Source organism: Wolffia australiana, chromosome 1 (genome assembly GCF_029677425.1).
Source record: "Wolffia australiana isolate 7733 chromosome 1, ASM2967742v1".
NCBI classification, from domain to species: Eukaryota; Viridiplantae; Streptophyta; class Magnoliopsida; order Alismatales; family Araceae; genus Wolffia; species Wolffia australiana.
Window position 1 is genome coordinate 17,705,386 of NC_135835.1, and position 71,024 is coordinate 17,776,409.

The 71,024-nt window shown below is 41.3% G+C and overlaps 5 protein-coding genes and 1 non-coding gene across 10 annotated transcripts; 4 read left to right on the forward strand and 2 right to left on the reverse strand.

Moving 5' to 3' along the window:
- The first annotated feature begins 19,347 nt into the window (after window positions 1-19,347).
- Window positions 19,348-20,896, forward strand: LOC144709304 (small COPII coat GTPase SAR1A-like). Its single transcript, XM_078582819.1, has 3 exons — window positions 19,348-19,744; window positions 19,836-19,967; window positions 20,445-20,896. The coding sequence occupies exons 1-3, from the start codon at window positions 19,616-19,618 to the stop codon at window positions 20,763-20,765; spliced, it is 582 nt and encodes a 193-aa protein (XP_078438945.1). The 5' UTR covers window positions 19,348-19,615; the 3' UTR covers window positions 20,766-20,896.
- A 346-nt stretch (window positions 20,897-21,242) lies between these two features.
- Window positions 21,243-24,784, forward strand: AAE7 (acyl-activating enzyme 7). Its single transcript, XM_078582805.1, has 3 exons — window positions 21,243-21,515; window positions 22,099-22,689; window positions 23,741-24,784. Exons 1-3 carry the CDS (start codon window positions 21,297-21,299, stop codon window positions 24,635-24,637), a joined length of 1,707 nt encoding a protein of 568 aa, XP_078438931.1. The 5' UTR covers window positions 21,243-21,296; the 3' UTR covers window positions 24,638-24,784.
- Window positions 24,785-32,073: 7,289 nt separating this feature from the next.
- Window positions 32,074-37,086, forward strand: LOC144709310 (transcription coactivator). The gene is made up of 10 exons (XM_078582832.1): window positions 32,074-32,394; window positions 32,478-32,567; window positions 32,654-32,758; window positions 33,635-33,736; window positions 33,888-33,972; window positions 34,051-34,117; window positions 34,199-34,243; window positions 34,450-35,601; window positions 36,169-36,385; window positions 36,673-37,086. Exons 1-10 carry the CDS (start codon window positions 32,308-32,310, stop codon window positions 36,961-36,963), a joined length of 2,241 nt encoding a protein of 746 aa, XP_078438958.1. The 5' UTR covers window positions 32,074-32,307; the 3' UTR covers window positions 36,964-37,086.
- A 3,000-nt stretch (window positions 37,087-40,086) lies between these two features.
- LOC144709318 (uncharacterized) lies at window positions 40,087-43,119 on the reverse strand. Of its 2 annotated transcripts, none has more exons than XM_078582852.1 (3): window positions 42,938-43,119; window positions 42,374-42,846; window positions 40,087-41,220 (listed from the first exon to the last, which is right to left on the reverse strand). In XM_078582852.1, the coding sequence occupies exons 1-3, from the start codon at window positions 42,938-42,940 to the stop codon at window positions 40,140-40,142; spliced, it is 1,557 nt and encodes a 518-aa protein (XP_078438978.1). In that variant the 5' UTR covers window positions 42,941-43,119; the 3' UTR covers window positions 40,087-40,139. The 2 variants fall into 2 exon arrangements, with proteins under 2 accessions (XP_078438978.1, XP_078438970.1); XM_078582844.1 differs by having other exon boundaries at window positions 42,919-43,077.
- Window positions 43,120-44,165: 1,046 nt separating this feature from the next.
- TRNAK-CUU (transfer RNA lysine (anticodon CUU)) lies at window positions 44,166-44,238 on the reverse strand. Its single transcript has one exon. It is a non-coding gene; the product is annotated as a tRNA-Lys (tRNA).
- Window positions 44,239-53,528: 9,290 nt separating this feature from the next.
- LOC144709331 (Nucleotidylyl transferase superfamily protein) lies at window positions 53,529-59,565 on the forward strand. Of its 4 annotated transcripts, none has more exons than XR_013583003.1 (13): window positions 53,529-53,893; window positions 54,018-54,137; window positions 54,359-54,544; window positions 55,005-55,056; window positions 55,183-55,248; window positions 55,350-55,436; window positions 56,174-56,266; window positions 56,982-57,062; window positions 57,842-57,913; window positions 58,363-58,431; window positions 58,508-58,618; window positions 59,118-59,219; window positions 59,295-59,565. XR_013583003.1 is itself a non-coding variant. In XM_078582864.1 (12 exons), the coding sequence occupies exons 1-12, from the start codon at window positions 53,658-53,660 to the stop codon at window positions 59,166-59,168; spliced, it is 1,224 nt and encodes a 407-aa protein (XP_078438990.1). In that variant the 5' UTR covers window positions 53,530-53,657; the 3' UTR covers window positions 59,169-59,414. The 4 variants fall into 4 exon arrangements, 1 of the variants encoding a protein (XP_078438990.1); XR_013583002.1 differs by having other exon boundaries at window positions 53,530-53,893; window positions 59,310-59,565; XR_013583001.1 differs by having other exon boundaries at window positions 53,530-53,893; window positions 59,329-59,565.
- The last annotated feature ends 11,459 nt before the right edge of the window (window positions 59,566-71,024 follow it).

Consider the following 71,024-nt stretch of genomic DNA (forward strand, 5'->3'; position numbering starts at 1 on the left):
AGTTAAATTTATTTCATTTTTACTATGAAAACATGTAATTATAGTTATTTTAGCGCCAATAAAAATATAACATGTACACAATTAATACATTAGCAATAATAGGAAGTTGCAGGTTATCAATACAAAGAACAAGAAGAAAAGAGAAGCCTAAGATACTTCCTGGACCATAACAAGAAATCCAAGTCATGTCCCAAATCATAAGACATTAGCGGATCTAACCCATAATTTGAATTTTTAAAGTCCATTTTTAAATATGGGCATCAAGGCGAGTGGTTAAGATTTGGAAATCAAGTAATCCTAGCTCGTTAAACCCCTATTATTAAAGTTAGAAGCTTGGAGAGTTAGAGCCCTCATATTTTAACTCTTCTACCCTCACTTTGTATCTCATCTTGAATTTCTTCTCCGAACATGTTGGCGGGCTAACGCATCAGATTTATTTGTTCAATTCTTCTTCTATAAGAGGGTTGGAGATAGAGTGCAATGCTAATCAAGACTCTTGGACAAAAGTATTGTTTTTCCCTTGAGAGAAGTGATAGTAAGATTTCTGTGATATCTGATATGTTTTCCATGAAAACATTCTAATGGATATCCTACAAGGCAAGTTTTCCAATGCATCAAACCATGCTAATAAAATTTGCTTGTAAAAGCATTACAATATTTTTCATCCACTATCCATCGCTTCCCAATTATAGTGCTCGGTGACATGCTGCCATCTAAAAATTGCATGTCGTCTAACACTTACAACCACAAATTTGGCCTCCGGAGTGGTGGCCAAACATGTCTTTTTTTTTTAAAGTATATATGAGTATATATTTGAATTTATTTCCTAATAAAAATATCAAAAATTTATTTAAAATCATAATAAATTATAAGAAATTATTGAAAATAAATATATTGTTTTTTTCAACTATTTGTACATATTTTTAACATTTTACCTTCATTTTAGTCATTTTTCTTCCAAGAAAATAGTTCAAAAAGTAAAACAATAAAAGTTCTCCCAAAGGAATATTCAATAAAATATTTGAACCAACATTTGCTCTCAAATTATCTAATTCTTGTTGATTTGGCCCTCACTTAACTTGTACTAATTGATAAAAAATTATAAATATTGCTGCATATATCAAAGTCTTAAAATGATATACTTTAACCCAAATCTGGTGTATCATTGATCGCATCATCTTCGTTGAGCTGTCTCCTCTTATACTAAGAATGGACAATCTCATCTTGACCACTCAATCATCTTCATGAATTTTCTACCCTACTCAATCTAGGACACTTTAGAATTCCATTGAAAGGAACTAATGGTTTATACTCGAAGTACAATCGTCCATCCACCAAACACCTTTAGTGTCTCAGAAATATTTATACAACCATGGCATGAATCAACTTGATTAATAGCATGGTATAATACCATTGAGGATTTATACAAATTAATTCAATGAGCTCTTTACGCTAAAGAGCACCCACTGTATGTCCTAAGTATCTCCACACTTATGGCTACATGATCTACCATATTGATCATATGTGTGGGACTAGATAGTGCTATTCTAGTTGGATATTTTGATGTCCTTCTTGTGTATCTCTCAAATATAAAATTTAAAACACATGAACATAGACGATTGATGTTTGTATTATGATTTATGGACTTCAACATAAGCATCACTATGGAATTATAATGAATTTATTACATTAATGAACTTTGAAAAAGATATGGAGTATACTATTTTCTTGCTAACCACATATATTTCCATCAGGTGCTGAACATCATCACTAGGTATCTTGGCATAAAGCGTGTCAACTAATGCAAAAAGTTAATTCAGTATCATGTCTCCCAAATATATCTAACATATTATTTAAAGGAAGCTATTGTAGCAATGACGACCACAAGTTCAGCTATGCTCTCTTTCTGTCATCCAAATTTGTCAGATGCTTACCTTGGTAAATTCAGCACATGGTTGGTATGAAAGGCTCCAAGAGATGGTTACCTTGGTTGTGAGACCATCTCTTTATGGCACAATAATAGCTTGGTACAGATCTTGGCTAGTGGATTCCCTGTTAGCTAGTTATTCCCCCTCCACACATTATCACCTCTATCCAAATAGTGGCATTGCCACTAATGACAGGCACTAGACTACTCGTGGAGTAGCGTAGTTTCATATTAGCACTCTAACAATATGCTTTAGTGATTTAGCTCTAATGGAGCATAGATAACCTCACTTTACCCTTAAGCTCAATGAAAAGTTCTTTTGTTGTTCCTCAAGACAATGTTTTATTACATTCGCAATGTAAAATTGGGTCAGCCTCTTTTTGTATCTAAACAATCCCCAATTAAGTATCATTCTTATGGTAACTCATGTGTTGAGGACTCTCAATGCCACATTAGCTGAATTCCTAAAATGTTGGAACTATGGATATGGACCTTTTGTTCTGCCATAGTGAAAGCACTACAGAATTTTGGCACTAATTTCTTTCCAATTTCCTTCTAGATTCTGACGCATCATTCTCATGACCCTGCTAAGCGGTTTTAAATGAATATTTGATTTTCTAATACACTTCAGGGGAAACCAATACCTACAAGTCACAATAAATCACTTGATATGGGTAATTTGGTAGGACAATCCATTTGCAAGAAGGAGGTTATGCATTGGGTCAAGCTGTTTTCAAGATAACCAATCTTAGTTTTGAGTGTTGCATGCTGACCACATGGTTAATGCACCACAATACGGTCATGGGAAATAGAAGCCACTTGTGCTCTTGACAATTTTAAGACTTGTGTAATGGAAGCCCCACCTGGGCTCTTGAAGCTCAATATGGATAGTGTAGCTAAGTCAACCCATGTATGACAAGCAGAGACCGTATATTACATGACCACATATGTAGCATCATATTTCCTTTCTCATGTTTTTATGATACTTAAACTAATAATGTACTAGATAGGGTTGGATATTTTAGAACAAAATCTCTTTAGACTGAGCCAAATTGGGACCACCATTCCATCATTTTAGTGGATAAAAACATGCTGATCTGGTCATTTTAGGGTATACAGACTTGGCTGTTCTGATCCAACCAGATCTAAGGAAGCTTCATTTTTTCCCCTCTTTCTATCCATTCCCTTGGCTCTATAAGATAAAGTGCCGATTCTTGTAAAAACTATCTTTCAACTTGATCGTTGCATAAGTTGGGTGATTAAAAGAGAGTGAAGTTAGAGTGAAGTGATTTATTGGTACATTAGATGATTGGGGGGAGGCAATAAATAAGTGGAGAGACTTTCTTGCATCAGTAATGCACCATGGCTTTGGAAGAATGTAGGGGCCTAAGGTAAGTTTTGTGGCATTACATTGTCTTATATTTATCTTAGTTATTAGGCTATATTATTGCGCTACTATCTTCACATCTCATTTCATCATCACCATCGTTTCATGAGCCTCATTGTCACTCCACCCCATCACTTTGTCTCATCATCCCATCCTCACTAAACAATCACAAACATTCATATCTATTCACATGCCTGTACATACCCTATTTTCTTTATACACCACCTCATCTTGTCATTATCTTTTTACTTCTTCTCCATTACTATTTTCAATTTTATATCATTCATATAAATTCCATTAAATATTAATTACCCCTTTATCACCTCTCCATTTAATAGTCACACCATCCAAAATTTATACTTGCACCTCATTTAATCTCTTTCATTGCCATTTAAGGAGTTTTAAATCTGGATTATTATTCCCGACTGAGAGGATCTGAGCACATCATTAGTAATATTTATTTTAGTGAGTAAAGGTTTTTATAAATTTATTGGTTAAGCTCAAAAGCCAACAATGATGTAATAAACCCTAATTATGAGTGTTTATATTTCCATTCATTCTAAACTATGGTCCATTAAGCGAAGAGAGAAGCGATCCTTTTTATTACTAGTGTTTAGTTGGCATTTGACTTTGTATGCCTTCACTCTTCTAATTTTTTGTCCAAAGTTTCCTCAGAACTACATCAATAGGACTAACCCATGGAACTAATGACGTCTTCACTAATTCACTTAAGGATTCCTTGTATTTATGCATGTCATATCTTAAATTTTAGGCACATCTTGGCTTCCCTAACACGTTTATCCTTCTCCTCGAGAAAAAACTGTGAGTGCACATAGATGATTCAATATCTCAAAACGTCAAAATATGTCAAGTAATTGATCCTACTACGCTCTCCTTTAATAAGATAAAATGATCATATGTCCTGGTTGATATGGACTTATGTATGTTTAAGTGAATTCAAGGTATAGGCGTCAACTCAATCCTTGGATTATCTCAATGATCAATATATCTATACTTGATTGATGAGTCAGTGCCATACTCCTCATAAGAAAAATCCTCTAAAATATCTATGACACTGTTAGAACCCCCTTTTTGATATGTTTAGAGGTTACATGGATGTTTTCCAAAACGATATGTTGACATGTGAAGGTTTGGAACAATAGAGAAGATCGAGGGAGATAACCAGTGAGGGAAAGAGAGGGTTGTCGGTGTGATCTGAGGGTCCGTCTTCTTCGTGGCTAGTTCTCGAGGTGTTGTGATGCCTGGAAGAAAATAAGGGAAATAGGAAACAAGAGAGAAAGGTTAGGGCATACAAGGAGCAGTTCGGGAGGAAGAGGGAGGGGTAAGAGTACCAAGTATTGTCCATCTTTCCCCCTCCTCGATCCCTCCTCTTAGGACAGATGTCACTCTCGTGATATACGCTTTAGTGGGCTCTGTTTCATTGCCTTGTGCAGGACGTGGGCCCAATTGTGGCCCTTGGGTCTTCCTCTGATAAACCCTTAATGGAGTCCTAACATCACCTATAACCACATAAACCACTAGTACTTCGTCGACTTTCTAATATTTATCTAATTCCATTTATCTCCTAGCTTCAACCCAACCTTTCCTTCTCTCAATCAGCAGTATTATAATATATGTCCAGGAATGGTTACCCCAATATGATAACATATTCACTAATAGTTTTGTGGCTTTAATTCCCTCTAAAATAAATTATTGTGTGCACTAACACTTCTTGCACAATGTCTGATAATTAGGGCTTAATTAAGAGGGGTTTTATCTCTCCTTTCTTATAATTGCATACACAACATTTCAAAGGATGATAACACTTGCTCTGGCGTTAAACATAGATTAAGTGAATGTCACTCCCAATATTTTGCACGTAATTATAGGGCCTATTATGCTTATCCTTTTTCTAGGTTTTATTAATCAGAAGGAAAATCACTATTGCATTTAACAAAGTAATATCTTTTATGAACCTACCTTATGAATAATATATTTACTTTGTGGCATTCACCGATGGACTGTTGATCTTAAACTACTTGAAAATTTTCAGTAGCTGGTTTTAACCTTCCCCAAAAACTGTGTATATAATGGTGATATGTTTGTGTTAGGGTTTGTTTGAACCTTTTCATATCTGATATATTTGGAGCTCCACTTTGCCTTGAGACATGGGATTCATATTTTTCAGAGTCATTTTCATGATAAACTTGATAAGGTTATTCATCTTCATTCTAGCTCTATTCTATAGAACAACCATTGCATGTTGGGTTCTGGAGGCCTTGATCTGGATGAAGACGAGGATTCCACGCAGCAGAAGACTCATAGCAAGATCATAACAGTATCATTAAAATCATTAAACAAATTACCTCAGCACATATTCTATCCCTGATTACTTTGATCCTCAAATAAATCATGTGGAGCTGCTCGTGTGTTCAGCCTCTAGAAGTATCCACGCGGTCCTCAGCACATCAAATCTCCTTCACCCTTCTGAACTCCGTTCACACTCCGTTGTTGTCGTCATACGGTCCCAATCGCATCGGGAGTGGAGAGGAGGTTTGGGGAGAAGAGAGAAGAAGGGGAAGGCCCCTGAACAATTCAAGCATGGGTGAGTGTCATTCAGGGCATTTCCCTATTTATACTTAGTGGGTATTTTTCATAAAAACCCCCAAAACTTAAGTATATCTTTCGATGTCCAAAAGACTTTTTGTGTATGACCAAGATACAAATGGGGTCGTCTCATGATAGATCCCTCGTAATTGTCTCATGATATTAAATTAGTTGACACTAATGGGGTCATCTCATGATAGATCCCTCGTAATCGGAGATTTGCTCGTAACCTTCGCGTCTAATCTTGGAATGAGTTGAAACTGGTCTCATTGGATTTGGAAGGCGGAAATCTATTGAAGTCGACTCAAAAATTGCCTCAAACGGATCAGTATAGCTCGTTCTAGAGGGAATTTAAGATTGGAGGTAAGTTTTCATTTCCGAATTTTATTTCTCAAAGTTCGAGCGATATACAAAAGGAAATATTACGGAATTTGGACTTAAACTGTTCGTCTTGGCGAGGAGAATTCACAGGTACCATTTATTTTTAATTTTTATGTCTTTAGATCATGTAAATTTTGATTTTTAACTCGCCCTTGCCAAAAAACCACAAAATACAAATCGCGGCCCGCAATCCAATGTGGGCCGCTGACTCAGCCGTGGTCCCAAGCTGGCCACCTGACGTGTCCGACACGTCAGGCAGCCAGCGGGACCAGCGCAGCTGCCCATCCGACGTGCAGGACACGTCATCGATGGGCAAGCTGGAGGTGCCCCCGCATGGATCCATCCAGGCCATCGGAATCGACAGCCTGGATGGATCTAACGTTCCTAAAAAAATGAAATAAAAAAAAACAAAAATTTAAAAAAACCCAAAAAGAACTAGGTTTAGCGCAGAGGTTTCACGCTTTAGACGGTCCGTCGGTGACGAGAGGTGTCACGCTTTGGACGGTCCGAATGGTGGACTCCCGATGGACCCCCCGGAAATTCATAAAATCGGGCCGTTGGCGGTGAACTTACCGCCAGCGCCCGACTTTTTTGACCGTTCAACGCCGTCTGTGTCAGCAGCCACATTTATTGCATCTTCCACACCAGCGGCGCCCGCCATTTTTGACCAGTCTGACTCATCACTACCGTTAGATCTTCTGGAGGACCACGGGATCGACGGCCACGACGTATCCACGTCATTCCGTCCGCACCGAACCGCCACTGATGCAGACACGTTGGCTTAGTCAATCCGAGTCGACATTGTCGACTCGGATGACTCAGCACACGGCGACTTAGCGGGTATCGACCGAGTCGCTCTGATCGACTCGGCCTCTCCCGCCTGAGTCGATTGGGTCGCGAACGACCCAGTCGACTCGGTCGACTCGGCGAATCACACACGAGTCGACCAGGTCGATAAGGCCCTAGTCGACCCGGTCGACTTGGTCAATACTGACCGAGTTGACTCGATCAATATTGACCAACTTATCTAGTTGACTCAGTCAATATTGGCCGAGTCAACCTGGTGGACCTGGTTGACCCGACCCATATTGATCCATTGGTCAACGTAGACCACGTTGACCAACTTGCCTCGGTCAACTCCATGGGTACTGCACACTTGGCGAGCGTTGACCGAGTCGATTCGGTCAACCTGGCTCAAGTCAACCATGCCGACTCGGACATCTCGGGTCGTGAGGAGTTGGTAGCCCTTGATACCCTAGTCAACGTCAACTGTGTTGACTCTACGGTCAACGTTGACCGTGTTGACTCCACGGTCAATGTTGACCAAATAGACCACTTGGTCAACTCGATTGCAGCATTGACCTCTACGCCTCACCTTGATGGCGCAGTCAAACCCACACCGATTGATCATTTGGTCACTCCAATGCACCCCGACTTGATCGAGTCTACTCGAGTCACCCCTTGTGACTTGGTCAACCTTGACCAAGTCAACAAGAATGACTCCACTAACTCGCTCCAAGCCGAATTGGTTGCCTCGGTCGCCACTGATTTAAATGCACGAACGGACGTTGTCATGACTGATTTGCATCACCCGGACACGGGAGCCCATGCCCACCCCACCCCGGCCACCGAGGACCCCCTCAAGCCGGCCACAGTAGCGTCTAACGGCACGGGATCACTCCCGAAGATGACTTGGGCAGCGAGAGTGGCGGGCATCACCCATGCACCATCCACTACTTCACTCCCCAAACCTACCCTTCCCCCTATCTACGACGACACGATCCCGACTAGGGGCTTCATTGACTCTAAGGGTGTATGCTTAGTTACCTTCTCCAAGGAGGAGGTAACACGAATGGCAGCGCCATTCGCCCATACACTGATCGGGCGGTTCGCTACGAAGCGGCCGCTCATAGATGACATCACGAGAGTCTATGCAGCACTAGGGAATTTCCTTGGACCGGTGGTCATTGGAGTAAGGAATCACAGGAGCGTATATATTCGATTCGAGCTTGAGGATGACTTCCGACGGGCATGGAGCCGCACCACATGGACGATCAATGACTCCACGATGCATACATACCGTTGGACAGCCGAGCAGACAGGGAGCTCACACGACCATTTTCCCCACTCCGTCCCGGTGTGGATAGGATTTCTTGGCCTACGACCACATTTATTCACACCTACGGCTTTGGAATCTCTTACTAGCGCGGTCGGCACTTTCATATGAGCGGACAAAGATGTCCAACTTTTTAGCCGTCCCGGATACGCTCGAGTATGTGTTGAGGTGGACCTACTCGCCCCCCTACATCGCATGATACTCATTCGAAATGGCGATGAGACGATCCGTCAGACCGTGGTGTATGAAAATGATGGCGCGTCACCACCGGACGTCATCGAGCCAGCAGCAGAGGAGCAGCAGGACTTCCCCGACCCAGCACCCGAGGAGCCGGCACTACCCAGCTCGCCACCGAGACGAGTCCAGCCACCACGGCGAGCCGCCGCAGCAACACGGGATTCCGCATTCCGTTACTCGGCATGACGCGGACGCCGACCACCGGAGCACACCGACACCTTCGGTTACCTTATTCTATAGCTTTTCGGTTTTATCGTGTTGTCGTGTAGCGGGGAAGGATCCATATGAGGAACTCTTTCACCCCCCCCCCTTTTTATGTTGGGCCTGACAAGCCCGTTTTCATTATTTCCTTTCCTTTCCTTGTTTGTTTTGTTGTTTTTGGACTTAAGGAAGGGCCTATCTTCACCCATATATAAGGGGAAGAGGTGGGCGCTTCCCCTTACTTGACCTAAATTTTGAAGAATGGTATTTTGAGAAGAAGGGTCAGGTCGTGGAGAAGAATAGAAGAAAGAAGAAGAAGAGGAGAAGGAAGAAGAAGAGGGGAGGAAGAGGAGAAGGGGGAGAGGAAAGAGGAAGGGCAGCCGCCGCCACCGCCGCCGCCGCGCACCCGCCGCCGCACGCCCGCCGCCGCGCGCCCGCCGCCAAGGCCCGCCGCCAGCGCGCTCGCCCGCCCGCGCCGACGCGGCCGCCGCGCGCCGTCGCGCGCGCCGCCCCGCGCCGCGCCACGCTCACCGCCAGCGCCCGCGCCGCGCCGACGCGCCCGGTCGCGTGCGGCCTCGCATGCCCGCCGCCGCGCGCTTCATCGCCCGCGCGCCCGCCGCCGCGCGCCCACCGCCGCGCGTCCGCTGCCGCGCGCCCACCGTCGCGCGCCGCGCCGCTGCGCCGCTCGCCGCAGCGCCAGCGCCGCCGCTGCGCGCTGCCCCGCGCGCCGCCAGCGCCCGCCGCCGTGCTGACGCGCGCCACCGCCGTCGACCACGCCTCCCCGCATCGCTCCACGCTGACTGCGCACAACCGCCCCTCCGCACCAGTCAACCTCCGGCGCACTCGACGACTCCCTCCTCTGGAACCAGTTGGTGCGAAAATCCCGTCGCCAGCGCGACGAAGGTACTCTGCTTTCCCTAGCCTCTTTACGTCATTTATTTCCGTCAGTATTCTTTCGTATTGCCTCCACCGCGCTCGGATTAGATAGGTGAGTGGGACAGATTGAGAGAACGACGAAACAAAGACGAGCGTCTTACCTGTCCGTGCAGTCGGGACGCCCGACGCGCGTGTGAGCATTCCAGTGGAGTTACCCCATTCGACGGCGTCGCGCCTCGACCCACCTCGGGCGACTTGGAGGGCTGGACCGACCCAGCTTGGCGACCCGTCCCGCTCCGGGTTGGCTCGTAGCTTGTCGGCGCATTGCACGCACTGTAGAACCTTCGCCCCGCCATCGCTATACATATATTTCTGTTCTCCGCATATCCATCGGTTGACGTCGTGGACGTAACCCGATTAGTTAGCGATACGACACCGAGTTCCTTCCTTCGGTGACGGTCGGACGCCGTTGAGACGACGTCCGGCATCAGAAAACCTACCGAGGTTTTGTACACACTGCATCGTACTAGGTCATACCATTCACACATGTCGCCAAAAGGCGACGCAGACTCCTACCACTGAGGAGGAATACCTCCCACCCTTGGCTTATGATGACTACATCGCCGCTACTATCTCCGTCACCCAAGGGCGACGACCTGTCAAGAAACCGTCACTCGGTTCGCGCCCTGTGGTTACATCGGTGCAACCCACCGTTGTATCATCTTCTCTCCCACGAGCCAGCAGGGCAGCTAAGCCTCCAACGGCTAAGCCTGCCCTTTCTACTTCCCAGTGGGTGAGGAAGGGTGCTGAGAAGCGCCCCAAAACCCTACCACGGATTAGAGATTCCTCCTCCCGTAAGGGCAAGGAGATCAGTGTCGCCCCACTGACCCCGAATACTTTTGCCCTACTAGCGGTACCTAAGGTTCCCGAGGATAGCATCCCCATTACGGACACACGTCCCATTAGGTCCATATCTCCCCCCACCTGATCTACCGCCTCTCCTCGACCACCTACTCCGCTTCCCACGTCCTCTCTTATTGTACCGTCCCATGCTTCTCCTATTGCCCCACCCCACCATTCACCTTCCCCGCCCCTCTCCCCCTCCTCGCGTCACTCACCCGCTGCCCTTCCCCGACCCTCTCCACCCGCCCCATCGCCCTATGCTCCACCTCCCCGAGACTCACTTCCTTCTCCACCATCATGCGATCCACCTCCCCTCATCCCCTCGCACCCCCACCCAGCCCCATCCCCTCATATCCTTCCCCCGCCTCAACACCCGCCCTCCACCCATCACATATACCTTCTGACCAAATGGAAAGCTTGACAAACTGTCAAGCCACTTTCACTAGTTCGGAGGACATGGGCGACGGTACTAGTGGTCGGGATTCCACAGAAGAGGAGAACGATGTCTCCTTCTCGGAGGACTCGGATATGGATACCTCTCCTTTTTCGAGACACCGTTCAGAGGCACCACCTCCACCTTCACGCCGTACATACAACACCCGATCTCGGGTGCGTCACGCGAGCCGATAGATCTGTGATTCCAACTCTCATTTGGAATTGTAGAGGGATCGGCAACCCTCTCACCCAAACACATCTCCTATCCCTTATCACTAGGCACATATTAGGCATAGTGGGGCTCCTCGAACTGATGATCACATCGGACCAGTCCCACTCCATTGCGAGGAAACTCAGGATGGACCATGTTTACTGCCATCCCTCGAATAAGCTCTGGCTTCTTTGGAAGCGAGAATATTCGATCGCACTATTGGCCGAAGGGACACGATACGTCACCTTTGATGTACCACACTCCCCAAAGCCCTACATACTTACTATCGTGTATGCCTTGCATAGACCCACCGAGCAGGAGGCCCTCTGGGCGGAACTCGCCCAACACATTCACTCCCACTCGCAGCTAGTTGATCTACCTTGGCTTATAGCCGGAGATTTCAACTGCATACGGGATAGAAGCGAGCGCCAAGGGGGCCGCCCACCTCGGCTATGCTCTATGCACGCCTTCAATGACTTTATCCACGCGACTTCATTAGTGGAACCGCCGACCATAGGGGAGAAGTGGACTTGGTGCAATGAACGTCAAGCGGACGCGCGTATATACGAACGGCTTGATCGTTGTTTTACTAATAGTACCGCATTGATGCATTGCACCCTCACAGTAGAGAACCTTCCGAGACTTTACTTGGATCATACACCGATCCTCCTTCTCCTGGAATCGAGTCATCGGGTCCGGCGTTCCCCCTTTCGCTTCCAAAACATGTGGTTAGAACATGGTGATTTTCATAGCTATGTACGCAGCCATTGGCATGAATCGATTTCTACATCCCCTATGGAGAACTTCAGTTATCGCCTGAGGAACCTCAAGCTCCACCTCAAATGGTGGAACCGTCACGTCTTTGGCAACGTCCATTCACCGGTCGAAGAACTTAAATAGAAATTAGCTGATGTCGACTGCCACCTACAGGAGTGCTGGACAGATGACATGGGAGAGCGCCAGCTACGTCTCAGAGAGCAGCTTGAGGATGCCATGCGATGACAGGAGATATTTTATCTCCAGAAATTGCGTATCCAATGGCTGCGAGAGGGTGATAGAAACACATGTTTCTTTCACGCCTCGATCCGTCACAGAGCACGCCCGAACTATACGACCCTATTGGAGACGTATAGTCAGGATCCTGACGAGCTGGCAGCCGCAGGAGTGGAGTACTATCACTTACTCCTCTCTTCACAGCCTACTGTTATGAGCGAGGACCTTCTTTCCTCCATTCCTTCCTTGGTGACCAACCAAGACAATGCACTTTTACTAGCCCTTCCGACTCGAGCGGAGATCAAAGAGGTAGTTTTTTCCTTGGGCCGTAACAAAGCCCTAGGACCGGATGGATTCACCGCAGAATTTTATACAGCGTGCTGGGACATTGTAGGGACCGACTTGGTGCTAGCTATCAAGGAGGTGTTCAGGAGTAAAGTTGTTGCACGAATTTGGAAATTCACTTTTTTAGCGCTCATTCCAAAAGTGGCAACTCCAACTTCCTTTCGAGACTTTCGCCCCATCAGTCTTTATAATGTATGCTATAAAGTTGCATCTAAGATCATTACAAATTGACTAGGATGCTTCCTTGATAGACTTATCTCGCCAGAGCAGTGTGGTTTTGTCAAGGGTCGACTGATCCATGACAGTATCACACTAGTGCATGAGCTAGCCCAGTCCATAGACACTCGTATCCAGGGCTCCAATGTCATCATCAAGCTTGATATGGAGAAGGTCTTTGATCGAGTTGAGTGGAATTTCCTCCTCGAAGTGTTGCGACGCTTCGAATTCACGGAGGCGTTCATTGCACTTGTCGATGCTTGCATTAGGGAGAATCACTTCTCCCTCTTGATGGATGGAAATTCCACTGGCTTTTTCACGGCTACAAGGGGGCTCAGGCAGGGTGATCCTATTTCACCTACCCTCTTTATATTGATGGAGGAGGTCTTCAGTCGATCGCTCACACGGGCGATCAATCAAGGCCTCATCCAACCGTACTTTACGAAGAGGGGTTGCCCGATTCTCTTGCACTCACTATTTGCTGATGATGCCATCTTGTTCCTCAATGGATCTAAAAAATCCATTAAGGAATTTATGAGCGTCCTTACCGCGTACGAGCACGCTTCGGGACAGCTCGTTAACGCCTCGAAGAGTAGCTTTATAGTGGGACCCTCCACCACTATAAGGTGCACTGAGATACTCCAGCACTATACACGATTCTCACGAGGATGCCTTCCGTTCGATTATCTTGGATGCCCTATCTTTCTTGGTCCCGCTCGTCATCACTATTCCGATGCCGTGCTGGGTAAGCTTAGAAAGAAGCTAGAGGGATGAAAATTTCGTTTCCTCTCCCCAGGAGGCCGTATCCAACTTATTCGGCATGTCCTCATGAGTATCCCGTTACATACCCTTGCGGTCCATTCACTATCTCTTACCGTTCTCCGCTCTGTAGAACGCATATGTGCGCGTTTTCTATGGTCTGGTCACCTCGAGGGAGAGATGTGCCATCACTGGGTTTCTTAGGAGAAAGCATGTCGGCCAACGGAAGAAGGAGGTCTAGGGATCAGACGACTTTCGGACGTCCAGAACACGCTTCAAAAGAAGCTTGTATGGCGTATGCGTACCACATCCTCCCCATTGGGGAATTTTATCTACGCCAAATATGGCGAATGGTCACATCGCGAGATAGATATTCGGGGATCTAGGAGGTGGCGGGCATGGCAGCGCCATTGGCTTGAGATGGCTCAAGTCACACGCTGGCATATAGGACGAGGTGACATCAGTGTGTGGTATGATACTTGGCATGCTGATGAGCCCCTCGCTTGCAGCCCCCAGTTCGTTCCACACCGAGTGAGACTCACGGTGACTCAATTGCTCAGAGGCAATACGTCACACCTCTAGGAGCAACACGGTCTCCCCCTGGACACACTTCCTGAGGTCCAGACTACACCACTGGACTCGAATTCTGACTCTACTATCTGGACACTCGCATCTGATGGAGCCTACACGCGCCGCTCTTCTTGGGAACACTTTTGCCCAAAATCCCCTATACAGCATTGGGGTCGCCGTATCTAGCATCCGGCCATCCTTACGTGATTCTCCTTTTTCCTTTGGCGATTATTACATCGAGGGCTCCCGACTGACGATCGAGTGATCCGTATAGGGCACTCGCTACCTTCCCGCTGCCATTGTTGTCCTTCACTTCCCCACACAGAGACCATGGATCACCTTTTCTTTTATAGTGAGGTAGCATTGGCATGCTGGCGCCCAATCACAGATCATTGGCGTCTACTAACCCCATTTGAGTGTTTTGGCAAGCTCTTTCTCTTGCCAATACACTCTAAACGGCGCCCCATCCTATACATCACCATAGCTTATCTACTATGGGAGATATGGAAAGGGCGAAACTCTTGTCGTTTTGCAGGTACACCCATGCGCGCTGTGGATATCCTACGTCGGGTCAAGTTATGGCTACGCCGTATTCACCGCCTCATCCCCCCCCCCCCGAGACGGCAGCTCAGCATTCGCCTACGAGTTCCTTGGATCTTTAGGGATGCCCGTGACCCATGCCCCTATCTGCATTCAGTACAGGATTGTTTATTGGCTCCCACTGCCAGTTGACATCCTCAAATCGAATGTGGATGGCGCGGCCAAAGGGAACCCGGGACCAGCTGGGGGAGGCGGTATCCTTCGGAATCATACAGGGAGTATACTCTTCGCTTTCTCTTCTTTTTATGGAGTACAGACTAATACAGTAGCCGAGGCTATGACGATACGTGATGGTCTACTCCTCTGTGAGGAGCGGAACCTTCACAATATCGTCGTAGAGTCGGACTCACGGGTATTAGTTGATATGCTTCGTACAAGTACATGTTCCCAGTGGCGCCTCCACCGATATGGCAGGATATTATGCGGTGTCTCCATTGAATCAAGTGCTTTCGCCACCAGCTATGAGAGGGCAACCAGACCGCTGATGCCCTCGCAAATCACGCGGTACACGCACGGACCCCCTCCTCCGTCTTTCTCTCTTGGCAGGCGCTTACTTCTACAATTAGGGGATGTTACCGAGTCGATCGTCTCGGCCTACCGACCCTCCATACCCGGTGAACCCACGCGACGACAGGCCCGCGGGATTGGATAATTGCATGGAACGGTGGAGTTTGAGGAACAGATGTCCCCCCCCCCCCGACAAGCGCCCCCCATGCACTTCAGCCCCCGCTTGATGACATGAAGGCAACGATTTCTCCCAACCTACACCGATACCGCCGGGTGGCTCTGGAGGGACGATGACGACCACACTTCCCCGAGCGCCTGCAAGATATCAGTTATGTATTTTTTCTTTTTCTAAACTATGGGCGTGGACGAGTGGGATCTGAGTGTAATTGGGATATATATACTTGCTCCACGCCTAAAAACATTGAAAAACACTTCACTTAATAAATAAAACCCTCCTGGGTGGCGTCCAGGACACGGATGGATCGGTCAACAGGCACAACCCTAGGGTTGGCTGTACCCACCACCGTGTTTTTGCCACAAAAAAAAAGATACAGATCTCCAGATTCTTTTGTGTGTATCCGGATACTTTAATGTCCTTCTCCTGTATCCTTCACATAGGAATATTTGGAACACATGATCAAAGTGATGGCGCACGCCATCAAGGGATCGTCATCGACGTCATCCGCGCCCCGCGCCCACGACGTTGGAGACCGGGTGACCTTGCTCCGGTTATCTTTCTTGCTTTTTGTTCTCTTTCGTTCACGTTTCGTTTTACCCCGTCTCTTCTGACCATTTTTGTCCCGTTTCGTCGCTCCCGCGACGGTCGTGTCTCGTTGTTTTTCCACCGAGGGGATGGATGTCTCCATCCACCCTTCTCCCCTCGTTTCTTCCCCCAAATTCCCCCTCATTTCCCCTTTATTTTCTTCAGTTCTGTCTTGTATGTGTTAAGGGGAGCCCATTTAGAAGGGCCCCCAAGTCGGACCCATCATGGCCCACTTGGGGCCCAACTCTTCTCCCCGTTATAAAGGAAGAGAGGGCGCCCTAGGTCAGGGAGACCCATTTTCTTTCAGTAAGGCATTTTATCGAACAGGTTGTGGGTCTCAATTCCTCGTTTGAGAAGAACAGAAAGAAGAGGAACAAGAGGGAAGAAGAAGGAGAAGGAAGAGGAAGGGAAGAAGGGAAAGAGGAAGAGGAAGGGGAGGAGGCCACGCCGCCGTGCGTGCGCCGCCGCCCTCACGCAGCCGCCACTCGCGCGCTGCTCGATGCGCCGTCGTCGAGCACCACCCGCGTGCGCCCGTCGATCACGCGCGCCGCCCGCCGTGCGGCTGCGCGCTGTCAGCAGCGCCCGCTGCGGCGCGCCATCCGCGCAGCGCCACGTCGCGCCGACCGCGGCGCGCGCCGCACCACCTGCGCGCCGCCACTGCCGCGCCGCGCCGCTGCCGTGCCGATCGCGCCGCCGCCATGCCGCCCGCACCGCTGCCGTGCCATCCTCGCCGTTAACGTGCCGCCGTGCCGCCTGCCGCCGCACCGCTGTGCCGCCGCCCGCTCACGCCCTCGCCAGGCCAGCGCCCCGTGCTGCGCCCGCCGTGACCGCCGACGTCCGACCACGGCAACACCGCCGTCGTGCTCGCACCGTCGTCCCACCGCGTCGCTCTCCGACGACCACGCTGCCCTGCACCGCTCCGCACCATCCGCGCGTCACCGCCACCCCGTTAGTTAGGCGCTCCGACGCCTAGACCTCGACGACCAATCTTTACCAGCTGCTCCGGCACCGCGGCTGCCCGTCAAGCCGCCGTGATCTCTCCGGCACCCGTCATCCAACCCGCTCCGACATCGGCCGTCGTCGAATTCCTGCACTTTGAGCCCGTCGTCGAGGTACGCCGTACTCTCCGACGCTCGTTTATTTATTCCTTGCAGTATATTTTCGTTTCGACTCCACCGCGCTCGGGCTAGGTAGGTGAGTGTGGTAAAACGAGAGAAGACTACGATTTGAGTGTCTTACCGGTGCGGACGAGTCCGTCCGTCACGTGCGAGCCCTACGGACTGAGTCCGTTCGGCCGTAGACGCCTCCGTCTCTCCGACGAGGTTCGAGAGGCCCCCGTCGTCGTCACCCAGCGACTCTCGTCCAAGCTTGGAGCTCGGCGCCTCCCTCGAGTCGGAGCCTGCACGTACGACACGTAGGGAATTCTACATCCAAGTAGTTACATACCCGTCAGGGTATCGTCGGACGACACATCGCCGCTCCCGATACACATCCTTTATCGTCGCCGAGCCATCATACTCGGTGACGATGGGACGACGTCCTGGGCGTACGTCCTGCATCACAAAGCCTAGTGATCTCCATATTACAATCTCATCATAATTCACTAAGCCTAATCATGTATTCATGGAATTCATTATAAGTATCATATGTGCACTACAATGAATAGGTTCTATTAATGAACATGGAATGAGATATGGAATGTGTGATTGACTTTCGGGCCACATATATTTCCATCATTGCATTGGTCTTTCAACACTACATTTCTCAATAATGAAATGAAATGTAGGTTCTTTGTCTTCATCATGTTCTACGTGAAAATGGTTTACATTATGAGATTTATGTAATGACAATCTAGTGTTTCTCTAATCAAAATATGGTTAAGATCAAAGCTTGTGTGCAAATTTAACATTTCTGCTCTAAATGTCTGTAAAAAATGATCAGTTATGTCAAGTTGGGATTGCATCTCACAATATTAATCACCATCACCTTTACTTTCTCCATAATTTGAGAAAACTTCATAAATATGTTATCGACCTAATATGTATGATAAAGGTATCTAATGCAAGATAAGAGACTTGTATACATGGGCCAAAGTTTCTTTGGTGATAACAACCAGACGGCATGATTAGATGACGATGAAACTATTCTGGTTCCTCCTACAGTCTCTAGAATGATGAGAAAATATTAGGAATAATATATTGTTGTCTGCTATGAAGAACCTAGAAGTGTGGGCATTTCCTGTTGATCTTGTCAATTGGTATTGAATGGGTAGGACCTAAATCAGATAGAACCCTTTAATTTCTGTCGTTGCATATTCTTCTCTCTATGATAAAATTAAACCACTTGGCACATTAGGTTGAATTATAGTCATTTAGGTGGGATAACGTTGAATAGATAGAGAATTTAAAAATATGTGGATCCACATCCTTCAGACTTGCCCAATTCCATATATTGGCAAGAATCACCCCAGGAAGAGACATCTACCTTTAACTCAAAACCCACGTGGATCTATAAATTACTTCATTAGCTTCTATGTGTGTCTTTTATCTTTCCTTCACAGCCAGCTTTTGGAATCTCAATATCAGTCAATCGGGACACAAGCATGAAGATTTTGGAAAACTCCCCCCCCCCCCACAATACAAACAAAAGGCTGTTGAAGAAGGAATACATCCCCTTAGTTTTCAGTTGTCTTGTTTAATTTTACCTGAATTAACACACTTACCAATATTTCACTAGGAAAAAAAATCTTCATGCCCAATCCAGTTTGGGGAAATGGATTTCTGAATTGAAGTGATTGTAACAACCTAACATCAGGAAGTATACTGACTCTTGAATCCAAGAATCATGAATACAAAAGTACGTTTCTTGTATCCGATAAAACAAATCTGGATTATGTGAACCATTAATCAATAAAAACTGAGGATGAAAAAGATGTGATTTATCTCCATGTGGAGAGGATACCTTCCCTCTCAATATCAATGCACTAATGAGTTAGGATCTTGCTACACCTCAACTTTGCTTGACTCATTAAATGGGCTGACCCATCTGACGTGGTGGACAACCTCTCCGTCTCTTTCTCTCTCCTTCAGGCAGAACGACGAAAGCAAAAACCAGATCCTAATTGAGAAAACGGCCGAAGGATCTTGTCCACCCATTTTAGAATCTACGCCTCATGGCCATCCGATGACGACGAATATCTATCCCGACATACCACCTCATCATCCACCTACCACCAACCTATTTCCCACAGCCATGACCATCCTGGATTCCAGAACAAACACCCGGAAATTAAAGGATACTCGTTGTTTCTCGACATCATCTCAACCCTCCATTCTACGATCGACGGTCCACTTCCCCTTCGATGACGATGCTTACCGCCCCCTGAATAATGTCCATCTGGGCATTTTCCAAGCTTCACCGACGTGAAAAGGAGAGACAGGGAGGAGAGAGATAGAGAGAAATAAGAGAGAGAGAACTACGTTCGATCTGGAAAAGTAACGTTGATGTTCTCAGCCTTTGTTCTGTCAGGAAAGACTTGTTAGCAGTACGATCTCCTCGACGGTTCATCTTCGGAAAGGCCAATGTTTATCATCGACTGGTTCTATGGTATCCTTTCCTTCCTCGGCCTTTCTCACAAGGAGGCCAAAATCTTGTTCTTGGGTCTTGACAACGCGGGCAAGACCACCCTTCTTCACATGCTCAAGGATGAGGTTTGATCTCTTTCTTCTTTCCCTTTTAAGTTTTTTTTTTTTGTTTTAATTTTCATGGGTCGTTGATTCGTCCCCAAAATTGTTTGTACAGAGACTTGTCCAGCATCAGCCGACCCAGCATCCCACTTCGGAAGAGTTGAGCATCGGCAAGATCAAATTCAAAGCTTTCGATTTGGGAGGCCACCAGATCGCGCGCCGCGTCTGGAAGGATTACTACGCTAAGGTCTCCTCTCCGCTCTTTTTTTTCATCCATTCTTGAAAAAGCTCTATTCTTCTCCCCCAAAGATGAAACTTTGCTTTTAACCCAATGCTCTTCGGCAATGCTTTGATATCATTCTTCAAGAACCGATTCGTGTCAAGAAACAAAGGAACGCAAGCCGAATCTGGTTCGCTCTGATTTCCTTTTCCTGATCGTAAATTTGATGAATGTTAGACATCTATGCCGGCATTTCCAGGCCAAGATCAGATCTTTCTCGTTTTTCTGATTCCGGGAAGAATTCGCAGAGGACTTGAGCATTCAGGGTTATTTCACAAAGCTCTGAGAAGAACTCTTCGATCTTCTTCTGTCAAACAAACCTTTATCGCACTCTTCAGAGATTTCTTCACCACCATTTCTCCGAATCGATTTCTTGAAAAATTCTCTACGGAGGTTCATAACCCAGGAAGAAGCTTCAACATCCCATCTGTGATTCTTGAGCAGGTGGACGCGGTTGTCTATCTAGTGGACGCAGCGGACAAAGAGAGATTCGGCGAGTCGAAGAAGGAATTAGACGGGCTTCTCTCTGATGAGTCGCTAACTGGAGTTCCTTTCCTCATTCTGGGCAACAAGATCGACATCCCATACGCTGCGCCTGAACAAGAGCTTCAGTACTATCTCGGCCTCGGCGGTTTCACTACAGGCAAAGGCACGGTGAAGCTCGACGGCTCCAACCTCCGCCCTATTGAGATCTTCATGTGCAGCGTTGTCCGCAAGATGGGCTACGGCGAAGGCTTCCGCTGGCTCTCTCAGTACATCAAGTAGCTTCATCATCATCTTCTTCTTATTATTATTCTTCTTCTTCTATGTTGTTTTGTCAATGAGTTTACTTTTCTCCGTAATTAAGCCGTAATGGCTACGAACAATGATTTTCCCGAGGTTGAAAGGCTGAAGAACCGAGTCGTAGTTACTGAGAGGATAGCGCTTGTATGGAATTTTCGGCGTTAGGAGGGAGGGTCTGAAAAATGAAAATTATCTAATCATGTCAAGAAGGTGTCAGTGTCGTCACTGGCTTCGTCAGCAACGAGGCTCACCGCTCGCGATAGATTTGCTCTTCGTGGCAGAGATCAAACTCTCCGAGGATAAATCATCATGTACCGTAATCAGAATCATCACGCCCTTGTCTTTTGGACGTTCGAGATCACGATCATCTGCCACGCGTGCGGCCAGGATACCATCATTCGCGATAACGAAGAACTGTAAGGCTCAAGGTATCCTTATAAATTATCTCTAACCTCTTCTCCGAGCCACTGAGTCATCTCTCTCTCTCTCTCTCTCTCTCTCTCTCCTTATATCATGGGGGAGATGGGTCGGGACATTGATGATTTGCCGAAGAACGCAGCGAATTACACAGCGCTGACGCCGCTATGGTTTCTAGAGAGGGCGGCGTATGTGTATCCGGAGAGAACTTCGGTCATCCATGGAACATTACGATATACTTGGAAGCAGACCTACGAGCGCTGCCGCCGCCTCGCCTCCGCCCTCTCCAACCGTTCGATCGGGCCCGGCTCTACGGTCAGATTCCCCCTCGATTCTTGATTGTTATCCCATTCCTGCTCCCTCTGCTATAGCCTGAGCTAGATTTCTCGTGAAGTGCTCATGATTATGATCTGTGTCTTCCCGTCTTAAGCAATTCTCCTGAAACTTTCTTCTGGTTTCCATCCGTCGATTCCTTGATGATCGTCCCCACTTCCAAGATTAGCTTCCAAACTCCGTTACCAATCGTTTTCTTCTTCATCATCTTCAATTCTTTAATATTATTTTTCGTCCTCTACGCATTCCAAATGAGAGAAAAACTTAAAAGTTATCTTCATCCCATCGCGATAACCAGATACTTAAAAGTATGAAGAAATAAAAAGAACTGAATAATATATCTGAATCTTTCTTGAGGGAAGGCGTTTCTGAGTCCCCTATTTATGGTCAACTCCTAATTTCTCCCATCAGGAAGGACTTAGTCTCAGGACATATAAATAAAACACCACAGTTAATGAGTTTATAAGTGAATGATAGCTTATTATCTACGACAACAGAACTAACGCCCGGTAAGAAAACTTAAAAAATAAGAGTCTGTCGATGAACCTTTTAAGATTTTACCCAGGTCGCGGTGATCGCTCCCAACGTCCCCGCCATATACGAATCCCACTTCGGAGTTCCCATGGCGGGAGCGGTGGTGAACACTGTCAACATCCGGCTTAACGCGCTGACAGTCGCCTTCCTCCTCGAGCACTCTGCGAGCGAGGTGGTAATGGTAGACCAAGAATACTTCACGCTGGCCGAAGAGGCGATAAAGATCATCCAAGACAAAAACGACGAGAGCTTCCGCCGCCCTCTCTTGATCGTCATCCCCGACGAGACTTGCGATAGAGGCGCTCTAAACTACGCGCTAAGTCGCGGCGCGGTAGACTATGAACAGTTTCTCTTGTCCGGTGACCCGGAGTTTAAGTGGCGACCGCCGGAGGACGAGTGGCAGAGTATTGCTATTGGCTACACCTCCGGCACGACGTCCAGCCCAAAGGGCGTGGTTCTGCACCACCGCGGCGCTTATCTCATGGCTTTGAGTGGGGCGCTTGTTTGGGGAATGAACGAAGGCCCTGTGTATCTCTGGACGTTGCCCATGTTTCACTGCAATGGCTGGTGCTTCACTTGGACGCTCGCGGCCCTCTCTGGCACCAGCGTCTGCCTCCGCCAGGTAAGCTTCTCCTTTAACCCGTCGCTGGAATTTCCTTCCACTGCTCAGACCATGGCGATGTTCTTCATCTTCTTCTCCTCCTGCATGATTCATCGTCGCGTTTATTCTTGAAAATTCATCATCAAACCTCTTCGTGATTTGTCATCTTACTTTTCTATTTCCTCTTCTTCTTCTTCCTCTTCAAGGTTCATCATCACGCTTCTTAGTCTACTCAAAATGACTCATCGTCATACTCGTTTACGATTCAGCATCACATTTCTTATCCATCATGTTCGTTCATCACTATTCATCATCATAGTTCATCATGATTCATCGCACTTCCTCTTCTTCGTGATTCATTCATCGCACTCTTCTTGCTCATCGTTCCTCATTGGGCCTTTTCTTCTTCATGATTCATCGTCATAATGCTAGTTCTTCATGTTTAATCATCATATTTCTTATTAATCATTAATCATCGTACATCTACTTCTTCATGATTCATCAACACACGTCTTCATCTTTAATCTCCACACTTCTTATTAATCATTCATCATCATACTTCTACTTCTTCATGTTTCATCATCAAACCTCTTCATGTTTAATCACCTCTCTGGTTACTCAACAATCATCATCGTGCTTTTACTTCTTCATGATTCATCATCACACATCTTCATGTTTAATCACCACACTGGTTATTAAACAATCATCCTCATACTTCTACTTCTTCATGATTCATCATCACACGTCTTCATGTTTAATCACCACATTGGTTACTAAACAATCATCATCGTGCATTTACCTCTTCATGATTCATCATCACACATCTTCAGGTTTAATCACCACACTGGTTACTAAACATTCATCATCGTGCTTCTTCTTCATGATTTATCATCACACATCTTCATGTTTAATCACCACACTTATTCTTCATGACTCACTGTCATTCTACTTCTAATTCATCACTATTCTTCTTCTTCTTCTTCGTAATTCATGACAATTCTTCTTCTTCTTCATGACTTACCGTGATCCATCACCATTCTTCCTTCTCTTCACGATCCCTGATATTCTCCAGGTGACTCCAAGGGCGGTGTTTTCCGCCATAGCCAACCTGGGGGTGACCCACTTCTGCGCGGCGCCGGTGGTGCTCAACTCCCTCTGCCACGCCCCGGCAGGAGAGAAGATCCTCCCCCTCCCCCGGACAGTAAACGTGATGACGGCCGGCGCAGCTCCCCCGCCCCCCGTTCTCGCCGCCATGGCCTCTCTCGGCTTCAAAGTAACCCACACCTACGGCCTCTCCGAAACCTACGGCCCCTCCACCGTCTGCGCCTGGAAACCAGAGTGGGATCTTCTCCCCCCCGAGACTCGTTCCCGAGTCCACGCTCGCCAGGGAGTCCGATACATCGGCCTCGAAGGCCTCGACGTGGTGAATATCAAGACAATGGAGCCCGTCCCCGCCGACGGCTCCACCATTGGCGAGATCGTCTTGCGAGGAAACATCGTCATGAAAGGTTATCTAAAGAACGCGAAGGCCAACGAGGAGGCCTTCGCGGGGGGCTGGTACCACTCCGGCGACCTCGGCGTTAAGCACCCCGACGGGTACGTCGAAGTGAAGGACCGCGCCAAGGATATTATCATCTCCGGGGGGGAGAATATCAGCAGTTTGGAGGTGGAGAAGGCGCTGTACAAGCACCCGGGTGTGTTGGAGGCCGCCGTGGTGGCGAGAGAGGATGAACAGTGGGGGGAGTCGCCCTGCGCCTTCGTCACGGCAAAGGGCTACGTCGCGCCGGCCGAGGAGGCGACGTTGGCGGAGGATATTATTGGGTTTTGCCGCCAGCAGCTGCCCGGGTATTGGGTTCCCAAGTCTGTTGTTTTTGCGCCTCTCCCCAAGACTGCTACGGGCAAGATACAGAAGAATTTGCTCAGGGACAGGGCTAAGCAGATGGGTCCTGTGAAGAGGAGCAGGCTCTGAGAGAGGAGGCTTGTTTCTTTGTGCGTTCCTTGTCGTTTGGCCCTTGTTCATGGTGTCTCTCTTTCCTTCGTTTGGCTCTCCCCCATCTCTGTATTTGACGGAACCGTTCGTCAACAGGATATGCTGGTGAAGTATCATAATGGTATTTACTGGGTGTTGAAGAGGGGATGCTCATGATCCCACTGGAGAAACTGGGGAGACTAGTATCAATTGTAGAAATCAAATTTAGCAAAAGTTAGAGTAACAGATTGTAATTGCACCTATTAAGGCAACTAAAATAATTATAGAAATCGCTTCAACTGGAAGAAAAAAATATGTTGGTAAATGAATTCCAATCTGTTGAACATTACTTGTAAGGTCTTGTTATATGATGTGGTTTGATTTTTTGGTCCAAATAAACCCGTGCCATGTTGTAGTTGGAAGAGTACTAATTTGTAAAAAACCGAATAATGGTAAAAACCAGGATGTCTTCTGGTTTTGGCAATGGATATAAGGAAAGTGGCAAAAGGGAAATGACAGAAAATGATTTTCAGTGGTTCTAAATAACATTACAAGCAGTATAAGAGGAGATGGGCATGATCCCAATCAGGGCACTGATATTTTATGGTCAAGAGGGACAAAAGGAGCTAAAAATATAAGTATTGGAAAATTATCAGACATAAATATCCAAAAGAATATAAGAGCAATGTAAGAGGATATGTGCATACTCCAATGCGTCAAATGTTTTTTTCTTATTTTTTCGAGTGACAAAATGATAGTGGCAAGTGAGATGAAAAAAATCCAAAGTATATAAACGAGAAAAATAAGATCCCCATCAGAAAAGGGACGGCTCTAATTATCGCAATAGAGGCCATAGAGAAATAAACAGAAAAGAGGAATGAAAAAATCAATTGTTCAATATAATGTAGATTGGACATTAAGGAGAAAAAATAAGAGGACTACTTGTCTCAGTGATAGAGAACATAGTATAATATGTGCACACTCCCACAAACGTTGAATGTAAAATATAGGGAAGATGGGTAATATCCAATGTAGAAAATAAGACTATTAATTATTTTATATTTTTTATGTCTTGGTAAAATTGCAAATGTCTTGGTAGCCTATCACACTATTTGTATTTTAATAATTATTAATAAAATATATTAATTATTATGCATGTGCAATGCTTATAATGAAGTCTTAGATTGTATGAATTTATTAGTGAATTATGATGATATCAAAACTATTTTGGGAATGGATAAAAGGAAGGAAGTAAAAGTGAGATGACAAAAAATGTCTTTCAATGGTTATAAATAATGTAAAAATCAGTATAAGAGGGTATGGGGAGCATGATCCCAATCAAGACATTGAGAATTTATTGTTGAGCAGCACAAAAAAAGTCAAAAGATAGATATTGGAAATGATCATACGTAAATATCCAAAATTATAAAATGAGCAATGTAAGAGGAGATGTACATTATCCTAATGCATAAAAAAAATTCTTATTTTCTCAATTTACAATATGATTGTGGCAGGTGAGATGAAACGGAATACAAAATATTCAAATGGACAAATAATTAGCAAAATAAGATCCCCATCAAAAAAGGGAGAGTTTTAATAATGGCAATAGGGGCCATAAAGAAAGGAAACAGGCAAGAAATATGGAAAATTCAAAATTTTCAAAATACCGTAGAATGGACACTAAAGAGGAAAAACAGGAGAAATAAGGCAAAAGTTGAATGTAACATATCATGTTGTCCGAATTGTCCTCAAACCATTCAATATGAATGTAACATATCATGGATACGCAAAGGAGTGGACTATTGTGTTTTGGCTGTGACTTATGAGTCCTTTATCACCAGATTCAGACAAGCTTAGTTTGGATGCAATAAATTACATAAGGTTTATTGAATGGTCAATATTGGATTGTGTATCCTCAATATAAGAAGACACTAACTCAAGGAAGATGGAACAATGGATTCATTAGTCCACTGTATCGGTCCTAACTAGGATTACCAATTAGTGTTTGATAGTTGACCATACCCTAAGTCATCCGTGGAGTGTCACACAAATGATAAATTATGCATATATGATAAGTAATTAAGGAAAGGCTCCATGAAAGGTTGATGAAACCCTTGTATCTTCTCGAACATGTGATTTATCTTGGCACCTCAAATGTAGATGAATCAACCGCATCCATTGATCAAATCAAAACCCTATTCAATCAAATGACATGTGCACAGATTGTATCCATGCTTTATCAGTTTTTCTAGAAAAGACGTGTTGAGCTGCTCAAGTGTACATCCTCTAAACATGTCCACGCAATCTTGAGCATGTTGGATCTCCTCCTTTATCTTATTGGCTTCGTTATGGTTAGACCAGTATTGTTATGCCGACCTCATCACATCATGAATGGAGAGGAGCAAAGAGAAGAAGGAAGAATGTGGGCAGGCCCCTAAAAAAATATAGCCTGGGTGAATTGTGTAACGGGACTTCCCCTCCTTCTACTATGTGAGAATTAACCCAATCAATAAAATCCCTCAACTTTAACTATATCTTTCAATGTCTAAAAAACCATTTTCATGTGACCCTCTAGGCCTATATATTAGTCTAGTTGAGGATTCATGCTGCCCATTAACCTTTATTAAGTTTCCAAATTAACTATCTATATCATCATGTAGATTAATCAATGACATATTGATTCAACCTAATCGATAGGTTGAGTCTCTAGCCCTTGGAGTGCCAAGTACACCTCATGTTCTAAAAGATAAAAAGGAGTGCATTGACTCACCAATGGTATCTATCTTTGATTATTGTATATGTATTGTGTTTCATCTTCTTGATCCTCTTAGGGTGACGTAGGGCAAGCAAAATTATCAAATTCTCCTTAATGATCGATGTTAGAATTTATGTGTTTGGGTATCATAAAAAAAACCTTCGCTGTTATTATACTACCTTGGAATAGGACTTCAACTCATTGTATTCATTCAGATGTATCCTATTATACCAGCGGAAGAAAATCCTATGGTGTCTAATAATTTGTGGATTTATATGTATCAATTTACTATTTTTTTTCCTTAAAGAGTACCCATTATACATCCTTAGTTTATCCACACTAATGGACGTGTGATCAGCCATAATTATCATATTAGTGAGACTAGATAATGTTATACTACTGGTCTATTTAGAAATCCTTCTTGAGAATCCTTTATATAAAATATGTTTAATATATGTATTAAAAACTAGTAATATCTGTATTATGACCTCATCATACTTAACTTAGTTATTGCATGTATTCATGGACTTCGTTATCTACATGTTGAAAGAGATGTGGAATGTGTAATTGGTGATAACATATATTTTTAATGGATTTATCTGAACATATTTACATGATCATTTACATTAAATTAAATATATATGCATGTTATCAAGCTTAAAATGATTAAATTTATTTTTAGCATGATATCTTGAATTTTAGGGTTTTTTGTTTGACAAAATACTAAACGAGAATAATTTTCTGAGTCAAAATATGATTTTTCCTGAATTTTTTGACATTATATTCAAAAATATATGAATTTGTAAGTCTATATATTGGTTTATATTTAATCTAATACTAATTTTTTAATGTTTTTAAGCCCTTAATTTCTGCATTGCCACGTGTTTACATTCAATTCGTGAAATGGAAACCAACCCACTTTTAATGTTAATGATAGGAGACAACCAATCATCAAACGCTATTAATGATTAGTGTTAGGCAATCATTGTTTGCAGACCGTTATGGCATCGCAAGTTACAATGCCATAATGACATTTAATGATTAATGTTTTCTTTTCTTAGCTTTTTCAGTGCAAGATGGGTGACCTAATAAAAAAAGAAGATCTTTTTTCAATAAATGCTAAGCAAAGACCGAGGCTCAAACTTTGTAAAAAAGGAGTTCTTTAATAGTTTTGGCTGGTCAAAATTTGAAGTTATCCCATGTGTAATAAAACACCTGGGGCCTAGTGTACATGTAGTTCCAGGTGAAATATTCTTATTGACTTTAAAAGGGGAGCGCTGACGCGCCGCCACATTAGCTGGACATATTAAATAGTATATTTTAATATTTTTTAGTTATTTGTTAATTTTGTCTTTTTCCAAAGGCAACATGGGGTACGACTAGAGCTGTCAATCAAGGATGACATAGGGTAATCCGAGCCAATGATTGCATTTAATGTGACAACAAGACAAAACCCCAACAGAACAACATGACGTCATTGACCAGGACGAAGAGAGAGAAATCTTTTGATTAAATCAATGTTTAGGAGTCCTCCAATTTCAAGCTTGATATCTGACGATCTAGAACTCTAGCTGAGCTAAAATTTTAAATATTTTTTAGATTTTTATTTTTTCCTCTATCTATCAATATTGTTGGATCTGAAAATTGAGCTCCCGAGCTTTATAAAAAACATACTTAAGCTCATTTCCTCCTAGTGAGGTAGACTGAGAGAAAGTGAAGTTTTGAAGGTCCATCAAGGTTTTTCCTGGTGTCTTTAGTGCTTGGAGAGAGACAAAGAGAAGTGGGGAGGTTTATATGCATAAGGAAATTCATTGATCTTGACAGAATATAGGGATCTAAGGTTAGCCTCTTTCCTTAGATTGATTATTCTTCAACACATTTAGGTATATCATCTATCACTCCCATCCATCCCCAACATCAATCATCATCCATCGTAGTCCCTATCTATCATCTTCCACCATCCACCTCTTGTGTCACCTACACTTTCATGAACTCGTCATGTGTTCCCCTCTTCTTGTGTCTAAGAAAGCATTTCTACCCCATTTGAATCCTCACCCTACGTCCATTTCACTACCTTCATCGCCATGCACCACACTCTTGTCTTCATGATGTATTGCCTTCCCATCTTCTTATATTCTATTAAACCCTGAGTTAGTAAAATTTAAATCATTAAACCCTAAATCAGCTTCTTCTTATCATTAACCCTCAAATCGTCTCACCGCCATCGCTTATATCTTCCTTCATCCTAAGATTGAGATCCTACTCACTTGATCATGATCCGTTACTGGTATGGTATTCATCATGTCTTCCTAAATTTATTGCTACCTCTGTCGTGATCTCTATTTTCATCTAGTTACTATCTCTTACACTATATATAATCCTTTGCACCTCTATAATTTACCCTATTCAAGAACTATTTCCCTGAGATCCGTTCCGTGCCGAGATGACCCTTGCTCATTCCTATCTCGATAAATTATTTAGGAGTGAAGGTTTATAAGTATTTTTTATCAAACTCAATTTCACAACTATGTAGATTTTACCCTAATTAATCAATTGGCTCATTTTTTGGCCACATATATTGACATAATTGTGTCAATTGTGCATGTATAATCCTTATTATATGTGAATATCAAGTGAAGACTAGTGTCAAAATCTAATTGATGTTCCTAGTTGTAATAGTCATACAGTTAAAAAACTTTATAATATTTTTACAGCATCGGCCAAGAGTTTGAATTTATTATATTTATTGTTTTCTATCTCCTCTCAATGCAGTAGAAGAAGGTCGTTTCTCTGCAGCGCAACCATTTTCACCATTGTATTACTGTATCCAACATATCAACATTTGGAATCTATTACGTTATCAAACTCGTAGATCATTGAAAAATAGAGCTATCAATTTATCACATGTCCTTGGTGTCTCCAATGAAGGAGCACTCACACTATCGTGACATGGTGTTCATCTGGTTGATGATTAATTGTGATACAATCTAGAGATTCATATGGTACAATTGAACAAAGTATTTTCCTGTATATCACCCACTATCATTCTGTGTGTCAACACAAATGGATACAATATCAGCCATCCCAATCAAAAGAGAAAAAGCATATTGCGATGGTTTATCTGAATAATGAAATATCATATTGAATTTTGAATTTATATTAATGTTTTAGACACCTTTATAAATGAGCCCTCTTTCGTAACTTAATCAAATTATAATCCTGTCATTGTTATATATATTTATGGACTTCATCATTATTATCGTAGATGAATAACAATGATTATGAGTCGCATTAAAGAGCTTGAATCATAAATAACAGTGATTGGCTTGGAGATATATAATTCCATCAAGTGGTCGTGATGATTTAATTCCATAACAAATATCGTAGTGAAATTTTGATATATTCCAGGACAAATATTCATTTTTTTTTACCATACACGCGGATGATGTCTGTTCAGAATTATTTGGCATCTTCTTTTTCAAGCGTCTCAGATGAGCTGGCATAGTGTTATATTATTGTGCAACAAAGGACCACTTATATTATTGTGGCATGGTGTTAATCTGGTTTATAATCCAATCTTCATTTACAGCGCCTGCTATCAAACAATGTGTAAACACAAATGGATAAAATATCAGCCATTCCAATCACATGAGCAAGAACCGATAGTGATATTTTATCTGAATTACTAAATATCTTATTGAATATTGAACGGATATGAATGTTTTAGATGCACGTCTATAAATGAGCACTCATTCATAATACAATCACATTATAATGTGGTCATTGTTATTTATATTAATGGACTTTCTCATTATCATGGTAGATGAATGACAATGATTATGAGTCTCATTAGAGAGCTTGAATGATATAATTGGAGACATATAATTTCATCATGCGGTCCTGATGATTTTTTTCCTCAACAAATTGCGGTAAAAAATTAATATATTCCAAGACGGATATGTGTTAATTTTCACAATGTATGTGGGGGATGTCAGTTCATAAATATTTGACATCTCCTCCTTGTTCAAGCTACTCAGATGAGCTGGCTCACAAATGACTTTACAATTATCTATCATATTTGTACATCTGTTTGATTGCATAAGCCACGGTAACCATAGGAGCCATCCATAGATCCATTTTAACTAATTTCAATCATTGTGTGCAGGATCATCATTAGTAATATGATCCATGATTTTTCTTGTTGACAACATCCATTGAAATGTGCGACCCGCGACCATTTCCCTTCGAAAAACATACATCAAAAGCCTAATAATAAAGTATAAGTGGGACATCCATGATATCTGGATCTGACTTATTTGGCTGATTAGAAGGGTAATATTCTGGTAATCACTAGACTTGCATTTCTGGTCTTCTTCCTCTTTTCATTTAATACCAACATTATATTCATTCTTTAACAAAGAAAATCATTAAAACAAATGGTGTGCATACCGATTATCAGTGAACACAAAACTGTAAATAAGAGGGAGAAACTTAGAATTATCACACCCGAGCATAGTTCTGAAAATATAAACTCGAATAAATTTGACCAAAACTACCACAATTACAAACTCTAATAACATCCTCTTCTAGACTCTTCTTTAGACACGTGTGGGATCCAACGGTCAGGATTTCACGAGTGGAGCTGGTTTCCCGCGCGTTCTCGTTCCCGCGCCAAATCAAACAGGCCCTAATTTTTGTTCGGCGATACAGAACTCCAGATAGACGCCCTTCTGGATCCGATTTCTACAATTTCTCCAATTCAACTGTCGAGCGACGCAAGATCGAAGATTTCGTTCATTGAGAAGATCTTCAGTCGTTGCCGCAAGGAGCGCATATCCATCCGAGCGAAGATTAGGTTTTGATGTTGTTTGGGATCTATTCTGTTCGTTCTGAGCCTTGAAATCCTGCGCAAACGATGGCCGGTGAGCCAGAACTGGAGTCAGAGCTCTTCTCCGGTGTTCATTTTGTGCTCTTTGGGTTCGATTCTGTCTCGGAGGCGCAGGTTTAACACTTCCTCGTCGATTTCTTTTATTACTTACGTAGTTCCCGAATTTCTTCATGGAATTGGTGTCATTGGTGTCGCAGTACCGATCTGAGCTTGTACGGAGGGGTGGCGTCGACGCGGGCCGCTACGATGAGACGTGCACTCATGTCATCGCCTGCGGTCGCCTGCATGTATTTTCCTCAAGCTTCAAAGCACAAGCATTCGTTTGTTCTTATCTGGACGCCGGAAATTTTTATCATTTTTTTTGGGTTTGCAGGATGATCCCATCTGCGTTGCGGCGAGGAATGATGGGAAAGTACTCGTGACAGAGCTGTGGATTGAGGACAGTGTGGACTTTTCTGAGCTCGCCAATCCCGACCGGGTCAGTTGAATTGATTTAAATCCAGTTCTGATTTGCAAAAAAAATCATCCTTAAAATATGATCTGCCGCAAGGAAAGGAAAAAATGGATCTTGAGTATCATTCTACAACACATTTGGAAAAAAAACGCTTGAAAAGCTAATGCAAGCATAGCCATAAGAGTGTACATGGAGGACAAGCCAATCAGACAGGCTTTCGATAAAAAAACACATGATAAACTCAATTGATGGAGCTCTTTAGCTCTTATCTGATTTTACATAAAATTACCCGAAACCATGAACATCTGACGAATTAAAAGTAGTGCGGAGAAATTAGCAAAGGCTGGTGTTTGTGTTCAAACTAACTCACCTCAGAATGCGGGTTGTATGATTTGAAAGGAACTGCGTGGCGCTGATTTGTGTGAGCATTGGCGAATTCCTTTTTTTCCCATCTAATTCATACCTGTTTGAATTCTTGAGCACATTATAGTATCGAAATGATTTTGCAGTCTTCATTTGGTTATTATTTTGCATCATGTTTCAGTAATCTGTTTACAGTAGGCACAGACCAACTAAGGAGGTTTCTGAAATAAATTATTTATGACCGAAATATGCATTGGGATCTGATACCATATTAGATTCAGTGCTAAAACTATAGCTTTCTCACTTTTTTACTTTTCGCTTAAGAACAGTAGGCACATACCATATTCACTTTTCATCTTTAAGCAGGATGTCGTTCTTCAACATTCATGCTATCTATCATCATGGCAGCTTTCTCACATTATCATTCGTCAGGGTTTTTTGTAAATTTCTTTAATTCGCTGATTAACGTCTGCTCTGTTGCCCTTATACCAATATTCAATGTTAGTTTCTCAACGAATTTCCCTTTCTTCATTCCAGATTTTATACAAACCCGTTCGAGACTTAAATGGGATTCCTGGAAGTCAATCAATGGTCGTATGCTTGACCGGTTACCAGAGACGAGAGCGTGATGATATAATGGTATCTTCTTTTGCCAGGGATATTTTTTTCACGAAATATATGATTCAACAATATTTTACTTATGCCTGGGGACGAAGATTATAAACCATATTCTTTCTTCATTTGCCTCTCCCGTCAAAACGATTCAGGAAGGTTTTTTTCTCGTATTCAGAAAATGGTAGACTTGATGGGTGCGCAGTTCTCAAAGCCTTTGATAGCGAGCAAAGTCACTCATCTTGTTTGCTACAAATTCGAAGGTACGTTAATTCAAAGACCGGGCACTAGTTTTTTCTCTGACGTACTCGTCGTTATTACCTTCTTCAACCCTTAATCAGGTGAGAAATATGAACTTGCGCGAAGGGTTAACATAAAGCTTGTCAATCATCAGTGGCTAGAAGATTGGTACGTTGATATTTTTCCCTGATTCATTCTTATCAGCTCACGCCTCCTTATATAGATTACGGTTGTCTTTATCCTTTATAGCTTGCGATCGTGGAAAATCCTTCCAGAAGATAGCTACAATATGAGGTGAGATCTGTTATCATACGCAGATTTTTGTTCTTGCTCTCATCGGTTTGCGTTTAATGCACTACCGTAGATAGGTAATCTGAATTTCCTTCTTTACATGACTCTTCAGTTACTCATTAATGCCTAAACTTTTGACACTGAAAAACTTAATAACCCAACTTCATCTGAAAGTTAAAATTTTCATTTATACCGACTCCTCTCCACAGCGGCTGGGAGTTGGAAATAATGAAAGCCGAGGCCAAGAACTCGGACGACGAGTCTGAAGAGTGCTCTAGGCTTCGATCAGCAAGGAAGAGAACAGCCACATCAGAGAACACGAACAAGCAAGAAGCAACGATCAAGCAAGAAATTGTGGGTCCGTCAGAAACTCTAGACTCAAAATCACTACCCGGCCCATCAAACGAAAGGAACTCGCCTATCAAAGATTCAGTCACAAGAGAACTCATCAACGAAGGCGACAGAGAAACAAAGAACATCATCAAGGAAGATACCTACAGTGAACTGTCTCCGACTTCTTCTAGAAAAGGCTCGTCTGACATAGCAAAGCCAAGCTCCGGAATTGTTATAGAACCAGTTGCTCAGGAAGATCACGATCAAAGATCAGATCTTAAAGATGGCCAAAGAAGCATTCCGCAAAAGAAAAATGGGCCTGTTTTTTCTTCCAGGCCAATCAAGACGGGACTTAGAAAAATTTCAGGGTCGAGTGTCCGAAAAGTTCTTCCCGATGCTACTCCTGACCTGATTGGAAAGTCTCCAGATTCAAAGAAATCTGATGAACAAGGAAGAAATCCCTGCTTAAGTGGAAAATCTCCGGTTCTTCTAAGTTCCTCTGCCAGTCCGAGCTCATCACATCAAGATTCCGAGCATGGAAACGGAACAGCGAAGAATCTGGGACATGTATCAATTGAGAAATCCGACGTGTCGGTTTCTGATTTGCCGAAGAGCCCCCCTTCGAATCCCAGTGGAGGATCTCTTCCGATAGCTCGTGGCAAAAGAGTCGTCGCAAAGAGAAAACTTAGCAGCTTGAGCAAAGATAGCTCTGTTCTTTCCAACACTGTCACAACAGAGGACCTGAATGATAAACCCAAGATCTCTCCCCAGTCCGTCAACCAAACGTCATCCACGGATGACGCGCAGAAGGAAAACAGGTCAACGAAAAGTCAACTGAAAGAAGACTCTTCGCGATTCATCTTGAGCGGGCACCGTCTACAGAGGAAGGAATATCAGCAGGTGATCAAGCGTTTGAAGGGTCGGCTTTGCAGAGACTCCCACAACTGGTCTTACGACGCGACCCACTTCATTGCTCCGGAGCCGCTTCGCCGGACTGAGAAGTTCTTCGCCGCCGCCGCCTCCGGCAGGTTAGAAAAAGAATTTCCAATTAAGATTAGACAAAAAAAACCATTTTGTCATCCAATAAAATTTTACAATTTTTTTCTCAGATTCTGGAACTTCTATGATTCATAACATCTATCAGTTCCTGGTCCCCGCACCGGACTGAATTGGGATCCTGCACTTGAATTGTCATTGCCTAATTTTTTAATGGCTCTGATTATTTAATCTGATTTTTTATTTTTTTGTCCCAGGACGAAAAAATCATTATAGGATGAGACAGGAACTCCCCATTATGAGTTTTTCTCAAAATGTTGAACTTCTATGATTCAGAACATCTATCAGTTCCTGGTCCCAGCACCGGACTGAATTGGGATCCTGCACTTGAATTGTCATTGCTTAATTTTTTAATGGCTCTGATTATTTAATCTGATTTTTTATTTTTTTGTCATGGGACGAAAAAATCATTAAAGGATGAGACAGGAACTCCACATTATGAGTTTTTCTCAAAATGTTGAACTTCTATGATTCAGAACGTCAATCATTTTCCATTCTGATTGATTATACTTTACTGATTCTGATTAATTTTCCTGTAGGTGGATTCTCAAGTCGGATTATCTAGCGGCGTGCGGCGCGGCGGGCAAGTTCTTGGCCGAGGAGGAGTTTGAGTGGGCCGGTAGCGGGCTGACCGGAGACGGCGCCATCAGCTTGGAAGCCCCTCGTAAATGGCGTCTCCTCAGAGAGAGAACCGGCCACGGCACTCTCCACGGCACGCGTTTTGTCATCTACGGCGAATGCATTGCCCCATCTCTGGTGAATTATACATTTCAAAAATCCGAGTATAATCCCCTGGTGAATTATATATTTCAAAAATCCGAGTATGATTCCCTGGTGAATTATACATTTCAAAAATCCGAGTATAATTCCCTGGTGAATTATACATTTCAAAAATCCGAGTACAATTCCCTGGTGAATTATACATTTCAAAAATCCGAGTACAATTCCACAGTTCCCTGGTGAATTATACATTTAAAAAATCCGAGTATAATTCCCTGGTGAATTTTTTTTCATGCAAGTTTTTAATTTGTTTAATTTTATAGGACACGCTGAAGCGGGCTGTGAAGGCGGGGGATGGGGAGATTCTGGCCACGTCACCGCCGTACACGCGGGCTTTGGAAAAGGGGGTTGACTTTGCGGTGATCAGCGCGGGGACGCCACGTGGCGATCCGTGGGTGGCGGAGTTTATAAGGCGGGAGATTCCTTGCGTGGTGGCGGACTATCTGGTGGAGTTGGTGTGCAAGCCGGGTTATCCTTTGGACCGGCACGTGCTGTTCGGCACACTTACCTGGGCCGCCGACTCCCTCGCCAGGCTCCTTAGCGGCCACCAATGAAAAACATCTCTCTACGTCTTTCTCTCTCTCTCTTTATGTCTCTTTCTATGTCTCCTCTCTCTGTCTGTCTGTCTCTGTATCTCTCTCTCTATGTTCTACAATCCCATTCTCGATTGATTTCTCTCTCTTTATCCCAGTCGCTGTTTATCTCTCTCTATGTCCCAGTCTTTTTATGTCTCTCTGCGTTGTAGTCTCTCTCTATCTCTCTCACTATGTCTCAGGGTCACTTTATCTCTCTCTGCGTTGTAGTCTCTCTCTATCTCTCTCACTATGTCTCAGGGTCACTTTATCTCTCTCTGCGTTGTACTCTCTCTCTATCTCTCTCACTATGTCTCAGGGTCACTTATCTCTCTCTGCGTTGTAGTCTCTCTCTATCTATATCTCTCTCTGTCCCGGTCTCTCTCTCTCTCTCTCTCTCTCTCTCTCAGTCTCTCTTTATCTGTCTATCTCTCTCTCTATCCCAGTCTCCCAGTCTCGCTCTATCTATCTATCTATCTCTCTGTCCCAGTCTCCCAGTCTCGCTCTTTCTATCTATCTCTCTCTCTGTCCCAGTCTCCCTCTATCTATCTCTCTTTCTGTCCCAGTCTCTTTCTATCTACTCTCTCTCTGGCCCAATCTCGCTCTATCTCTCTCTCTGTCCCAGTCTCCCAGTCTCGCTCTATCTATCTCTCTCTTTCTGTCCCAGTCTCTTTCTATCTACCTCTCTCTCTGGCCCAGTCTCGCTCTATCTCTCTCTCTCTGTCCCAATCTCGCTCTATCTATCTCTCTCTCCCTGTTCTAGTCTCCCTCCCTATCTCGCTCTATGTTTTGGTCTCCCGCACTCTATATTTTAGTATCCTTCCCTATCTCTCTCAATGTTTTAGTCTTTCTTTTTGTGTCCCAGTCTCTCTATCTGTCTCTCTACTCTTTCTCTATCTCTCTCTGTCTCAGACTCTCTCCGTCTCGGCCTATCTCTAATTCTCTATTCCTCAGTCTTTCTCTATCTCTCTCTCTATATTTCAATTCCCTCATCTCTCACTTGTCTCCATATCTCTCTCCTTCCCCCATTAGTAAACAGTTCTCACGTGAGGCATGGCATGTATAAGGACGGTACGTCGCCATGATTTTCCCATTCTCATTCTAAGGCCCATCATCTCTCACAACCATCTATCTCTCTCTCCTGCCTCCGGTAATCTGTGCGAAAGTGGACTGCGCGTGGAAGTCACGTGAGGCATGTAAAAGGATGGTACGTCACCATGATTTTCTCGGCCTCGCTCGAAGGCCCATCAAATCTGAAATGTCCATCTCTCTCTCCTACCCGTGGAAGTCACGTTAGGCATGTATAAAGGACGGTACGTCGGCATGATTTTCTCAGTCTCGTGCTCAGGCCTATCATCTCTGACATATATATCTCTCTCTCCTACTGCGTGGAAGTCACTTGAGACATGTATAAGCACGGAACGTCACCATGATTTTCTCAGCCTCACTCGAAGGCCCATCAAATCTGACATCTCCGTCTCTCTCTCCCACCTCGTGGAAGTCACGTTAGGCATGTATAAAGGACGGTACGTCGGCATGATTTTCTCAGTCTCGCGCTCAGGCCTATCATCTCTGCCATATCTCTCTCTCTCTCCTACTGCGTGGAAGTCACGTGAGGCATGTATAAGCACGGTACGTCACCATGATTTTCTCAGCCTCAGTCGAATGCCCATCAAATCTGACATGTCCATCTCTCTATCCTACCCGTGGAAGTCACGTTAGGCATGTATAAAGGACGGGACATCGGCATGATATTCTCAGTCTTGCGCTAAGGCCCATCATTTCTGACATATCCATCTCTCTCTCCTACCTTGTGGAAGCCACGTGAGCCATGATTTTTTTAGTCTCGCTCTAAGGCCCATCATATCTGACATGTATCCATCTCTCTCTCCTACTTGTGGAAGCCACGTGAGCCATGATTTTCTGAGTCTCGCTCTAAGGCCCATCATATCTGACATGTATCCATCTCTCTCTCCTACTTGTGGAAGCCACGTGAGCCATGATTTTCTGAGTCTCGCTCTAAGGCCCATCATATCTGACATGTATCCATCTCTCTCTCCTACTTGTGGAAGTCACGTGAGGGCATGGATGGGGACGGGACGTGGGCATGATATTCTTCCGATCTGTCAACGTCCCCAAGACGACTACCGAATTCCGAGCCCAAAAAGAAGACGTGGCGTGCTGGCACACGTCTCTTTCCAAAGGTTGACAAGCCGGTCAACGGGAAAGCACCGGCCACGTGTCCATCGAAAACTATTGCCGCGTCACCTCTGTCTTTTATCCACGTCCCGTCAAGTCCTCTCGCTGACTCTGATGGAGACTGCCATTCGAGTAGTTGGTTTTCTCTGGAATGACCCAATGATGATATTTTCTTTTGAATTTTTTCAAAATGGTATCCGAGGATTGTTTATTCGCGCCCCCCTCGAAGAACGTACTAAAATAAGACTTCTGTTCCTTTAGTTTTCGTTCGTGGGTCGGTCGACGCCAGCGTTCACGCCATCTTCAGTGTACAGACAACGCCCTCGAAAATTGATAGATTTATGGGTAAATGTAGAGATAGATAGATAAATAGATAGAGGTATCGATAGATAAATAGGTAGATAAATAGATAGAGGTATCGATAGATAGATAGATAGATAAATAAATAGAGGTATCGATAGATAGATAGATAAATAGATAGAGGTATCGATAGATAGATAAATAGATAGAGGTATCTATAGATAGATAGATAAAAAGATATATATAGAGAGATTGATACAGATATATATAGAGAGAGAGAGATAGAGATGTAGAAAGAGATAAATTTCTATCTTCAGTGTACAGATGGACAAATAGAAAGAAAGATAGAGAGAGAGAGAAATAGATAAAGATATAAGCATAGATATAGATAAATTGACAGAGATAGTTAGAGAGAAAGATATAGAGATATACAGACAGAGACATAGATATAGAGAAAGATAGATAGACAGAGAGGTAGATTGAAAGATAGAAAAGAGATAGATAGAGATATAGATAGCTGGGCAGAGAGAGATAAAGGTAGATAGATGGAAATGGGGATAGAGAGATAGGGAGATTGAGAGATAGATAGATAGTTAGATAAACAGATGGACAAATAGAAAGATAGACTGAACGAGGAATGTACATCATAAGATCATCAGTCAACAGCTCAGAGCTTCGCACTTGACGCTCATCGCACGATTGAAGCTCAGCTGAGACAACAAGCTTCCCACAGCGGCCAAGTCCCGGCAAAACACCCCTTGAAACACCGACAACCTCTCCTCCGCCACGCGACTAACCACCGCTTCTTCCTCCACCTTCTTCTTCGCGGCCGCTACCGCCTCATCCGTCATGACCGTCGCCATGATGCTCGAATACCCCTTGTGAAGCAACCTGTAGAGAATCAAAGCCGACATCTTGGCCTGGTCTCGGACCGCGTCCAGGTCGCGGTACTCGTCCGCGAAGTCCACCCGGTCCACGAAGGTCGCGGCCCGGTCGGGCCGGTGCTTGAGCGACAGCACCAGATGGGCTCGCTCCAGCTCGGACCGGCTGCAGCCCCTACGCACCCCGATCAGCGCGTAGTAGTCCACCCCGCGCGCCTCCCCCCGAGCCACCGCCGGTCGCAGCGCCTGCGCCCGAGCCGCCACCCGACCCAACTCCCCGGCTATCTCCCCGTAGACCACCCCCTGCTGCGCCCGCCACGCCGGCCCCGGCAGCTTCCCGTCCCGCAGAATCGCGTCGTAGAGAAGCTTCAGATGATCAAGATCGCGGAGACAGTCCGCGAACGATCGGACGGCCTCCAGGAGATCGGCCCGCAGACGGAGGGCCAGGATCGAGCCCGGGTCCAGCGCCAGCGCCCGGTTGCAGTCCGCGATCGCGTCCGCCACCTTCCCAGCCGCGCTGAGCGCGGCGGCGCGGCCGACCAAGCACGCCGCCGCGAACCCGTGCGGCGTCCCGCGTCGTCCGTCCAGGATTTTGGTGAAGTGGCGGACGGACTCCGCCGCCAGCCCCGCATCTAGCGCCGCCACCGCGGCGGCGCGCCGGCGGAGGAGTAGCTTGACGTGGGCTAGCATCGCCGCCGAGCTCTCCAGCTCGGATGACGATGAAGAGAAGTCGTCGTCCGATTGGCTCCTGCTCTCGCGGCGCGACGCCGCCATGGCGAGGCGGCGCCCCGTCTGGAGCAGCGCCATCGCGTCGTCCATCATCCCCAGATGGCAGCACGCCCTCCCCAAGACCAAGTACCTGCGCTTACCCGTATTAACTAGAGAGATAACGATAGATATCGAAGATTGATAATGATAGCGATAGAGATAGAATAGGAGAGATGGATAAAGATAGAGATCGAGCAGATCGATTGATGGGGATAGAATCAGAGAGAAAGATAGAGATCGAGCAGATCGATTGATGGGGATAGAATCAGAGAGAAAGATAGAGATCGAGATTGAGATAGATTTAGGGAGATGGATAAAGATAAAGATGGAGATATATTTAGAGAGATGGATAAACATTGAGATCGAGCAGATAGATTGATGGGGATAGAGTTAGAGAGAGAGAGATAAAGATCGAGATTGAGATAGATTTAGAGAGATGGATAAAGATAGAGATCGAGCAGAAAGATTGATCGGGATAGAGTAAGAGAGAGAGATAAAGATGGAGATTGAGATAGATTTAGAGAGATGGATAAAGATAGAGATCGAGAAGATAGATAGATGGGGATAGAGTTAGAGAGAGAGATAAAGATCGAGATTGAGATAGATTCAGAGAGATGGATAAATATAGAGATAGAGCTATATTTAGAGAGATGGATGAAGATAGAGATCGAGCAGAAAGATTGATGGGGCTAGAGTTAGAGAGATAGATCTGAATAGAGATAAAGATAGAGATCGAGTAAGAGAGATCGACAGAGATAGAGTCAGAGAGAAAGATAAAGATCAAATCGAGTTAGAGAGATAGATGTAAAGAGATAGATAAAGATAGAGATCGAGTAAGAGAGAATGATAGAGATAGAGTTAAGGAGATAGATCTAAGAGATAGATAAAGCTAGAGATCGAGTGAGAGAGATTGATAGAGATAGAGTTAGAGAGATAGATAAAGATCGAGATAGAGATGGATAAAGATAGAAATAGAGTTAGAGAAGGATGAAGATACAGATAAAGATAGATAGAGTTCGTGAGAAGGATAAAGATAGAGATTGAGGGATAGATAAAGATAAAGATACAGAAAGAAACAGATTGAGACGTAGAGAGAAACAATCATAGCGCTAGAGATGCAGATAGAGAAATCGTTACAGAGAGATTGAGTTAGAGAGATAATCATAGATCTAGAGATAGAGAAATCATCAAAGATCGATGCTACAAAAATAGAACTAGAGAGAGAGACAGACAGACAGACAGACCTCCAGGCGCGTTCGTCGCGGGAGAAACGGGAGAGAACCTTGCGCTTGACTCCGGCGATGGAGAGACACCAGGCATCCTCCTTTCCATCCCCACCCCCGCTCCGGTTCGCGTCCGAGGACGGAGAAGGGGAGGGCAGAAGCCTGTGAAGAGACTGCGACGAAGACGAACAAGACGCCGACGACGACGACGAAGAAGACGAAGACGAAGAAGAAGACAGATCCGAGCCAAGAGAAGACGACGACTCGCCCACGTCCTCCGCAACTCTAAAACTCGGAATGTACTCCTTTAGCATATCCGCCACTTCTCTGAATCTCCTCAAATAGAGCAGACATCTCGCTCGCAACTCCATCGCCGCCTCGTGCCTCGGCGCCATGCCGAGCGCCGCTTCGAGAAGCCCCGCCGCTGCCTCCGCCGCTGCCATCTCCCCCGCCGCGATCAACTCCCTCGCCTCCCTCACATACCTCTCCACCATCTGCCCATCATCCCATCAGATCACGCCATGATCATCACGAAAGATCAAGATCTAGAGAGCGAGAAATCTCACCCGTCGCCGGCTCACCCACCATTGCTTCTTCCTCGCCATCGCTACCAAGAAGCTTCAACAGTTGCAAAGACGCGAGCTTTGATTTCCTTCCATCCTCTGTTCCTTCGCTGGCACGATAAGCCAATCTCTGAGTCTTAAAAGCAGCAGATAACGCGAATTCCCTGAATTGCCCGAGTTGGGCCTCCTCTTCCCTGTAGAGAGATTAAGGGTAGAATTGGAATAATGGGTTCTTCTCTCTCATCTCTCTCTCATGGGGTGCATGAGGCCTATTGAATGCCCATACTCCTCATGATGCCTGGCGAGGTGACAGGTCAGCGGATGGTCGATAATTTCCAGCTGGCTTGACTGGTTTCCCATTTAATTGGGGTAGCTAGATAATAACTGGAACTAAGCTTGGTGTCAGCTTCTCTCTCTAGAGACCGAGCTATGCATCTCTCTAGAAATAGCATGCGCTTTACGCGTGTTTTCTAGTGGCTTTTAATGCATGCTGGTATCGGTTGTGGTGGGGGGCATTTACTATTCTCCCTGCTTTGGATCTGAGATTATCCCCATCTCTCTCTCTTCATTGCTCCGTCTCTTTTTTTTTATTTTTCTAGCTGGCTTCACGGGGGGCAAAACGAATGTATCGTGTGCAATGGGGACCAGCTGACAAATATCAAGATTTAATTATTACTAATTCTTGTGAACTCATCTGGGTTTATAATCTCTTTCTCCATCTATCTTCATTCACCCATCACTTTTTTTTAAGTAATTTTCTTCGGCTCTCGTGGATAAGAGAGAAAGATCGAGATTATGAAAGAAAAGATAATAATAGTTGGTCGGTATGTATGGTTTCATGGAGAAAGGGGATGAGAAATATCGAGAAAGAGTGAGATTAAAAAAGAAACGATACTTGGAATTACGGTCTGAACGGATCTGGTATCTGGGAAGGGAAATAAACAAGTGTTTTCGAATTATTTTTTTGCTTTCATGTCGAAGAAAGATCGAGATTAAGAAACAAATGATAATTAGAAATTATTAGTATTTGGTTTCATGGACAGCGGAGACTAATGCCGGATGAGAAAGATCAAGATGAGAAAAAGATGCCATGAGAATGATTATGGTTAAAAAATAATAAGGGTGGTACTAAATAATTGATATTACATGTATCTCTCTCTATTTCTAGCTGCCTTCACGGGATGGCCGGCCTTCAGCTGAGAAAGGATTACAAAGTTTAAAAGGGGGCTAAAGAAAAAAAAATCAAAAAACGCCCACCGTGGGGCTCGAACCCACGACCACAAGGTTAAGAGCCTTGCGCTCTACAAACTGAGCTAGACGGGCTTGTTAAAATAAATTACTGTGCACTATTTTTACTATTTTTAATTAATTTCTTTAAATACTTTAAACAAAGCCATAAGGTTGACTACTTTTTACGATGACATATATAATGTGATGGTCATTTCACAATAGATCCGCTTCTCTATCTATGATGGCCTGTGTTTGTTAATAAGTACGATGTCATTGCTGCTAGAAAGGGAATGAATATGCGTTTTTCTAATGTTGTTCCCTGAAGGAGGTTTTGAGATTTAATTTTTATTCCTTATATAATTTTCCTGCTTATCAGCTCTTTGATTTTTATACTAAAAAAAATTCCACGGGTACATGTGAATCGTAGGGTTCTTTATTTATCACGAGGTATGTTTTGAAAACCCAAAGTAATTATTATGAACTGTGGGAGACTTAAATTGTTAATATTCATTTGATCCTTCTGAACCTTTTTTTGAGCACAACTTCACCTAAAATTTCGGTAACTAAGATGCCCTAATTAAGACGTAGTACATTTGTATTACTGAATCAGTCCCAGTTGTTACATAAGTCATGATGACATGACAGCTTGGAAATATCCGTTCGCTTGATTTTTTGTCAAAAAAAATGCAGAATTTGTAAGTTTGATTAACACACAGGTAAATGTAATGGTACTAAAGTTAATTCGCAGGCTCAAAAAATACAGTGGAAGGGATATGATGATGATTGAGTTCATCGACCCTCCTCACATCAAAAGGTTCAATTCACTGATGCGTACTTTATTAGTTATTTTATATAGACTGAGATAATTTGCTTTATTGCATAGCAAAATCCTCACGCCAAAAATTTCAACAACACAGTGATCTTTATGATTAGATTCTTATCCATGGTGATGTTTTCAATGGGTTTTTCTTTTCATTATATTCTCTATTAGAGAAGCTTTACGAGATACCTAGACATTGTCTTCTTGATTTAAAAATAACAGATAATTTAATACACAAATATAAAATTGGAAAATGTTCCCATCCTAAGTGAATTTTAAAATACTACGGCTATATTTCCGAGTTATTGATAACAAAAATTCAAGTTTTAAAATGAAATTCACAAAAATTTCAAGTTTTTGAATTTTACATCAAGACTCGCAGAGCTGACATATTTGTAGCTTATTGCGGCCATGACTTTGAACAAAAAAATTGAATTAAGGCAAAATGCATAACCAGACGCTGAAAATGTTTGACATTAGAAAATAATATAAGTATATATAACATATTCTGAAAGACTAAAATAATCCTAAAAAACTTCAGTGATCTTTCAGTTTCATTATGGGGTCTTCTTAGTATACTATTGGGAGGTTATGTCTATGTTAAGTACTTATGCTTGTTTTTGGATACCAATGTTCCTGTGTACCTACGAAGACAGAAAGCCGTTGGTTTTAGTAACATGTCGCACATGGGGAGGTGGAAATAACATATATATTGGGATTTTTATGTTCGTTCTTCTGCTAGAGGAAACTTTATTAAAATTAACCTGCTCTTGGACAGGGGAAAGGGTTGTCTACTTAGACATAAATACATTTTTAATTTTTTTAGCATATATTCGAGTTCTGGTGGATAGGTTCATTGCTTAAAATTTATTTTTATTTAGTTCCATATAGTGTATTCATTTTAATTAAATGATTATTAATTATAAAAAATATACATGCATATGTGCGGGTGTGGGGCTTTGTTCATCATTTGATGTCATGCCCACTTCGCCATAAATTTTATGTTCATCCAACACAATGACAATCAAATATGGGTGTTTTGTTGCATTATTCCTTATTTTTATTGGATTCTAAAATTATTAGATTTTCATGCAGTGCCACATTACTTAATATTTGTGTCAGATGGGGAGGTTTTCCAATGCTTTACTGACCTTGTATCCTCGTCCTTATTATTCAGCAACAACACGACGGTCCATCTCGAGAGGTTGAGCCTATGGCTCATATATGTTGTGATTTTCCAAAATCATATGATTAATTTTATTTATATTAATTTTTCAAAATGTATAATTTTATTAGGCATATTAATTAAAAAGTATAAACAATGTTACAGGGACGTTTCACATGAGTTCGAATAAAATAATATGACATGAAATGAGTTATTTATATGTTACCAACATTCATATTTTAACATAAAACTTGAATTTTCCATATTCTAAAAACACACAACTCCGTGGATATGATTTTGTCAGCACAATGAGTTCTCTATGCTCAAGAGCAAGGTCCATAATATTATGTTGATTGGGGTTAAATGTATATTTGATTGTGACGGCTAGAGTATCCTTAGTGGATATTCGAATTTATAAAGCAAAGAGTAGGTTTCACTTAGTGGACATCAGTTTTTTTACTTATTCCGGAATCATTTTTGTAATAACTTTATGCATCCCCAGAAGAGAAAAATCAATTTTTGCCTCAGGAAGTATGAACGTAAATAGAGATTGGCTATAAATGAATGAGGCTAGCTTAGAGGAGAGATTCATAATTTTCAAGGATTTTGGGAGGTTTTAATTTTGAAGAATATTATTGTGCATTCAAGGATTTTAAGGATTTTTCCATGAGAAATTGTGATGATTCTGAAAAATCATATGTCAGTAAGAATTGTGCATACTTACAAACATTTAAATGGCTCGAAATTATTATTGAAAAGAAACTTGATCATAATGACGATATTTGAACTTTATAGATATATAATATCACACTTGGAATTTGTGGTGGATGAAAATGACACGAGTGAACATGTCTACTTGGTGAGAGAATCTATCTATTTTAGCCCCAACATCTCCATAACCGCAATGCATTATTTCAGAAAATATTCTTTTATGAGATTGGACCTAATATAATAACGAGCAACCATGTAGAAAATACTTCTCATTTATAACTTCAACAATATAAATTGGCAATCCATCTAATTTATCATCAATCAATGAATCCGGTTAAGCTCTTTGGGGATGGTTTTAACTAGACTCCATGATCCATCATATACATGCATCGATCAATAAGTAATTTCAACGCTCTAAAATACAATTCACAATTAAATCAGTAAATTTGAGGAATTTAAGGTGAAAGTTATGGATTCGTAGTATTTAATAAAAAGTAGCTTTATCTCTCAGATGAAATAGCATAAAATGCACGAAAGTGAATAATGTTGAAGAGAGAGATATGGAGATTTACTATTCTCCCTAGTTAAAATCAATTACGAAAGTTTTTGAAATAATTTCAAATAAAATTTTATTTAAATATAAATGAATACAAACCTAATCCTTTACAACATTTTAAATATAAGTCTCCTTTACAACATTTCAACCAACCTAATCCTCAAATAACCCTAGCTTGATATTCAATACAGCTGATGATTGGGAAAAATTGGGGAAACATGATTTTCAATAAATTGTTGGATTTCCGAGTCCAATTTATTCCAGACGTAATAAAAATGTATAATAACCCCCCCCCCCCCCTACGAATCTAAAATTCTCACAATAAATGATCAAATATCTGAATATCTCACAATTTTTAAATGTCAATGTTAATTTTTTTGAGGAGCTGGGGAAATAAAATTAAAATCAGATCAACATAAATTCAGTTCTAATAACCTCTATAACAGAGAAATTTTATAGCTTTTAGCTCAAGATTTTTTCTCCAATAACCAATTAAATATTATATTCTTACAAAACAAAAGTCACATTAGATTTGTGTAAAAAATAATTTAATTAGATATATAATAAAAGTTGACTCTCAAAGTTGACTGTTTAGGATTTCAAGTAAGATAAATAAAAAGCGAAGGTGTGTGAAATGATTTTTGATTTTCATAAACAGGGAAAAGGAGATGTTCTTCGTGTCTATATTTTTAAAACGGATACATATGTTATTGAGTATCACACACTAACATGGATGACAAAGGAGACAGTCCATTTTGTATTGGATCATAGGCTTTGTGTGATTTTCAAAATTTACAGAGCCCTTGATTCAAATTGGATGATGCTTACTCTATTCAAATTGTCTATGTATCAGCTTTCCATATGGAACTCAGTAGTTGTTTGACGTGTTCAAAACATCTGAGACTGTTTGAGAAGGGGGAAAAGTTGGGCAATAATATCTTAAATGGAATCTAAATAAGGATTTCCATCTTCTTGAGATAATTTTTTTTATGGTCCTATCATGGTCCTTTCACATTTCAATATGTATCTCCACATGATGTGTTTGGGTTGGTCAGTTTGCTCCTTCCATTGATTATGACGCTTAGCTGTTCTGCTTTTTTAAGGTGCTGTCTGATGGACCATTCAATTGTGAGATCACAAGATTGTCTAATCTAAATTTTTGTACTCAACCTCGCTTGCTGGTTAATCTAACTATTGCAATGGCATAATCTTCTTGATAGTCTTTTCTTCTTGAGATCACAATAAAATATTGCTCCCTCATTTTATGAAAAATAGCATGATTTTATCACACTAATTAGGGAAATTTGAGATATAGATAGTATTTCCTTCTTTGCATGTTCCACAACTATGCATGTTCAGGCATTTTGATGCAAGTGTGCATGAACAATATAGTGGTTGGACTTGTGAGAATAGTCAATTATGCACGTGACTCAGTGATTTTTTCCCATCCAAAACCAAGTTCTAGGATTTCGGTGCCCTAGTTTAGCCCATTGGGTTCACAACACAAGTTGTCCACTTAGTTATGCGTGACACACTAGGACTATACACATCTTGACAAACTCTTTACCCCTTCTCACTTCATTTTCATCTATTTCTCTCTCTATCATAATTCATTTGTAGATAGATCTATGAAAATCATTAAAAAGTATAAAATTTCTCAGTTATAATTGTATTGTGATATAGACATAAATTAAAGAACAAATTGATTATTATTTTTAAATTTACTGCAACCAAAGATGTATAAATTATTTAAGTGCACGATAAGATGCATGTTATTCATGGGATATAAAATGCCCCCTGTTAGATTGTCTGTATTCCTCATTGAAAAGATAATGGCCCATCAGCCAAATATGATGATTGATGTGGGTCCTTCAACAATCACCCGATGTATTGGACCGTCTTTCATGTTCTAGGATCTAAATATGAGAACCATTTAATACATAAATAAGAAACACCAAGTGCTCATCAGTTTTAAAATGGACCATATAGCACACTCAAAAACCAAAACAATTTCTCTGGGTCAGTGCTTGGCACCATCTGTAGCCACCTCAAAATTGCGCTTGATATTTTTTGATTTGGTTCACTAGGATTGGGCCACACATTATGCATCCTTCATACATGAGCAACACAAAAACGCAATTTGAATCCACACACATTTCTTTACTTGAAGCAGCCAAGTGCCGAATCCAAATAACTAACTTCTCCAACCTTTGAGTCCACAAGGGTGTTGTGGTTGAGTCTGCATGCAATACATCAGTCTCTAACAAAGATAACACTCATATGGGATAAAGAGGGTTCTCAAAAAAACATATACTTCAATAATAATACTTCAAGTGTAAAAGAGCCTTTTATATAGGCCTCTTAAGATGAAGAGTCATCTATAATGACATTACCGATGAAAAGACAACTTAAAACCTTTGGGAAAACTACTCTGACATGATAAAACATAAGACCAGGAGCCAAAAACGCATGAGAAGAGAGTTTCTGCATATTTTGGGGCTTCTAGAAGCTGTCTAATATATTTTGTGGTGCTAGAAGATTCAGACAAGACAAAAAAAAGATCTATACCTATGAACGGGCTTAGCAAGTATAATATGTATATTCTGGCATAAGAATAATCTGTTTGAGAATTTTGTAAAATAAAAATATGTTAGGGGATTTTCTGGGTCTCTAGGACTTTTCGACAAGTATTGTTAGCTTCTAGAAGGATCTCCACCTTGGGCGACCAGTTGTTAATGGATCTTAAGAAATGGGCTTATGGGTTACGTTAGACCAATTGATATAAATATAAGACCCATTAGAGATTTTATAATCAACGCAAAGTGCTCACTAGTTTTCTATGGACCATATAACACACTCAAAGACCAAAGAAATTTTACGGAATCAGTGATTGACATCTTTGCGCAGCCACCTCAATACCGTGCATGATGTTTGTTGACATGGCTCACTTGGATTGGGCCACACAACCCCAATTGTATTGAAGCGGGGTGAGATGGCATTGTAGCCATGCTGCATGAAATGCGAAATATTTCTCACTAGGGATTCGAGATTTCAGTTAGTCAGTATCAATCAAGTATACAATCACAACTTTATAAATACTTGTGCATAATCAAACATGATAATAGGTTATAAAAAACAAAATTTGAATCCAATCATTATTAAAAATAAAATTTGTGATTATAATTGGGGAAAACTTGGACTGAATAATCAGGTGGGGACTATTTTGTTGGCCAATAGGTTTAGTCCCATATCTATATAACTCTGAGAACATGACAAGGGAGTATGCCTGAAATATAAGTTACCTATCAAGATGGTTAGCCCCATAGTTAAAAAATCTAGACTTGTACCTTCACCAATTAATGCCAAACATGAGAATACCTATGTTTGCACTCCTTGTTGGGCCACAAGCCTGCCACCTGTTGACTGACATGGAAGCTAGGAGAGGAGCTGAAGGGGCTATACTTAGGATACCTATGATGTGACACATTATTTTCATCATGGTCAAAAGATGCAATAAGTACTCGTTAAAAAGAATACTCACCTCTCAACGCATGAATTCTTCCCTTTTTTGAGGTTTATCCTGGTGAATACTTTGGTGTCTCTTTGCTCCATTGCATGGTTGCCATTACAGCCCATCACAAAGAAGCTGTGACTTCGGAACAATGAATTCAGAGAAAAAGTCATGCTAATGCAGAGCCCCCTCGCCCTATTAGTTTAGGTATATCATATCATATATATGTTCTTCTTCAAATGTAGTTGATTTTTCTTAAAATCTATAATTTTTCACAATTGATTATACCTTCTCCTTGTGTCTTGCCCGAAAATCTTCCACCGTACAAACATGTAGTTTTGGATTTTCGGTAAATACATTTATTAGATTATCAACATTTGATGCCTGCACCTAATTTGTCAAATTAATGTCTTAGATTTCAAAGCATCACGAAGACGCAATACTAAATAATTAATGCCTACAATATTCTCAATGAGATTCTACGAAATAGTTATTGACTGCCGAGTAATTGCAAACATTCAACTATAAATAATAATGGAGTCACATACATTGACGTAAAGGAAATCTGTTTCGCTTACATTGTATAAATGATGGAGTCAATTTTTAGATCCTTTTATGATACTAGCATATCAGGAACTAGTCTATCAAAAGTTATCACAAGAAAAAGAACAACCCATTTCGAGTCTTCATCTCTTAACATTCAACTATTTCTAAATTACTACAATGCTACATCAACCACCTACTCAAATTTATCCTTACAAATATGCCTCTCTGTTGATTGGCTTAAGCTCCTTTTGGGATCCGGATTGGGCCTGCTCCATAGTGGGCTTCATTGTGCTTTAGGTCCCTCTCGTCTCCGCCATTAATATTCCAATTGCCCAAGTCCTGGTATAAATGAAGCTCCGAGGAAATCATGATAAAAATAAACCACTTGATTTTGGGGAATCAAGTGAAGTTAGTTCATACATTTTTAAACCCTATTAGTAGGGACCAATTACAAAACTGAGTGTTATTTTCATTTTGTGCATATTCTTGATATAAATAGTAATATAAATCATAAAACACAAATTTATCGCTACATTTTTATGTCATCAAGAGGTAAGTAAAACATTTCCCAACTTACCTTGAAGGGATCAAGCTAAACAAGAGGCTAGGAGCCCATAACACTCTGATTGGACATTTAGGACTGGGTCTACAGGTCCACCATTTTATGGGGACTGGCTGATCGGGCATGATTAGGTGAGAGGGTCAAACAGGACCAAAAGTAAAATTTTAAATATTCATTTTATAATTTTTTACTAAAATTCTAAAAATCATCCCCACACATGCTTCTCGCCTCCTACTCACGTTTTACCTCATTGCTCTAGCTTTCTAATCCTACTTGGCTCACACTCTGGTCTCCTTGTCCCCATTCCCGCAAGTGGATTCCACATGGTGTTGCTGATGCCGAATATATCGTGGGACTAAACGAGTTAAAGAGCATGGTTGAGGTTGCGGGTTTCGTTGTAGATGAGCATCAATGATGGAAGTGAGGTTGGCTTTGGGATGGGTGTCAACAGTGGGCTGGTTGTCGGGGTGGATGGCACGAGGAAAGTGTAGTTGGGCTTGGAGCATGCGCCAAGCACACCGTAGATGCCTGTCTAGAGCTCATTATAGCTGGAGCAAATTTGACCATCTAGAGGCAAGATGCCAGAGTCCATCATAAACTCTTCCTCTATAAAACATTTCTTCCTGATCTGTTCATCTGGAAGCTCTCTGTGAAGAAAGAGAGGTGCAGGAAGAAAGATCTAAATAGGGATATGAAGGTGGGTGTGAAGAAGGGAAGATAAGGCACACTAATCACTCATGGCTCTAAAATTGTGTATATTGGGGGTCAACATAATATCAACATGACTTTTCTACTTTGACATTGACATTGACTCATAAAAGCGATTGGAAGAGAAGGCACACTTATCACCTGCTTCTCTGAAACTGTTTATATGGGGGGTCAACATAACCATTAACGTGCTTTTTCTACTCTGTCTTTGACATTGACTCAAAAACATGGTCGAAAGAAAAGGCACATTAATCACCATGTTTCTAAAACTGTTTACATTGGGGGTCAACATAACCATCAATGCGATTTTTCTCCTTTAGCGTTGACACTGACTCATAAACGAGATAGGATAGCGACGGGAACCACACTGAACTTTAAGTAAGGTTTAGGTCTTTGCTGAAAACCAGGACGAGGAATATAAAACCCTACATACCATAGTCCATTGGGCTGTTTCTAAAACTATTTACATTAGGGGTAAAAATAACCATCACTGCGATTTTTACCTAAGTTTAGCTCTTCGCTAAAAACCAGGACGAGGAATATAAAACCCTACATAGTACATACCATAGTCCATTGGGCTGTTTCTAAAACTATTTACAGTAGGTGTAAAAATAACCATCACTGCGATTTTTCTCCTTTGGCGTCTACATTGACTCATAAACGATATTAAACCCTATCTTTACGGGAACCACACCGATCTTTACGTAAGGTTTAGGTCTTTGCTAAAAACCAGGACGAGGAATATAAAACCCTACATAGTACATACCATAGTCTATTGGGCCAATGAACCCGCGATTTCTCTAAACAAGGCCCAATCCAGAGCTGCTAGAACCCTTCGGCAAATCTGCTGAGCTCTCAGCTTCGAGTTATCTCCGGTGAAGCCCAGCGGCGGACTCCTTTCCCTACGGCGGCGACCGCCATAATCTTGTCCGAATGGCAGCTCTAGACGGGCAATCGAACGTTGTATCATCGGAAGTGGAGGATGGGGAAGATATGGTGGTGAATCCGTGGGAGGTGACGGCGAAGAGCGGAGGCAAGATCGACTACGACAAGTTGATTGAGAAGTTCGGGTGCCAGAGACTGGAATCCTCGCATATTCGCCGCATTGAGAGCTTAACCTCGCGATCAGCCCACGTTTTCCTCCGCCGTGGAGTGTTTTTCGCTCATAGGTGTTTCCCTTTGTCGATTTAATTTATCTTGTGGTTGTTTATGATCTGGGTTTTTTGGATGAGTCTGTTTCGGCTGATTGAATAGCGTGTTTACCTGCATTTTTTTTGTTTTCAAATGTTGTAGAGACCTAGAAGAAATTCTGGATCTTTATGAGAGGGGAGAGAAGTTCTACTTGTACACAGGCCGGGGACCGTCCTCTGAAGCTTTGCATTTGGGCCATCTCGTCCCCTTTATGTTCACCAAGTAAGTGTCAATTTATCTGATCTGTGATGCAATTTATTTTAAATGAAAGATAATGATTCGGGAAATCTGTATCTTTTATCAAACTTGAGAAATTGTTCATATTTTTTCAATTTTTTTACAAAATTGTTTCTTGATGAGGGTTTTTCTACTGGTGGGTTTTTTTTTGAATACCCAAGGAATAAATTTCTGGGTTTGAAGTAGTCTCCCTGAACGGTTTGCAGGTACTTGCAGGACGCTTTTAAAGTCCCTCTCGTTATACAACTTACAGACGATGAGAAGTGCATGTGGAAGAATCTGCCAATCGAGGAGTGTAAAAGGCTTGCTCGCGAAAATGCAAAAGATATCATTGCCTGTGGTTTTGACATTACAAGAACTTTTATGTTCTCTGACTTTGATTATGTGGGAGGGTAAGTTTCAGACACCCCATCACCTTATTCTTTTGTTGAATAAAATTTGATTTGAGTGTCAGTGGTGAGTGTTTGCCTCCTTCGATGAAAATTACAAGAGAATGAAACGAGTTGTCATCGTCCCTGTCATTTGTCCTCTCCAGGATGACGATGACTATGACGATTTTGACTAGTCATGACCTCTCATAACCAGAATTGTCGTTATCGCCATCATTGTCATTCGCCTGCGACCAACATGACGCTGACAAAATCGTCATCATCACTCAAGCTGCAAATGATGACACATTTCTTCATCGTTGACAAATACTATCAGTTTGTCGTTCTCATCCTTCCATTTGAATAAGGAAACAAAGTTTGATCGTATCAGTATTTTCCAAAGTTTTTGGCTAGAGTTTGTCATTTTTTCGTACTCTGTCTGTATTAGTAATGCCCTAATTTTTTACTCCTGTAATTTTTCCAGTGCCTTCTATGAGAATATGATTAGAGTTTCAAAGTGTGTTACCTTCAACAAAGTAAGTCTATTAGTATGTTTTCAGTTACTTTTTTGACTTCCGGAGATTTTAGAAACTTGTTATGTTCTTTCGTTAATTCTTTCTTTGTAATGTTTTACTGATATAACCTTTTTAACGATTGATCAGGTTGTGGGTATATTTGGCTTCACTCCAGAAGACCACATAGGCAAAATCAGTTTCCCCCCTGTGCAGGTGCAATCGATTCTCGTGTCATTCATTTTTCTGGGACACTTAAAAATTTATCCAGGTTGTCTTCAAGTATGATCTGTCCATAGTATTCATGTTGAATGCAGGCAGTCCCATCATTTCCTAGCTCCTTTCCACATCTCTTTTCTGGAAAAGATAACCTTCGCTGTTTGATTCCTTGCGCCATAGACCAGGTATTGATTTCCCTCAGACTTTTGCCAACATTTTAAATCCTCAGAAAATGGTTCGGTTGCTTTAATCTAAAGCATTATCGTTAAATACCTTATTTTTTACTGCTGAGTTCCCCAGGTTAGACTGATTTCTACTGTCATCAAAGTTCATTACTGGCTGGATTTGATTTTCCTTTTATTTTTAATGCTAGACATGTTCGACCATTTAAGAAATCAATGTGACAGTTCTTGAATATCGTTGGGTTTTGCTTACTGATTCCCTCTCCGACCATCATTATCTTTATTTTAACACCCAGGCTTTTTTTTATTTTAACACCTGGGAATCTGAGTCTGATTGCCTTTTTGTTTTCTGAAATGGTATTTCCTGTGCCTCCGTCTTATGGATCTATCCCATTTTTGGCAATACTGAGCATGGGAATACATTGATGCAATAAACTGCCCTCTGTTTCTTTTTTTTGAACGTTTTTACTTCGAGTGCGGTTGTCTTAATTAACCGCTTATCATGCTCGCTTCCTCGGTTGATCTCCACCTTGGAAAAATTTTCTGTAAAACCTAGAACACAGACCTGTTGTGGAGGCTACTAAAATTATCTGACTGGGACTTTAGGGAGTTGGTTGATGCGTTTGGTGCAAACCGTTTGATTTGTTTCTTGGTTGAACATATAACTCTTAAAAATAGATCATAAGAGGTCGTTTGATTTATTTTAATATATATAACTTTGACCTTTTTTTTACTCTCAGGACCCTTATTTCAGAATGACGAGGGATGTGGCTCCTAGGATTGGTTATCAGAAGCCTGCTCTCATTGAATCATCCTTCTTTCCTGCGCTACAAGTACTGACCTATTTACAAATTAATCAGACAAGCATAACATTACCTCATGGATTTGATTAAGATGAACAAGGATTGAATCTTGATGGAGTGTGTTTCCTGTTAACGCAATGAATTCTACTCCCGTTCTGGCTCATTGGTCCATGATTACGCCAGATTGTCCCCAGAAGGATGTGTAAATTTTGCGCTTCTCATTAAAAAACTGAAAGATCGTAATGGTATCTTTTATTGTATGACCTGGAGAATCCTTGGATATTTTAAAAAGTATCGCGTTTTAAAATGTTATCTTTTTTATCTTTTATATGACCTGGAAAATCCATGTAAATATCTTTTTGAAAATTCTGATCAAGCAAAATATTCTAAGCTATATCACCAAGGATCACGTTTCATGCATGACTATTAAATTGTATGTTGTTCTCATATTTTTCATCAGTTCTAATGCGCAGTGGTATGCTCCAAGTGTTAGTGTGGTCTTTTACGTTTAAGCATCAGTGTCAACTTATGTTTTAATATGACTGGTATAATTTTTTTTTGAAAATAATATGGCTCGCATAATAGAGACGCACAAGTGCTTTTTTTACAGTTGAGTGAAAATTTCTTACGTTACAGGGCCATTTGTGTCTAGAATTTTATTTACGCTCCTTGCAATTCCTTTTAGCATTTTGAATGTAACTTGAGGCGTTGCCTGTGTATAAGGCTTCTGACATTCTGCTCACAGGGGGAGACTGGAAAGATGTCTGCCAGCGACCCAAACTCCGCAATATATGTGACGGATTCACCCAAAGATATTAAAAACAAGGTAGAGGCTGCTACAATTTAATCAATCGTAGTGCGTGTCTTAATGCAAAGGAGAAGAAAATGCGACATAAGAACTGACAATGAAGTCACTTAGTGATTGCAGTTTCCAAAGGAATTTTACTCCCGATCTGAGAATCGTTCTTTCCTGCTCCATCCCTCAATTATTGAGTTATTTGGAATATCTCCTCCTCTTTTGAACTAGAACTATGCATTATTTCAAAAAAAATCATTCACGTAGGAAGGAAAGAGGAAACACCTTTTCAAAAAGTGAATTAATTCTTTTCAGAACTTTCGCTACATGTCTACTCTCTGATCATGGACTCCTAAGGAACCAAATGCACTGCTTTAATTAAGGCTTAGTAGATCGGATGATTTTAGTCATCTCTTCCTGATTAGCGTACAATTTTTACAATCCTCATCATCTCTAGGGGTATTTTAGTAATTTTCGCCTATTAGATTGTCGTTTCTGACATTTTGTTAACGAGGAGTTTTTTAGTTTTTTAACCTTTTCCGTGTGTTCTATTCAGGTATCTAAGGAATCTTCGTATAAATATCCCTTCAACCTTCCGGTCTCTTCTATGTTCGCTTCAAAAAATCAGGACCAATACCGTATAAATATCCCTTCAAGCTTTTGTTATACTCACTATTAGTTATGAGGGTTTATTTCCAACAAAACGCTATTTTAGGAACATTTCTTTTGCCCAATCAAATTATTTAGTTTATTGGCGGCTATCAAAACATTTTTTGGTGGAAATTCAGGTGGTTAATGATTTATTTCAGGTGAATAGGTATGCCTTTTCTGGCGGTCGAGATTCTGTAGAACTCCACCGGAAATATGGAGCTAACTTAGAGGTAGCTATTTCTTTATCGAAAATATGTTTATTTCTATTATGGAAGATATCGCTGAAGTCTTTCATATACCCTCTTCTGTTTAGTTCTTTTAGGTGACTAAATAGTTACTCTACGCAGTATGAAGGTTTTATTTTTATTTTAACTTGGACATAGTTGGAACTTCCTTGGCGTCAAACCTTTCCATGTCTAATTATGTATTACTTACTAATTTTCAACATCTTTGAGTACGTGTTGAAAGTCATCATTAATGGTTGCTGTAAATGGAAGATTCTATCTTAAACTGCGTCTGGTGTCCTTCTGTGTCTGGTTTTTTCTTCTAATGAATAATTTACATTCTCTCTGTGGCGAAGAAATTCATTACAAATCTTATTATTTTTGCAAAACTCACGATTTCAGGCTTTTGTGGGGGAAGTATTTTTATATTACTTATCTTTTTTTTCTTGATTCAGGTCGATATTTCAATTAAGTACCTCGGCTTCTTTCTCGAAGACGATGATGAATTTGAGCACATAAAGACGGTATTGGTCCTGATTTTTCGGTCAAATTGCTCGACTGACAAATGTGTTGATTTTTCATTTTTCTTATTTTTACTAGGAATACGGTGCTGGACGAATGCTGACTGGAGAAGTGAAGAAGCGCCTCATTGAAGTATTGTCGGACATGGTGGAAAGACATCGCAAGGCTCGAGCTTCTGTGACAGAAGAGGTATCATGTTTATTTATTAATTGTGATATCATTGTTCCATAACCTGCAGCTTCTGCTTTAGATTTTTTTTTTGAATTTAATAAACAAACTCTGTACGCTTTTCAGTCTACGACAAATTTGTCATATCATCATCAGTCCTAATTTCGTTGCCAACATCGTCGTCATCCACTTGTCACAATTAAGTTCTCTCTTAGCTTGATTACAATGATATCTCTCAAAACCAGATGTCAATGATGATGTCGATTCATCGTTGTCTTCATCCACATATCATGGCCACTGTTTCCACAGAACCCTGATTATTCGTCATTGTCATCATCATCGTCCACTCGTCATCACCATCCTTGTCGTTGAACCTTGAAACTCTAGCATGACTTCCCACAAGATCAAAACCAATGCTATAACGTTATTAAAAATATTTTTTTTGTTTTTTATCGTTTATTACTATAGGGATTTCATAGTTTTCTATCTTACTGTTCTGGGTGATTTCATCTTCTTGAAGATGGTGGATGCATTCATGGCGGTGAGGCCACTTCCCAACATGTTTGGCTGAAGCCTTAGTCACAACACCAATTGCAGTGAGACGAAATGATGCTGTTGACATGTCAGAAAAGAATTCAATTATTTATTTCATAATGTATTTCATTCGTTGAATGATTTTCTAATGCGGTGAGCTTAGGATCTTTATACATAGAGGTGGGGCATCTTCGCAGGAGTTTGTAGCTGGTGGCTGTGTGCTCAACGGTGCTCAGAAGGCAGGATTTCTGCTCATCCATTATATCATGAATTTCCTTGTTAATCTCCGTTTTGCTTAGTTTGCCACTTGGCCATAAAAATTAGAATTATTTAAATTTCATTTAAACTTTCGACGTATTACTCAGAATAAGTGTCTTAAAAATGTAATTAACATATATTAAATATATTTACATGCGATTGTCATTTTGTTATTCCCTTAATTTTCCAAGGATTATGCAAAAGAAAGGTTTTAGCATTTCTGGATGTCTTAGTGACCTTTCTGAATAGAGGGGGAGAAAGCAATATACCAGTGTGGTATAAAATCAATGGTTCGTCCATTTAGAAACAGTGCCCCCACATCCCAGGCACCAATTTATCTAGTGTAACCAATAAATGTTTGGCCCCCAAATTACATTGTAAACCACATTCGAGGCAATGTGTCTTCAAATATCAAGTATGCAAACCAGTTACAAATTATACGATAAGTGTATGATGATTTATTAAGATTGGGTCTTTGAAAATGAATTTCCAACTTAAATCATTTCTAGTTCAATTAGACAGAAAAAATGAGAGACATGGATTGATTCTAATGAATTCATTAGATGTTTGAGTTGGGTAGTATTATAGAGAGTTAAATGGCGATTGTTTTATCTTCTATCCTGATTGGAATGCGGATGATAAATGTACTACACATTGCTTTTCTGCATTTTTAGCACCTTAAAAAAATAAACAGAAGACTTCATCATAAGACTTCATTATATACCAAAAACTGGTATAAGTGACTTAATCATAGGATTTCCGTAAATCAAAGAATAAACAGAAGACTCTGTGTGGATGACTTTTAATGAATCAGAGAGTATCTTTGATCTGGTATCTGATTAAGTCATAGAACAGTGTAGGCTCCTGAATCTCCAGGGCTTTAAAATTACTGTTTAGTCGACATAAAAAATTGGATCTATGTTCTAACTACTGATGCCTTAGCATTAGTTGAAATGCCAAAAAGTCTGGAGGTATTTATCGAAGGCCCAAAGCTTACATTATGAGTTGAATATCTGATACAAACTTGAGAACAACTTCTGTCTCCTAGGCATCTGTATGTTCCTACATGTATTCTTCTGTCTTTTTGGATCCTTCCATGACCTTAAGTGTCACAAGGAGTTTCATGAATATTTTTATTCACCCTAAAGTATTGTCGCAGTCCAATGCTTAATGTTTCAAATTATTATATTATTTTTAGTACCTTAAAATTGCAAGGAGATTGTCTTCAAATAACTCTCTAAAAAACATAAGGTATCATATGAGATGCAGGGAATCACAAATTGGGACATTGGCTCAATCGAGCTTGTGAAATATGGTCCCCCAATATACGTGGACAAAAAATCAGATCACTCTCTCTCTCCCTCCTTCCTAATATCTTGCGCCCGAACTCTTTAGCATCATACCTTTCTCTTTCCATTACCTTAAGAGTGAAGGCACCATCTTGGGTGCTATCTCCCACTTTTGCCTATAGTTTTCTAGGGCATCGTATCAAGGTCCCATTTCTAGGAGCACCTTTTGGGTTCTAAGACCATGACTGAGGTGAAAATTAAATGATTCACACACCAGAAGATAGAAACAGATTTGTAAAAACTCTTTAAACATGATGATCAAAACACTTTGGCAGGGACCTGATCTGCAACTTTACGTTTCATGAGTGAGACGTGTTGATTTGTTAATGTAATTAGCATCTAGATGTACCCACACAAACCTGTCACATTAAATCTTCTCTTTCCACAATCCCCATTACCGTTCCACCATCATCGTTATGCCTTCTCTATCACATTGAGAGTGGAGAGGAGTCAAGGGGGGATAAGGGAGAAGAAGGGTGTGCACCTGAACACTATAGCTTGGGTTACTTTTTTAATGGCCTTCACCTATTGATACTTGATGACCTTTCTTTAAAAATTCCGAAGCTTTAAATATATCTTATGATATCCAAAATACCATTTCTGTCTGACTCGCTAAGCGTATGTATCAGTTTAGTTAATGACTCAAGTGGCCCAATAACCTTTATTGACCTTTCAAATTAATTATCTATATAATGAAGTAGATTCATCAATCATGAATCAATTGGACCCAATCAATTTTTCAAGTCCGTGAAATGCCAAGCTACACTTTGCACTCCAGTAGATAAAAATGGTTGCATTGTCTCAGTAATGAAACCTTTATGTCATCAGTTGCCATGTACATATAGTCCCTTATGAAAATATTCCATCAGATATAGGTAGGGGAAGCCCCTAAATGAAATTCACACGTTATAGAATTGCTCATGCGCCCTGCCCTTATTTTCCCTTCTACCCTTAGCTAGTCTCCACTCCTGATGCAGAGGAATATTATAAGGACGGTGGTGGAGTGGTAATGGGGTTCATCATGATTGAAGAGATTTGACATCCCCAGGTGATGGAGGCAAATTGTGTAATAAATTTTAATTGTCATTGTATGTTTAATTTGCGTACTATCAAATAAATTTGATAAAAGTATAACTCACTCAACTGTATAGTTGGAGTAAGGTCATATCCACAGGGACTGGCCTTTAGAGAGATATTCAATATTTGAGATACGAGTTAAGGGATAGGGATAGTAAAACTACGAATGAGATAGTGAGTGTAGTGGAAGATGAATAACTAGTAAGTGATAAAGTATTATATTATTAATATAAATAAGAGATGTAGTAAGAGTTATGTGAAATATTAGTTAGAATGATAAAGTAAGTAGGGAATTTTAATAAGATATAGTAAAGTTCTATGAATAAAGGCAAAGGGTTACTTAACTATTGGTAAGCTCTATGAGAATATGAGTAGAATCTAAGCTCTATGAGCATATGAGTAGAATCTAAGAAGAAGAATATAAGTTAAAGTAATAAGAGATAAGAAGAAAGTTAGGATAAAGTAAAGATATTAATAAGAATTTTAAAGATGACTAATTTTATTACTAGAAGTTATTTACAAGAGAGATTTATATGTGTTTAGTAACTACTATGTAGTGATATATATGTATTCATATTTTATTTATATCTTTTAGATTTTTTAGGATCAAAGTTTTGAGGTAATAGTTGATTTAGTCGAACACACGAGGTGTTCGATAAAATGCTTGAGAGCAGGTTGAAATGAGAAATATATCTAAGTTTATATAATCTTATACGTTTTGATGTATTACATATATATTTTACAGTAGAAAATCAGATAAAGACGGGTTGTTCTGTCGAACACCCATGAGGATTTTGACAGAAGGCCCGAGACAGTTGGGTTATGTAGATGTGTTTTTTATGTATATATATTTATATTAGAAAATAGAAAATAATTGAGGTAGTTCTGTCAAATCCTGAGAAGTATTCGACGAAATGCCTCTGAGAGATCGATGTAAGTTTATACACTTTGATTTCAAAGGTAGATAATGAGAAACTTATATAAATTGATAAGTGCTCCTCAAACACGAAGGTGTTCTACGGAATGCCAAAACAAAATCGGTGAATAAAATTTTATCAAAATGAACTATGATTCAAAATTTTCAGTACATTTTCTGCTGATAGTCAAACGATACATTGGGGGATCTATCTACAAAGATCAAACCTCACCGAACATCCTGATTCTAAGAGCAAGAGTGGCGGCACCGATCGCCTCCGCCGAGCTTCAATTTAATGATTCCCTTGATCTTCTCCTACGTCCGGGTGTGACTTAATAATCTGACCTTCCCGATCTTATCGAGAGTCCTTTAAGCTGTTGAGGCATGTAACAGAACCTCCACAAGATCCTGGGTCACCTTCAAGAGTTGTCCGCTGTCCCCCTTCTTTCCTGTGATGAGAGATGCACAATTGAAGCTTAAAATTTGCATTTAAATTTTCAAGAGAGGTTTCTCGACCCCCTCAGAGGGCGGGGTTGGACCAGTCAGTGGTCCAGAGGCCGTTGGACCAGTTTGTGGTCCCCTCGTCGGCAGTTTCCGCCAGTCGGCCGACGAGGAGGATGGCCAGGTGATGGCGTAGCCCTCAGTTATCTAGGTATTTTCTTTCCTCTAATATCTAGTTTGATTCCTAGGTTTAGCTAAATTTTCATGTTAAAATAAGCCATGTACTAGTGGGCTTAAGAGGGGACCCTTTCCTAATGGGTTCCCCCTCTTATGATCCCTCCTTAGGGCCCATTACCCTCCCTACATAAGGGACGGAGAGGGCCCCCGTTCCATCTTAAGTCTTGTTTAATTTTTGGAAAAGAAGTCCGTCCCGTTCCCGTGAGAGAAAGAAAGAAGAAAAGAAGGTGAGTGAGTGTAGGGCGGAACGGAAGCGGGCGCGCCGCCGCCGCCCGCGCGCGCCGCGCGCCTCGCGCCGCGCCGCGCCGCCCGCGCCTCGCGCGCGCGCGCCTCGCGCGCGCCTCGCGCCGCGCCGCCGCTTCGCGCCGCGCGCGCCGCCGCGCCGCGCCTCGCCGCCTGCGCCGCTGCGCGCGCCTCACCGCGCCTTGCCGCGCTGCCTTGCGCGCCTCCGCGCCTCGCCCGCGCTGCCCGCGCCTCGCGCGCGCCGCGCGCCTACGCCGCGCGCCGCGCGCGCGCGCGCCGCCACGCCGCGCCGCCTCGCCGCGTCGCGCCCCTCGGCTGCCGTAAGCCATCTTATCGTTCGCCGCCGTATTCGCTATCCGACCGGCTGAACCTATCCGCCCACCGGTCGTCAGGCCCACCAATGCCTCTACGACGACCCCGTGGGCGTTGACCGGGTGGAGAATGGTGACCCTCGGCTTCTACGAATTGAGGCCCCGCGCAGGACCTTTCCGGGACACCCACCGACAAGGCGGGCGTGCCGCCCAAGATGAACATCCCCGAGAGGGACGAACAGACCGCACGCTTCCGCCGCAGGACGTCGACCGCGTCCGTCCTGCATCACCAGGGGGCAAAGAAGGACGAGATTGCCCCCCGACCATCACCAGTCAACGACTGCTATTAAATTGCAGCCATGGACCCATTCTGATCGGTCTACCCATCTCTTGCTCCCTCACCAAGCCTTGTCAGCTGCCCCGTCAGCTTCGCGTGCATTCACCCGTAGAGGATCCTGCGATCCAAGTCAGCGCCCAACAACCAATCAGAGGACCCAAAATGCCTATAAAAAATGTTTTAAAAAATCGGGCAGATCTCACCATTCGATCTTTTTTAAGAAGATCAGACAGACGAGACCATATCCTTCTACTTAAAATGGTCTGAAATGATTGGCTCGAAGCCCGATCATAATTTGTTTTATAACTCCATCAGATTGTGGCTCGTTGGGCTGCGATCTCTTCATTGCTCATAGGCCCGGCCCTATGCGAAAGTAGAAAAGATGGTGGAATTCTAATCCCATGAGGAAAAATATGGAAAGCCGCGACATTATCGACATATATATACTAATGAATTAAAAATTACATACCTTTGAGTGCGCTTCCTCACTGTGGGCCTGAGTGGGCCTTCCTGATGGCCTCTCTTTGGGCCAGCTTTTTGTCTACTCGGTGGCTGCCAGGGCTCTTTGTGCGGACGGTCTCGCTGGCTGCTGGACAGGCTTGAGCTGAGTGCACTCTCTGGCTGTCGGCTGGTTTGAGGGCCGCCAGCTTGTCACTCCAAATATATATATATATATAAAATCATTTTTCAAATGAAATAACAATAAATGTTTTCCATGTGCTGAATAGGATTTTAATAATAAAAATGGCATTTTCAGAATTTTCATGAAATAATGCATAGAGGGAAAATTTATAGTAAAATAGAGATAATATAAATAAAATGATGCATATAATGACTCTAAAATGTGTATAATTTTACTACTAAAAATCCATTTATCACCAGGATTGATACATCTAGAGGTTGGAGATGTGAACAACTCAACAAGACTCAATCGCGGAACTTAGAAAACATGGATACAATAAGTGCATAGGTGGTTTGATCATTAGTTTTTGAAGTCCTACATTTCAAATCGAGTGGGCTTAGTCTCATAAATCAATAAAACTCAAAAAATAAATCTTTGGTGAATAATGCAAGTGGAAACTTAAAATTAAGTGGTAAAAATTAATTATAAAAGCATATCTTCATTGAATTACTTTGAAATTATCAAATAACCCTCAACTAAATCATTGTTAGTCCCTTAGTAATGCCCACTAATTTTTCTTGAGTCAATTTGTCCTCCTTGGAAACAAAGAGGTAGAAAGTGAAGCGTTAGAAATATCCATCACATAACAATAAATGACACCTTTCATGACAATTCAGAGACCAACTTTTAAATGACATGTAAGTCAACCCCCTCTTGTCTGGGAAAGATTTCACGAACATGAGAAAGGTAATCTACTTTTATCTAGGTCTGATGCGGTAGATAAGAGTGGCCTCCCAATTCTTAACGAAGAGATGATCCTCAAGGATATTGACTCTAGGAGGACGATGCAGAAAAATTCTCTAATGATCCATGTTACACATCGGTACTCACTGAATGATGGATTAGGGTTGAGAATTAACCAAAACCTAAGTCATTTGAGAGTCTCATGTGAATGAATGATTATAAATATACGGCAACCAACGACGATAAAGGTTCCATACTAAGGTTCGAACACTACTTTGTACCTTCTAGAGCACGAGATGTTTCTTGGCACCCTACAGGTTAGAAACATAACCTATCGATAGGTAAAATCGATCCTTGATTAATCTATGTCTTTATATGATTAATTGATAAGGTTGCCTAATGATTGTTATTAATCTATTAAAGTTATTGATGATAATGATACATGAGCTTAAAGGATCACACACATATGATTATAAGGGCATTAGTGGTTATACTCTAACTTAAGGGATTTTAGTGAAAAATTTGAAGTAAATTATACATAAGGGAGGGGCACCCATTTTAGGCACCCAAACTAGGCAGCCCCCCTTTCTTCCTTCTGATTTCTCCCTTGAACCAAGAAGAGTGTCTTAGGATAAGTACATTCCTTTTGTCGCTATGCTCTTTGAAACTCTGCTTGGGTGTAGGACACCTCCCCCAATATCTTAGGACAACTCCACGAATACAACACCATGCTCTGAACTCTCACTTAAGTGCACAATTTCTTTCTGAAGTTTCAGGTCATCATCATCACTCGCTTCCTTTGAACTAAACTTACATTAACCTTGATGCTACTTCCTGAAAGATTGTGGATACCAATTATAATAGATTGAATTATTGGTGAACTAAAAATATTTGTTGATTCTCAAGAATCAACACAAATTACTTTGAACAATGTAAATTGAGATTCAATAACAGAGAACCAATTTGGTAATCAACCAATCAGATCAAAAAATGAATAGCACAACAAGTATGAATATCTCAGCTAATAAAATTTGAATGGAAAGGTCGCTGATCTAACAGATATGAAGAGAAAATATATAAATTTCTCATCATAGAATTTAATAAGGCAAATGATATTTATAATGTTCTCAAAAGTTCCAGATTCAGATAATTAATTAGAGAAGTCATTATTGATTAAAGTAAATCCAATATAACACATAATTCATATAAGATAGTAATGAGAAGACCCAGAATATAATTCAAAATTTGAGATACAATTCACAAGTTGAAGTTTAAAATATCTAGATAATGCAATAATTTATGTCTAATTACAAGAAGGGAACATATTAGAAAATTCAGTACTATTTTGTTTTAAAAAATGACTAATGGAAGTTAAAATGTGGTGAATAGGTGAAATATGGATCGATTCATATTAATACCAATATAAAAAGGATTGGAGATATTTTGAAAAACACAACATGGTTTGCCTATTTTTCAAATATTCAACTTTGTGTGACAGTAACTTTAAACCCTGAGCTCGAATTTTAGTGTTATTGTAGTCTATGTAATCATATTGTAGTTTAGAATAATATTTATGATGAATTATGATCAAAATATTGAGGGAAAATGACCAATAAAGCGACATAGAAATAACTTTGGAACCCAAATAAACTAAACATGACTAAGAGGGATCCATTGAAGAAAACCTTTATTTAGGTTCCAGAGAAAAAGAAGATCTTTAAAAAATAAATAAAAGCATTTTTGAAAATCCAATAGAACCATAAAGTGTTAATTTCCCAATACTTATATTTGGGAGTTTTGTAGATGTAAACAACAATGAGCTTCAAATTCATTAGCTTATCAAAATCTTGTTGATTTGTTTTTCAGATATAAATAGGCCAGATCCTAAGCATTGATTGATTAGTCGAAAAAAACAAAACTGAATATTAACATCCCCTCAAGATTTTATTCAGAAGCAAAAATTTTAGTTAATAATTGAATTGAAAAACAAGAGGTCAAATCCAAAATACTGAAGAAAAATCTACATTAAGTTCAATAATCAGAAGAATTAAGTAACTAAATAGAAGAGCTGTTTCAATCTCACAACAATAAAATTTATAGATTCTTAACAGAATAATTAATCCAGAAGCATGAAATCAGGTCTATTTAAGATTTTCAATGGGCAAGGCTATCACATATGACAGTCTTTATCATGAAAAAGAATAAGGAAGCGGCAGGACTGTTTCTTAGAGCTTTCCTTTTCTTATACAAGCAAGAATAAGAACTCTACAGCAAGAATCAATGATGTACCTTTTTGAGCCAAATATATTCTATTTTTTATTTTGGCATCTGATGTCCTTGATATATTAAAAATGGGTACCATTTTTAAAAATACACTTCCTATTAATTCCCTAATGGTCTAACATGTGGCCCAGTAACAACTTATTTAAATTACTTTATCATGTATCTTCTATTATAGCAGTGTTTTAAAGCCAACTTCAATGGAAGAATAATTATGAGAATAAGTTCCAACACTATAACCAACTATTTAAGTTTTCAAGGTCTCCTAGAACATGATGAATTAGCAATATTTGCTAAATGAATTGAGTATCAAATCCATCCAAGAGGACTAATATCTGGAAGATAGTATGCTTGAGTCTAAGATGAACAACTTGAAATTATCAGTTCATGATAACGGGAACCCGAAGTCAAAAACTTAAAGAACAAGAACCATTTTTAAAGGCACTAAACAAGGTTAAAAAATTAGTCCGTAAAATGTTTTGTCAGTTCTACAGAAAATTTGGCCACATGAAGGATTACACAAAGCGGAAGGCACGGTTCACCAGGTGTCAATGACATAAATTTACATATAAAACAAAAAATGATTCAATTTAGCCTTTATTGTAATTGAGTTGGTTGATTGACTCTGGTGCCACTAAATACATTTCAAGCACCTTCCAAGGATTTAAGACAAGGCATCCACCATTTGAAAGTGGTTCATTTTTATCTGTGGAAGTTGTGTGGTTGAATATCAAATCTGTGGGACATAATGTGAAGGACTACTTTTTCATTCCATATTTTCAAAGGAATTTGACCTTTATAACAAAAGTCTTGAAGGCAATTATAAAATATGATTTGACTCATCCGGGAAGCCTCTAATGAGGACAAATACTCCAACTGGTATGACAATAATAGATTGTTCAAACTTAAAGTCGCTTTAAATAAATTACCTAATTTTTTGGTTAGCTCATATTTGCACATGATTCTTGCATTCTATGACGCAGAATATTGGGCAACATACCACAGATGATATTTTAAAGACTAGGAATGGTTAAATTCTAGGGTATTTGATAATCACACGAATAAAAAATGGTTAAATTTTATGATATATTTGTAGGGATTTACAACACATTTATTTAGATTTTATATGTGGTGCTATCTATTGTAATCTAATTTTGGGTTGCTCCTCTAAAAAAATCATCATTATTACTTTTTACATGAGAAAACATGCAACAATTAGAAAACACAATGTTTCAAATTAGAATAAGTGCAATTTGATGCACAAACATGGGATAATTGGCGAAAATATGATGCTTTATTTCAGTATAAATGCATCAAATAGCTTTTTAATGCGGCTGTACACAGGACATAATGCGATTTGATGACACGAAAACACATTAACTTGAAACTTTACCTTTTACATGTTCCCTGTAAAGGTCCACATGGAAAAATGTGTTTGGGGCATTATTTAATCAACATATTTTCACATCAATCATTGGAAAATTTGGCAATATCAAAGAGCACCTGACAACATTTGACTATAGGCACTGATTTTGGTGCGAAGGGTTGGCGCATTTTTGTCAAATTCTAGAACATGTGTCAGCAGCAAATGAAATGTCACTTTTAAAGCAGATTTTGATGCATATTCCTTGGAAAGTCTGTGTTTATTACCACACTAGAACTCGATAATCTGAATCCAGGAGGATAAAGAAATAATCAAGGATCCAACAGGTTTCAACCTCAGACAATGATATCTGACAATCTAGAAGGATTTTTATGGCTGAAAATTTGAGGGTATTTCCATATTTATCTCCTTTACCCATCCCTGGACTTGGCTATATAAATATACCCCTTTATCTATGTAAAAAATATTCCCTTAGATTTTTAACCTAATTAAATTTATCAAAGTAATTTTCTTATTCAAAACCTCCTTTGTATTGATTCTTGAATTTGAAGATTGAAGGATTGGAGTCATGATATGTATCTTTTATATGTTGATTTTTTTGTCCTTATTGATCAATTATGATTATAGATGATACCCTAAGTTCTCACATTGTTCATACCACCACCTACTCTGCCATCCGTCAACACTTCTGCCTCCACTTTCATTACTACTAGTGGTGGTAAATACACCTCGCATTCCACACCGCCGCTTTCTAGTGTGTATCCATGCATGATCACTGCAATCCATTATGCCACAAAATTACTAAAGCACTGGAGAAGATATTTTTATTTCAATTAAATAGTATTTCCTGATCTTAATTTTTCATAAAATTCACAAATTATTCTATAAAGTTTGGATAAACTAGGTTACATAGCACAAATCTCATCTTCTTAGAATTATTTTTAATTTTTTCTCATCATATTTTATTTAATTATATTTAAACCATAAATCTATAAATGTACCATAAATTTCCTTTATTGATTCTTAATCTTCATAGATTTGACCCACACTCAATCTGCACTTTTAAGTACAAATATACATATTTTTTCATAAAGCATAACCCATCAATGGCATAGATAACACTACTTTCTGGTTTATCAGTTGGTGTTGTTTCTGGGGAGAAAGTGTCGTTGAGTTAGTGAATGTTGTCTTTATTCATTCTCATTTATGTTAAGTGTAGAAACACTTTATTGGGGGACTCGAGCGGTATACCTTCTCACTTTCTCCTTTGATTATTTTATAAGAATGCAATTGGCTCATATTTACGTGGACCAAATCATGAAGATGGCTCATCTTGTGGTTTTGTACAGGAGATCCTAAACACTGTTGTCAAGAAAAGCCATGATATCAACATCATGAACAAGCACAAAAGAACATCCAATATGAAGCAAATAAGATGTACTACACCATTGGGAAATTTTGGGATCTTCCTTTGATTAATCATGAATTTTTATTCACATGCACCGTCTAACATATTTTCAATGGGTGAATTTATTGTTGATATTCCTATATTACTACTTACATAGTTTGAATTAGGACACTGAAAACAACATTTTGATGGATTCTGATAAGTAATTTAATAAGCATATGAGAAATTCTGAAAAAGATAAAATTATTTCTCAATCTGAATGTGGAGACCAAAAACGATATTTTGA

What these genes read in the sequence shown, in the direction of transcription:
- LOC144709310 (XM_078582832.1), top strand. Translation starts at nt 32,308, where the DNA reads ATGGCCGGTGAGCCAGAACTGGAGTCAGAGCTCTTCTCCGGTGTTCAT. An exon ending in AGCTCGCCAATCCCGACCGG is followed by an intron (nt 32,759 to 33,634) that starts GTCAGTTGAATT and finishes TCTTCATTCCAG; the next exon opens with ATTTTATACAAACCCGTTCG. An exon ending in GAAGATAGCTACAATATGAG is followed by an intron (nt 34,244 to 34,449) that starts GTGAGATCTGTT and finishes TCCTCTCCACAG; the next exon opens with CGGCTGGGAGTTGGAAATAA.
- LOC144709304 (XM_078582819.1), top strand. Translation starts at nt 19,616, where the DNA reads ATGTTTATCATCGACTGGTTCTATGGTATCCTTTCCTTCCTCGGCCTT. An exon ending in TTCACATGCTCAAGGATGAG is followed by an intron (nt 19,745 to 19,835) that starts GTTTGATCTCTT and finishes TTGTTTGTACAG; the next exon opens with AGACTTGTCCAGCATCAGCC. An exon ending in GGAAGGATTACTACGCTAAG is followed by an intron (nt 19,968 to 20,444) that starts GTCTCCTCTCCG and finishes ATTCTTGAGCAG; the next exon opens with GTGGACGCGGTTGTCTATCT.
- AAE7 (XM_078582805.1), top strand. Translation starts at nt 21,297, where the DNA reads ATGGGGGAGATGGGTCGGGACATTGATGATTTGCCGAAGAACGCAGCG. An exon ending in CGATCGGGCCCGGCTCTACG is followed by an intron (nt 21,516 to 22,098) that starts GTCAGATTCCCC and finishes GATTTTACCCAG; the next exon opens with GTCGCGGTGATCGCTCCCAA. An exon ending in CCAGCGTCTGCCTCCGCCAG is followed by an intron (nt 22,690 to 23,740) that starts GTAAGCTTCTCC and finishes GATATTCTCCAG; the next exon opens with GTGACTCCAAGGGCGGTGTT.
- LOC144709331 (XM_078582864.1), top strand. Translation starts at nt 53,658, where the DNA reads ATGGCAGCTCTAGACGGGCAATCGAACGTTGTATCATCGGAAGTGGAG. An exon ending in GTCCCCTTTATGTTCACCAA is followed by an intron (nt 54,138 to 54,358) that starts GTAAGTGTCAAT and finishes AACGGTTTGCAG; the next exon opens with GTACTTGCAGGACGCTTTTA. An exon ending in TCAGTTTCCCCCCTGTGCAG is followed by an intron (nt 55,249 to 55,349) that starts GTGCAATCGATT and finishes TGTTGAATGCAG; the next exon opens with GCAGTCCCATCATTTCCTAG.
- LOC144709318 (XM_078582844.1), bottom strand. Translation starts at nt 42,957, where the DNA reads ATGGCGAGGAAGAAGCAATGGTGGGTGAGCCGGCGACGG. An exon ending in GGTGGGTGAGCCGGCGACGG is followed by an intron (nt 42,847 to 42,918) that starts GTGAGATTTCTC and finishes GATGATGGGCAG; the next exon opens with ATGGTGGAGAGGTATGTGAG. An exon ending in CGCGACGAACGCGCCTGGAG is followed by an intron (nt 41,221 to 42,373) that starts GTCTGTCTGTCT and finishes GGGTAAGCGCAG; the next exon opens with GTACTTGGTCTTGGGGAGGG.